The sequence below is a fragment of the Thunnus thynnus genome, chromosome 9, assembly GCF_963924715.1.
Source record: "Thunnus thynnus chromosome 9, fThuThy2.1, whole genome shotgun sequence".
Taxonomy (NCBI): Eukaryota; Metazoa; Chordata; class Actinopteri; order Scombriformes; family Scombridae; genus Thunnus; species Thunnus thynnus.
Window position 1 is genome coordinate 28,055,621 of NC_089525.1, and position 72,089 is coordinate 28,127,709.

The window sequence follows — 72,089 nt, forward strand, 5'->3', positions numbered from 1 at the left end:
GAATCCCTAATGGCATGAATCCACTTCCACGGCCCTCTCTTTTTTCACTGTCCATCCTATTTTCTGGTGGTATTCCATGTGATTTCTGTTCAGATTCCCCTGCACACAGCCACTAATGGCTGCTGTGAATATCTAATCTGATGCATCACCATGGTCTCTTTCATTTTATTGAGAATGGAGTGTTCCTCAATCCCTTGTGCGGACCCTCATTTTATAAGCCCACATGAGAAGAGGAGGCCACATTGCTTGTCGTCCAAATGGACTTTTCATTAGGACACGAATGGGTTTGGATCACAACAACAGCACAGCTGATCAAATCTCTAACAATGGAGCTGCTGGCACTGCTCTAAGTCTGTTTACTGATGTGACTTCAGGTGTGTGTGTGTGTGTGTGTGTGTGTGATTGTGTGCTCATGTTTGCTGGATGTGAACCTGCCTGTGAGTATGAGCCATAGTGTGATCTGGTGCATTAAGTATCTTACTGTGAGATTTGACCACCAGGTGATTCATATGGAAGCTTTCGGCTTCTCAAGGGCCCGTAACATTGTAAAATGCTCCTATTGTATTTAGAAAGGCTACAGAGGTATTTCTAAATGCATTGAAGAATAATGTTCTTAAAAGGGAGCATTTTACAGTGTTGTGAGTCCTTGGGATGCAGAGAGTATCTACAATTTTTTCGGACTCGACACCTGGACATGACAGATGTGCATGTGTTCTGCATCAAATAAATATTTTTGGGGATCAAGAGAACAGTTTGTGTTATCATTTATTTTGTGATCACAGAATATTGTAAATGTTTTGTCAAATCGATTTATTGTCAATTCATTCTCCAGTGACTAAAGAATAATTATTTTGTGATCCCCAGAAATCAAAGCTTAAAGGGGATAGTTCAACATTTTTGGAAATACATTTATTTGGTTTCCTGCCGAGAGTTAGATGAGATCGATACCACTCTCATATTTGTCCTTTCAGTTTAAGGACACACGCAAAAGCCAGTTAGCTTAGCTTAGCATAAAAAGCGGAAACTCTCAGCAAGCTTTCATGGGAATTATGTGTCACTCTGTATCTTCTTGGCCGGGTGCAGCGACTATCTTTAGACTTCGCTTTAGACTTCGATACAGGAAGCCACCTCTCGCACACATAAAACCACAACTACAACTTGTTATTTAGACATTCTGATTTATGGTATGCTTTGTTACTTTTCGACTGAGCCAGAAAGATTGCTAGCTGCCCACCCTGTTTCCAGTCTTTGAACTAAGCTAAGCTAAGCTAAGCTAATCGGCTGTAGTTTCATATTTACCATACACACATGAGAGTGGCAACAGTCTTGTTAACTAACTCTAAGCAAGAAGTGAAAAAATGTATTTTTCAAAATGTTGAAGTGTTTCTTTAAATGGAGATCATAAAGAGATCATAATCTCACCACAAGGTAGCTGTTCTGGATCTTTCTATCGTATCACGTGATTCATCAGCACATAGTTTTCCCAGTTGACACGGAAATGTAGATGTTCAGACTTCCATTTTTTCTCTGAGCTCTTTATGGACTTCTTGTTTATATAAGATAAAATGCTGAGGTTCAAAGTTAATTCTTGACCTTGAAAACAGCAGTAGAGAAAACAATCTCACCATGTGGTCAATTCAGTAGCTCTTATAGAGCTTTCAATTATATCGCATTGATCTTCATCAGCAGATGGATGGAGCTCAATATGTTGTGATCATAGAAAAAGAAAACATGAAACAATTGCACCATCTGACACAAAGTTAATGCAACTTTTGATTTTGTTGTTTTAAGTTCATGCTGTTCAGCAACAAGCAAACCACATCCTGAAAACAAAACAAATGAAAAAGTTTTTGTAACTTCATTGGTGGCTGTAAAATAATTTTGTTATTCAAGGCTCTCTGAGCACGTGACTGCTGGTAATGAGATGTCAAAATCCAGGTCCATAATATATACTAATGTCCTTACACTAATGCCTAGTTTCACAATATGTTTGGTACAATAATATTAGATTTCCTTTTACTATCTCTGTCCCCCGTGGTCATTATGCTTTGTGAGTGAGCTGAGAGTACAGAGGAAAAAAAAACCCTCCAATCCACAATGTTCCCTTTTTTTTCCACAGATTTATTGTAGTTATTTGATAGGAAAACAAATGAGAATGTGATGTGAACGTGGCACTGGCACATTAAGTGGTTCGAGGTTGTAAATCAGACACTGATTAAATCTGTCTGGGCCAGAGTTGTCCATTTGCCTTGAGTGCAAAACTGACCTGATTTGGGTGATTTTTCTGACAGGTCTGTACATCTGTGGGGGTGTAACTGCACTGTGGCACATTTCACGCCATTAAAGCTATCCGTGAGTCTATTATACTTCAAAGGTACAGTATCCTCAATAGCACTTATATGGCTTGGGGGGAAATTTTAACTGTAAATGGTGAGCATCATATCTTGTTGGCTGCATCTTGTCAGGATGAGGGGAATGTGGGAGTTGCTGACATGTTAGCATCTGCTTTTTACTGTCTATGTGGTCCTTTTAAAGAATCCTGTCCTTTCTCTCTCTTTCCGAGTTTTTGTTTTTTTTTGTAAAACACGGATTTAAATGAAAGAAAGCACCACATGCTTCGTGCTTTTCCCTCTTGCAGAATTTCATCAGGCAAGTGCTTTTTCTTCCATTTGAAAAGTCAAACCTGTCAAGGCTAGTTTAAAACAGAATACTTTTTCTCCTATTTTCTCCCTCCACTGCTGCTGGGAGGTAGAAGGTCATCATGCTGCAGTATTTCAGGTTCTCCTTTAATCAAGTGGATGTGCGCACAAAAATAAAGGTTTTAATAAATTAACATTTACCAACGTGCAGTTAGAACTTGATAACATCAATCATCAAGTCATTTATTGTAAAACTCTATGTAGGCTGTGTGCAATTTCTGACCAAACAACATATTTACTGTATTTTTTATGAGAATGAAGCATTGCAGATATAGCAACTACTGAATTTATTATAGAGTAGACCAAGCACCCATTGTTTTGTTCTAGGTATCTTTGTTTAGGGTTTCAGTGTTTTACATCAGTGTTTCATCCTCCATGGCCAGTTTTTACAGCTTACAGTGAATAATTGCCCAGCACAATACAAATGCAACAGATGGAACGATAAGTTCAGCAGTAATAATAAAAATGTATTCATAAATCACTTTCAAGACATAGCACTTTTCTGTTCATGCACCCTCGAGATTGCAGAATAAAACACCATTACACTCATTCATAACACATAATGACATTCTAAAAAGTATATCACTCTAATAAAATGAAATGGAAATCATTGCACTGTGTTTCTGAAAGCCACTGATGAAATTTGAACAAAAGCCCTTTGATCATGTAGTAGCAATTTGGGCTTTTAGCGTAAATTGTTGCTCAAATTTTTGAGATGTGTGAGTTCAGGCTCAGTAATGGGCAAGTGAAGCTGTTTTATGACAACTTAACAATGAACTAAATCTTTACTTTACCTCAATTTTTATTAAAGGCACTTCATACGCCCGGCTCTAAGTCTACAGTAGGTCTTATTTTCTAACCCTAACGATGGTAACCCCATCATTAACAATAAAACTGCAGGGGAAAATTAGGACGTTTAGCAGCAAGAGGTAAAAACATCTGATGTTCATCATTACCCAGACATTTTTTGATTTGATTCAAGTAAACTGCACATGGAATATACTTGTTAAATGATAATGATACCATGTAAACAAAAAGATCTTAAGATCTTAAAATTTAGAATCAGAATTAACTTTACTGGCCAAGTATGTTTAAGCACACAAGACATTTTCTAGTTTACAGTAGTAGTACTTATACACAGTACAGATGTACAGGAGGATACACATAGACATAAAGAAAATACAGTACAGAGTCTATACTTAGGTCATGTTTTTTATTGTAAATTGCAGTTTACAGTAAAATAACTGTAACTGTATGTACAGGTTTACAAATAGTGCAAAGAGTGGTGAAATATATTGTACGGTTAATGTCATGATTTACTTTATATACCTACTGTAGGGTGTCAATGTACATGTACCTACGCATACATGTACTGCATATACAACCTGCTTGACAATAAGTGGAAAGCCTATTATATGTTATTGCACATTGCGTATATTACACTGTACCAGATGTTTTGCTATTGCAAGGTTATTGTGCAGGCATTGTTCTGGGACATTACATGGCCGTTTCACTGTATAAATGTGATGATGTGTGGGAGGAAGCTGCTCTAGAGCTTTAGTAAATCCCCTGTTCTCGGTTTGCATTTATCTCTAAAGTTGTGTTTTTTCACCTCCGAATAAATGAAGGTGACACTGTTCAAATGCATCCACCTCACTTAGGAGAAATGTAAAGCTTGCCTCTGTTGCAGTCCCACTTTGTCATTCAAGACGATAAAATACACTGTGTGTCGGGTAGCTACAGTGTATTCCCATATAAACCAGGTTACAGTTGCTTTGTTTCTGAGTTCAGCCTTTCTGCCTCTTGTAAAAGTAGCTTCACTGATATACAAACTGGCCTTTTAACATAACAGGTTGTCACTGGAACCGTAACGTTTTTCTTCTGTGGTTTGTAAGCTTTCAACTTACCCACATGCATATTCCTTTTACAGCTCCTGAAAGGCAATTGTGAAAGTGTGTTAGAGGGCAACTATATGAATCCAATCAAGTGCTCATTGTATAGAAGCTTGTTTAGTATTCACAGAGCATTTGGAATCACAAAGCATCCTGCTGTCACAAGTAGAATATGGGGCTCGACCTTGTTTTTCATATTATTCGCAGTGCTACACATTATCATATGTTATGTAGCTATTCTTGTCAAGTGCAGACACCATTATAATCTGTGGACGTTCAAGAAGACAGAAGCTACTATAATTAGACCAATCTGCATGCATGCTGTGTGTTTTGCGCTGTTAGTTCTTATATTTTAAGATGCAAATCGAATCCCACAAAGCCTTAAGAGTCACCTAACGAACCTCTTAATGAAAGCTTTGATTGCGTTTCACTTGTCATAAAAAGTGATTTGAAAGCTCCTCTGTCTGCATTAAATCTCCATAATGAAGCACGACAAAAAATGCCATGGCCATTAGCACATGGATTACAATTTTTAATCTGCTGAAGCTCATTATGTTGAAACTCATGTGCAAGAGGGAGATTATTCAGAGGAGAAATTGCCATATTTCTTTTAATATTGGATCAAACATCTGTTGTTTACTAGGATAAGATGGGATGTTGCTGTTTGGTGCAGTAACAGTACAATATCTGCCACTGTTCAAACTGCAATGAATGGTACGTGAACTTTGGAACATGTCAGTATTCTGTGCAACAACTAACAAAGGGTATTTTAATATTCTGATATAGTTGAAGTTTTGCTAAAAAGAGCAGAAAAAAAGAAGACAATATATTTTTAATTTGATTGAGGAGCCACATGAAGCACTAAAACACATTTCTGAATATTATTCAGATTACCTAAATGGGGGTTTCATTCTTTTACATTTGCACCACTTTGGTTTTACAAAGAATGTGATGATCTACTCTTTCAATAAAATAGACTGATCAAGTGAATTCAGGTGGAAAAGTACCTCTTGTTTTCATCAATTAATGTGGTTTAAAGGAGACATAAAATGCTTTTTGTGATTTTCTGTTATTTTTATACTCTTATGATGTTGGATGTCTCTGTTAAACATGGTTAAAGCTTAAACGTATGTAAAAAATACTCCCTGCAAGGCAAAAAACCAGGCTTTATCCTGCTCTGAACACTATTAGCATTGTTAGCTCTACTTCCACCTTGTAATGACATCAGGTTGTTTGTTCATGCCTTAAAAGACAGGAGGTAAAACAGCCTGTTTCAGACAGAAACTGAACTGAAGGGCTGCATGAAGAGCTGGTATAAGATAAATAAGGAGTTTTTTAACTGTAAATCATGCAAAGATATTCCAGTAGAGCCCAAGAATAAAATATGGAAATATGCATGATACGTAGCCCTTTACTGACAAAGTGGATAGATACTGTATATTATAACTGATTTACAACTGGACTTCTCAAATTGACGTCCCACAAAAAAACAAAACAAAAACAACCAAAAACACATAAATACAATCAGCAGTCCCAGTATCCATTAAAGACATGGAGGAGATTGACTCTCTCCTACTGCAAAAATGAGTTTCCAAAATCTGTTCAGTAAAAACTTCTTGTGAGTCCATTTGTGTTTCAGATGTTGTTGTTTCCAAGTCTTTGCTCATTTGCAGCATGAACCTAAACAAATGATTCGAAAAAATAACAAAGTTAATTCTTTCAACATGGATTTGAACCAAACAAAAGGAGACTAACAAGCAAAGAAACTAAGCCTCAGCTTCCTTACATTTTCCATCTAAACTTTTCTGTCGAGTTTTCTTTTTTCTTTACCGTCCCTGTGCAGCAGCTGCAAATATCCAGCAGTAACAACAGCTGACCTCATGGGTCTTGCCTCTTGACTGTGCTCTGTGTTTGTCTCTGTGTTATTCTATAAATACGAGATAAGGGCCATGGCAGATCCCATGTGTAGCTGTGTGGTTAATTGAGACCCAGCACCGGTGACCCTGGTGCATGTCCAAGCTCTCCACACCACCACCTATCACTCATGCCGAGTAATTGGTAGCAGTGCAGCTACAGAGAGCTAACATCTGCAGAAACTGAAGAGCTGTGACTGACAGTGTTCTGTTGACGAGTCTCTTTTGGACAAAAGATATGTTTGCTTTTGGAGGAAGTTTCATTAGGAATCCTCAGAAGTTAATGCAGGTGATACTTTTGTGTTAAACGTGCTGTAAAATGGTATTTGGTCCTCATTTACCTGCTTACATAAAACTGCACAAAGCAAGACTGTTTTATCAGCTAAAATCACACAGTATTCATGAGACTATCATTAATTGAGACAGTGTAAATCCTCTGTCTAAATCCGCCTTGTATACCAAACTGAAAGTGTGGTGTCAGATATCTGGCTTCTTCTTCTGCCAGTGGAAGTGATGAATCAAAACATCACAGTGAGCTCCTAAACAGCAGCAAGTGAACACACCATCAAGAACAAACTAGACTTCCAAGCAGAGCATATTTTGCTTCTGTCATCCCTTTGGCATCCTTATTATTTAGAGGCTTTCAAAAACTAGTTGCCAGAGATTAATTACTCCCTTTTCAACCACTCCTAAAAATCATATTCATAAACAACTAATTGGCATAAGTAAACACATTTTAGGGAACATAATGCCGCCAGGGTTACATATTCTATCAGCATAACATGGAAACATTGATATTGACAACATAACTGTCAGCATATTTAATTTTTCCTCCCACTATGTCAACCCCTGGTAATTAAAGCTTAATTAATGTTTCTATGGTTACAGTTAGGCAACTCAAAGCCCTTGTTTGTGGTTACAGAAATATTGTGGCCTCTGTTAATCACTGAAAAAGTCAGAAGTGACATCGTCTGCTTTTTAAATATTTAACCAAAACCACAATCTTTTCTCAACCTTAATCGAGCATTTGAGGAGCGAATCTTTTAACACATGGGATGTAGGAAGCAAACCCTGGTTGGGAAAAACATGTTCCAGGCAGCACTTATGTTTCCTCCAAAATCAAAAACAAATCTAAGTGTATTTTGTAGCAGACAGGGTTGGCTATTTTGAGCCACAAAATTGCCAAACATAGATTTGAATAAATACTGTGTTTGTATGAGGTTGTGTATTATGTCTCTGCACACACTGAATTAGCAGTGCATTGAAACATTTATGAATTCAATTTGAAAAATGAAAAACATTCCCCCATCGTAATCAAGCCCCTCCTTGCATCCCATATTCATAAATCAATAGTTAATATCTTCCTTTGGATCTCCACTTTCCTTTGAGTACAGCAACTTTTTTTTTTTTTTTTTTTTTTTTTTTTTTTTTTTTACATTCAATTAGCATGACCCTCAAAAGAATTTGCCCTCCTTTCTGAATGCCATTTCCACCCATGGAAGAGGTGACACAATGAACAGCCCCAGGTATTTTTTCACCCCTCCTGAGCAGGGGGAGGTGGAGGGTGTGAGTGTATATGGGGGGAGATGAGAGGGGTGAGTGGAGGGGGGGGGGGATGCAGTATCCCCAGGGGAGGGCAGCACAAATCCAAGGGAACAAAAACGCATCCATATTTGGCAGGGCTTTTGTCTCCGCTGACAGCTGAGTGTACCGAGGGGGGCCAACAATAATGAATTGGATTATATGTGAAAGTAAGAAAGCATAGCTCCTCAAAGGCCAGGATGGGGGTGGGGGATGAGGGGCTGGGGGGCAGTATGCTAATGTGTGTACAGTTTCAGTGGATCATAGAGGCATTTAAATAAAAAAATAAAAAAAGTTGGCACACCAATAGAGATTAGTGATAAAACAAATAATTTCCCTATTTCTATGCCTGTTAAACGAGCTCTCTGGAAAATGATTGACTCCTAAATGCTGTCAGTGCTCCCCTTGTTGTCTCTTATATAGGAACATGTAAAGAGGCCTAAAGAAATTCCCTCCCTAATGAGAAAAGATGAGCATGGCACTGGAGTAAATCATATATATATGAAGTGTGTAAATCACCAGTCACACACAGCCTTCTAAGCTGATTAAAACACCTGATACCAAACAGTATAGTGCACAGTATAGAGCTAATTTAATCACCCATCTTGCTCATTCTATATTCCATTACTCTACACTCTTTCAACATGACCTTAAACCTCAGTGGATTCCTTTTACTGCTGCACTTTAATGTATAAATCTCCCGAAGAGGGAACAGCAGTGATTGTGATTTGCATTTTATTGAGCTTTAGATTGCACTGGGATAATGATGAGATGTGGGGGCAGCGTTAATGCTCTTAATGTTGACCACCACAGTGCACCCTCTTTGTCTTCCATGTGTAGTCGCTACTAGTTCTGCTGCTTGTAATTACTTTCAGATATCCATAGCTTGCAAAGGGACAAGGCAGGGTCACCTCTCTGTGCACTGCTGACAAGGAAAGAACACGAGGATATGAATAAAATGAATGTTTGTGTAAGTGTACAGTCATTTTAATGAAGGCGATGTACTGTGGAGCAAAATATTTGCAAACACATTTACACAATATTGGAAAAGTATTTCTGTATTCTAACATATGGCTAATGTGTAAAGCTAGGCAGACACTGTATGGATTATTCCCATATTCAACCCTGAACTATCTCCAGCAAAAACCTCCAAAATCATCTGCCTCCCAACCCCAAATCTCTCAGACATGAACAACAGAACCATTGCACTCTCATAATAGCAAATGATCCTGATCACCCCCTCAATCCACAGATCACACTGCTGTCGCCTGCTTGTGGATGCAGGACTCTGAAATGGAAAAGAGCTTGTTTTGGCATAAGTCCCTTCTTCCAAAGCCGTCCTGAACAAACTGCCTCGGTAGATGCAGACTATACAACCATGTGTGTATATATACAGTATCTGGGTATGGCTTGGGATCCAGGCAGGAGTAGTATGTGTTTATGTATTGTGTGTATTGGTATGTTGTTTTGTTGATATCTGTATGTTTCTGTACAGGCTGTGAAAACAAATCTTCCTTGGCACGATAAAGGCTATATTCATGGGCCATGGGTTCAGTTTTAAGGAGGTTGCGACACCTAATTGCTCAAATGGCTGTTGTATGGATTGTTTGGATTTCTGGCATGTTAGAAATTTGGCGGTCTTGGAGTCAGAGCAGTTCCTACATGGCTGCTGTCAAAATATTTGTTATAAACTGTTGTGAACTTGTTTCACCCTTATTAGAATAGTATTTTACATATTGCAGCAGTCTTCATTGAGACTGTGCTGAGATTATGGTCTCTTTCCAGCCATCTGTAGGCCCATATTCTTCTTTCTTCATCTTACTTTCCAGTCAAAGCAGAATTGCACGCAGTAATGCTGCCCTTCTCTTTGTTTTCAGCATTATGTTAATAACAATACATTACATACAATACACAGAATTGTGATTATTTTATCTCTCATAAGCCCTCATAATGTGATGCTTCATCCAAACAAACACCCAGCTCCTTTAGGCTTAAAATGGGGGCTGTTAGAAGTGGAGAGTCTGGACCTTCATAGACTACAGCAATTGTAGTAACCCTGAAATAGTATCACTTACAATCTATTCCAATTGTGATATGTTTTCACCCCCTAAAAAGCCATATAACAAAACATATACAAAAGCCCAAAACACCCATGCAGCATGGCACATCTCTGCTGTCCATTTGTATGCTCACTATATTCTAAACAGTCATAGTTCTGCATGTTAATTTTGTTATAAAGTCAGGTATGTAAGGCAACAGCATGTTTTTAAGGGCTTATTTCCTGGTCTTACTGTGTGTGCTTTTTGATTGACAGTAAGTGAACAAGGATTTAATGCAGCACTCATATGAAAACAGTCAACGGTCTCATAATCAAATAACAACAAAACAGGAACTCTGACCTGACGCAAATTACAGCTTAATGTTTCCTGTGATGAATCATCTCACTTTGTGGAAACTGTTTTTCATATTGCACAAGAATGAATGGCAGCTAACAGCCTCTTCTGCAGGGAGGAAACAAACTATGCTGAAGGACAGCATAAATGATTGGTGCAGACTTACAAAAACACTTGTGTTACCGCTTGATGCTATCCATCATTTTGTCCGTCAAATGTCACATATTTTAAATGTGTTGAAACATTGAATTAGATGTACTGCACAGAGTGGAAAGTGAGCTCAACCTTTCTGATGGCCTATCTGATGGAGTTTTTCTGACACTGAGCACATTGGCACTGATACATTTAATACAAGAAAGATTAAAAAAAGGTGAAAACTGCTGGCTGTAAAACAAAACACTACTTTATGTTTGAGAAAAAAAGATCTTCTGATCAACAATGTAGATTAAACTGGTTGTTTAGCTGTTGGTTTCAGTTTAACACCCTGTTACTATAGCAACCCCTACTGTCTCAGTTACATGGCAGCTAAACTGACATTGTTAGCTAAAGATTGTTTCCACCAACTTTTTTTTTCTTTTTGATAGTCAGGAAAGAGCATAAACCATATGACTGAACGTCGTACTGGAGCTCTGGTGGTAGATGTGTTCAGCGAGTAATTGCTGCTACATTATACCACAAGGCAGTGCTGTGGGCTAATTCACTATAAGGAAAAGGCAGGAAGTGACTTGTGTTGTTCCAGTTGCCTGTATGCCATGATGGAGCATGTGCCTTGCTATTGTTATTAAAATCAGTAACCGTCCTATCTGATCCTGCCTTATTCCACTGATAAACACTACAAACTGGCAATGAGATGGACTAGCAAAAGTTTTAAGTGACGATGGCCGTGAATGCACCATTTCCAGACCTTTTTCCGCCATGCCCGGGAGAGCCAGCAATTCCTTTCAAGAATTGCAGGTGAGGATGTTTGAGAATGCCTTCCTTGTTATTGGTGCAAGTGGAAATGCATGGCCAGAGGCAAGGAGACAAGCACTATTACTTCATTGCTGGGCTCAGAAGGACAGCAGATCTTTTATACTGTGCCAGACACAGGTGATAACCTAGCATCAGCTATTGCTGCCAACACTTCACGCCCACAGTGAATGTGGATGTAGAACACCATGTTTTCAGAAAAAGAGTCAAGGGAGCCCAGGAATCCATAGTGCAATACATTTCTGCATTAAGTAAGGGATAATCAATGAGTAGGTGTGTGTTAAATGGTTTTAAGGCACGACGTGTGGGCGGTTTATAGGAAGACATAAGCACTAGGTAGTGCTGTGGGCTAATGCACTATAGGAAAAAGGCAGGAAGTGACTTGTGTTGTTGGAATTGCCTGTATGCCATGACGGAGCAGGTGCCTTACTACCGCTATTAAAATCAGTAACCATCCTACCTGATCCTGTCTTATTCTACTGATAAACACTATAGTAGACACTACACTTGTAGACTCAACATACTTAAGCCTCTTTCACGCATAAGTCCTGGTAAATTACTGGGATAACCTTTCAGGCACTGCTAGTGACTTTCACTATTCACACATGTAGTTAATATTCAGGAACATTTCCGTCTTGCGCCTTTTCACACATAATATGGCAATGCCAGAATAGATGGGCAAGGGAAGTCCAGCAGATGGCGGTAATGCAACACTTATGGATGCCAACCGCCATAAAACTCAACAGAAGAAGAGGGCGAAACTCAAGAAACTCAGATCAAACTGTCAAAGTAGGCAGTCCTGATCAAATATGAATCAAAATTCTGTTACCGCATTGCCGATTTCTTGCTTCAAATGTTTCCAGAAACATATTTTAGTATACTGTTTAGCTGTAATATGAGAAGGTTTGTAACACGGCCGCCATGTTGAAAACAGATGAGCCAACACCAAGCACAGCCCAACTCGCAGTATGTCATCCACACGTCATGTCTTGTGATCAGTTCGCTCGCGCCACGTGAAAGTGTCTCTCGTCAGACAGACACTCAGATGCTTGTCCCTGCAATGTTACTGCTTTCATTCACAACACAGCCATTTCCTTTCCATTTTCCTTGAAATGTTACTAGAGCCCCTTTCACACATGCAGTCTAAATAGGAAGGAACATTCTCTGCATGGGGTCATGTGAATGGGAGCAGGGATTGATTTTTTTTGGAAAATCTGTACTGCCAATTGCCCACCTCAAGACCTGGTAACATTTCAGGGAAAAAAAAAAAAAAAGACTAATTTGACACCTAGGCTATACATTTGTGAATCCAGTTTCATTGTTACTACTGATTCATTTTTAAAATAACTTTGGTCTATCTCTTATCTTTTTTTGTAAACACTATCATTGAGGTTGTTTGTGACACAAAGCATTGAGTTTGTTTATGACACAAAACACCTCTTTGTTCAAGTTCAGTGGGAGTAATACCAGATATTACGCACTCAAGGCCTCCCTTGACACGGTTAAACTACACTGGAATTGGATATTGTCCTCAGGCTGTAACGCTCTTGAGAGCCCCAAGGGGAGCTCCTCTCCTCTGTGAATTTTAAAGGTCATGGCAGTTTCACTCTCTCTCTCTCTCTCTCTCTCTCTCTCTCTCTCTCTCTCTCTCTCTCTCTCTGTGTGTCTTTCTCTCTCTCTTTCTCTATCACTCTCTCTCACTACTGAGAAAAGAACATGAGCTGATGGCCTATTGAGAATATTGTTTTCTATCTCTGGGCCCCTATAGAGCATTTCCAACGCTGCCCTTGGAAATGCGTTGAAAGGCAGCTCACAGCATGGCAAAACACACAACACGCTCTTGTTGATGCCCTTGGTGCCTCTCAATATGCAGACCATAGATAATGGCATTCACTGCACAGTTGGTACTGACTTCCTCGCCCATCTTTTGAACGGGTACACTGCCTCATACTGTGCTTTGTGTTACGCTCTCCTGGTAAACAATGGAAGCTGCATTGACAGAGAGGGAAACATGGATAATATCTAGACACCAGTAACCCCAGGGAGGACGAGCCTGCGTCTTTCTTAAGCAATATCATCATGTTTTTTTCAACAGCCAGGAGTACAGGAACACACAAGACACAGTTCGAATAGATTGAAGTTGTTGTGCCACAGATAACAAGCTCACCACTCACCCCTTGGTGTGTCTAAGCAGAGGAAACAAGATATTTTCTTAGTTTGTTGACAGTCCAGTGAAATGATCATTTACAGGGAGCTAGCCAAACAGATGGTGTCACATTTGGGAAATACTGTTGCACTGCGGTGATATCTGATTCCTGGTTTTGTTTATTTTCATTTCTCTGAATCAAATAAGCAAAAAGCAAAACAAATGGAGTAAAAAAAAGGTGGATGATTTAATCCATGAGAATTACTGTTGATGTGTGATCTTTGCTTTGTATCTGTGATCTCAACAAGTGCATGAGCAGTTAACTTGACTGTTTAAAACAGGCTTCATTCCCATCTTATTTTATCCATTGTATAACCTTTTCCAGAGAAAATAATTGCAAGACACCAATTTTCAATCTAAAATTACATACATGGTGTTAGAGGATTGTCCTATACCTGTTTAGATGAAAGGAGTAATTCACTATCCTGGTAAATTAATTGCCGAGAGTTAGTTGAGAATACTGATACCCCTATATTGATATAACTATCATTGTCTTTGCTTTGTGAGTGTTTTTGTGATAGTTGGAATCAAAAATGCTTGATTTGCAGCCGCTTTACTCAAAAATTGTGATGCAATTTGCAAAGTTTTATGTGATTTCTTTGCAGTAAAATTGAAGGTATTTGCAATAATTGCAAGTTGAGGAATTTTTTTTTTTTAAACTACTTCCTAATGAAATGGGACAATATATGTAATCACTATGATAATAAGTATACTGTACATCACAGAAATAGCTGGAAATATTTTAGTTCTCATCTTTTTTTAATTTTTGGAACTTAAAGAACCATGATGAGACCACATTTCCCATAAACCCTGTACCTATTTCTCTGCAAAGAAATAATTACAGCATAATACCCCCCGTTAAAGCTCAACTTGTTACACCAAATAACAACAAATTGTAGATACAATTTGTCACTTAGTGAGCTTTAGCGGTGCTGGTACATCTGTTTTTGAACTTTGGAGAAAATCAGGCTAGCTGCCTTTTCTTCCAGTCTTTATGCTAAGCTAAGCTGATGCTTATCATTGTTGATCATTGTCAACATCAATGTCTCTCCAGTAGAAATAGCAATATATGTTAATATTATGGTCAACACTACTTTATTGAATGTAATATTAATAGTATGAAGCCCTTTGAAGAACCAGGAGTTACGTTTGCTAGGCAACAAGGTTTACAATAGCATTTATCCTGGAAAAAAAAGGTGCTACTTACTGACCAGAAGAGAGAGAGGATACGAACACTTTCACAAAGTGTGAAATGAGTTTGAATTAATATATGGAAGACCATTAGAGAATACATGCTGTAATAAATGTTTAATTTTAATACTTGACAGGAGTAGAAATATGAATTATTTGTAAATGTTCATGTTCACTGACGTTGTTGTATGAAAACAGATTTTTTCAACAACACAAGCCTGAAAAGTAATTCATAGTTGCTGGAGATGGAAAAATGTCCTTTTAGTAAATGTAGGAATAATTAATCAAATGATTCCTTACAACAATTTTACATTGTAACATTAAGTATATTCATAACTGTAACTGTTTCAACACATGTGACTCTGTCAACTGTTAACTATATTAAATTATGACCCTATGTTTTTAAGTATTTTTTAATTGTTAATGCATGTCTCAGGGGAGGTATCGTGCACATTTCCAGGTCTATATTTATATTCTGGGGTGTACTGGTATATCTATGCATGATTTACAGTTTAAAAAAAATCCTCTGCCTCTGTCTAAAACAGTATGTTTCAGCTCTTGTCTCTTTAAGGCTCCCTTCCCGAAGAGCCCACTCTGTTCTGATTGGTTAGGTCCCTGAAGCTGCCCCGCGGCTCTAGAGGTTACGTAAACAGACAGTAGTAGGATTTGACTTCTTTTTCTCGTTCTTTACTTGAAATGGAAACTTCTCAAATACATCTGTACATTTTTGGCCCGAATCCCATCCGAAATATGCAAGTGGACAACATGAACAACCTGTGGAACAGCCATAGCAAAAAAGGCTATGGAACAGACCGTCATGACTTTTAGGGAGCATTTTTACATACGTTCACCTCTAGTTTTGGAACCGGGCATCTTAACAGTATAGAAATAACAGAAAATCATGCAAAGCATGTTAGGTCCCCTTTAAAACACTGTTTCCTCAAATATGTTTATAAGTACCTTTTAGCATGCTACTAAGCATATATAGTGCTTAGAAATTCTAAATGGGGGAGTTCCAGTTCTGTAAAATAAAGCCAGCTGCACTGTTGGGTATGGCCTGCAGGCATATTGCTATCACTATATGCTGAATGTCAGACAACAGATGTAAGTATTGTTTTAAATTCTAACCGTTGTTCAACCAGGCAGGTTGACTTAAGAACATCGTCTTATTTGCAGCAGCAGCAGCAGCCTGGAGGAATAGCTCCACTGGGAGGGAGGTATAAACACACACATGCATATATGAGGACTTTGATGTTTTGTTGAGAGAAAGTCAGTCTGCTGTTTATTTAAAATTGCACTGTAAGAAAGGTTTACATCTAAGAATGATCTTTCTAGAGAGAGGCTGCAATAGAGAAAAGCATCAGTCCCCAGTCAACCCCAAAATGAAATGAAATCTGGCTGTTAGATCTGCTGTCTTATTACTTTGGTGTCCTTTGGTGTGATAGTTGCTAAACGCCTGCTCCATGCAATTTACTGGTAAGATGTTTCATTTTCGTTTCCATGTTTCAGGACCTGTACTCTTGCAAAGTATGCCTAAAGAACATTCAGTAAATAGTAAGACAGTACAGAAGTTTGTTCTGCATGGTTAATAGTAATCACATTAGCAAAGAAAGTAAAGACAATTACACAGAGAAACTACAGTAAAACTACAGAAAAACTAAACAGACAATAAGCACCAATATGAATAATATAAACATTATGGTAAAGGTGGTAAAACAGAATTCACAGTTTCAATAAACATACTGGTGTGAATTTACAGCAACATAATGAGCAAATTACCATCAATTAATCATATAAACCATTACATTATATATATATCTATAGTAAAATATAACATGCACTGTGGGACACAAAATGCTGCTTGTTTAAATCCTTAAACACGCCTTGCTCAAGAGGCTGTTGACACAGTATGTTACCTTCAGCAGCTGCAATACAGCAGTAAGTACAGTAAGCATGTGGTTACTCACAGAATGAAGGTCTGTAACTCTGTGAAGGTGAACCTGCTAAAGGAAAAACACTATGGACAAATAGAGATTAAATAAAATGTAATAAAGTGCAGTTACACTTTCCAGTGAAACCAAGGCCACAATTAATTTAAAACTCCTATCCTGCATATATTCTATTGCACTAGAATATGCTGATGAGAGTACTTCTACACATTTATGAATCTTGCTTGGCTACAGGGTAACCAGGTTCACAGTTAAAGATTCATAGTGACTGACACTGGCTAAATAGCTTCTGCCTAAATCTGGCTCTCCCAGGCTGATTGTTGACTGCAGTTTCATTTAAATATTTATCATATGCATATTGGACCCCTAAGGGCAGCATTTGAAATTACAACAGTCAGTCCGTTAATTGCCAAAAATGCCACACAAGCTTTGGGATCTAGATGTTCCATTTTATTATTAATGAGCCAGAGAGTTCAGTTTGACATTCATGTTTGGCCTGCAGATGCAAATGAGTCTCTGTATAAGAGTCCAAAAATGAAAGCACATGCAGGGGTAATCTGATTTGTGTTAAAAGAGGTCTGCTGGTTTATAGAAGTACAGATGCTTTGTTCAGTTTTGTTTTCTGCTGAATGTTGCACAGCTATCCAGAAAATGTAATATTAATTCAGCAGGGTCATTGTTTCTCTCAAACTCAAGTGCTACAGAAAAACACTATTGCTTCTTTCAAGTTTGATTTATTTTTGAAAAAATAGAATAAAAGCAATTGCTATAAAAGTAAAAGGTACTTTTTGGTTGAATTTATATTGACTCGTTCCAAAAATCTGACCACCTTTTCCCAGAAACTGTGTAGCTTGGACGTAATGAATCATCCCCAAACTTAAAACTCACAAAAGCCTGTATCTGCAATTTAAAATGCTGTTTTAGTTGAAATGAATTGTAATATAATTGTTGTACTGGATGAATGTGGTGGTTGTGTGTGCTTGTAAATTTGTCTGTATAATTGTTAGTGTGATAGAGACTATTTAATAGTGTTGCATGTAAATGAATGTTTTTTGGTGTCTGGTGATTGTTCTGTGTATACCTGCCCAGGGAACGCAGATGGAAATTAGCTAATAGCTAAATCTGGCATAAATCATCTCTTATCATTTTGAGATTGATGTTTTTGTGCATGGTCTTGTTTGACTAATAAAAAAAAAGTATGTATATGGACATATGCCCTTCCTTCAACCTAAATTCTGCTCTCTATGACTTCAGAATTTAACCCATTTCTCACACAATTACAAACATAATGTGTTTCTTTTTATCTCTTCAACAGGGGACAGACAACACGTCTGAGTTTTCCTTCGAATTCAGACATCAATAGACATGCTAATCCAGTCAGGCTCAAACCGAGTCCAATGCTTCTATGCAGGTAATGTCCAAATGATGAAATATAGCGCACACACAGGGCTTAAAAGGTCGTTTCTAATGCAGTCTCTAATGGGCTTTCCATATGTTGTTAGCTCCTGCCACCTGAATTCCATCAGGGCAGCTGAGTGGGGGGAAGCAAGCCTGTTTCATAAACATCTGCCATTAGAGTTTAGGCTGCGGAGGGCAGGATAAAAGTCTCCCAGGGTTCCTGACAAGATAACTTGTAAAACCTTGGCTGAGGGTCAAAGGTAGCAGATATCAGAAGAGGTGCATTCCCCCAGTGAACTGTCCTGTAAAGATATATAAATCACTGGGAAAGGTGCTGCCACCCATTTGTATCTGTCCATCTCTGAGCCTTTACTGGGTTTTTTTTTTTTTTCCTTTCCTATTGCGAGCCTGAGAGATTCACACAGATAAATCCTCCACTGTAACTCCCTGAACTTTGCAGCTTACTGAAGGGAGGAAATGAGGACAGGATAGCTGCTGCTGACATAGTGCCAATGATAAAAAAAAAAAAAAAATACTCCACCAAGGCCTTAGACCACTACAGCTTAGTGGAGATTGATTATCTAATTAACATCTGGCATGGTGGGGAAGTTCACATGTTTGGAGAAGCACTAACAAGATGCAACTGTCTGGTCATGCTTTCTCTGCGTATTATGCAATTCCTTGTCAGCTGGAAAAATTGTGCACAGGAAAGGATAGAAACCAGCATTCAAATAGAGTGTTTAGGACACTTTTTCATCACCAAATTTCCACTCTTTACCAATCTGTAATAGCATTATGGCTATTCTCTACTGTAAGACATTCATCCCATCACTGGCTTTGTTTGTGCAGATTTATGTTTTTAGACATCTAGAAGTTTAGTAATCTGCTAGATCTGAATGGGAAAATAGTTAAATTATGTGAAAGAATCACATTTTGGAGATACAAACACAACATGTAATGCATTCCTTCAGTTTACAGTTGAATTCTAGTCTAAACCATGAGTGGAATGACAGGCCTTAACTTTAAGATCAAATCCATCATGAGCCAGATTGAAGATGGAGTCCTCAAGTTGGAGTCAACTGAAAATTGACTCGGCTTTTTGTAGTGCTCTGTGCACAACATAAAACATAATAATGTTATTCATAATGTTACTCATATTGGATTCTGCTCGAAGGGCAATTCCTCAACACCAGCTGCATCCTATTGGTGTCCATGCTTGTGTCTGAGTGAAAAATGAGATTAAGAGTGCTTCTCGTTGTCAATACTCATGGTCGTAATGTCACGTTACACAGGTCATTAAGCTAGCAGGATAACGTATGATTAGGAGGGGACTACATTTGATCTCCCCTCAGCTCTACTGTTGAAGTAAATTTGTGTCAACACAATGGCAATAAGCCGCCCCATGTCAAGTCAGCTGTTCAAAAACAGGATTTAAAGTCTATTGTGTTTCAGCACGCTTGATGTGTGTGAGGGAATTCAGTTCAGATGCTCCTAATGACTCCCTGTGGTGAGTGCATGTGTGCACTTATTGATTTTATGCTTGCCATTCTATGTATTTCCATAAAACCTTTTAATGGTGGAATCTTTTACCACTGCTGATGCTTTGATTGTAATATTGATTTGTTTTGAATGTTCAATAAGTACATAAGTTGCATGTACAATAAAAAGTAACACATTTTTTGAACCTGCCAAATAAAGGCAACATGATTATTTTAACTTTTATTAATTCCAGACATTGTTTGCTGAACATATACTGTATGCACTTTTTCATTCCTGTAACAGACACATGTATATTTTTAGTTTATATTCATTCATCATCTGAACAAGAAGATCCACTCCTGGTCATTGAGAAACTGGGAAAAAGGTGCCTTGTTTGAGGTTACTTGATGGTTGTTATTGCCAGTATGTGTTGCATCTTATCCAGTTTAGATTATTTCAGCTGCTCTGGTCATTCAAACTGGTTACAAGCCCTTGTATTCTTACATATGGGTAAAATTAGCGATGCTAAACTAATGGGCTGCTGAAAACAAACTCAGTAACACAATCTGATTACTTTTAGTCAAATTCTTGGCCTGCAGATCCCAAAGGATACAGACTTAAAACAGCACATGCTAGCCCAGGACATAAGAGATGAGTAAGAGAAAGAATTTCTTACAGTCCCTAACAGAATACAGCTGCCAATATTTTGTATTCTGATAACTGTAATCCCCTTTACATAGAATCTGTTACTCCTTAACCATTAACCTCTTTCTCTGGGAGCAATTAAAACAAGCTCTTGAAGCTCTGGTCCAACAGGAAGCATTAGCAGACTTATGACTTCAAAGGCTGAGCTCAAATATAACACAGTGAGATGTGCTTCGACCATGGCTCTTACACAACAGAGAGGTTTTTCTTTTCTTCTCCGCTATGCACAATATTGGTTTGGTCTTTAGTGTTATCAAAGAACATGGGGAAAAAAAACCTTGAAAAATCAACATTTTAATTCTAAAGAGATTCAACAGCTGAGAGCAACACTTGCTGGTAAGTGTGTACAAAATATGAAAAGGAGACATATGAAGTCAGAGCAGTTCCCTGACAGAACTTCTGGCAAAGTTTTCTCATACATGTGGATTATATGTAATTTAGCAAGATATGGATTGTGCATTCCTACAAGCCTGTAGACTGTTTTTCTCTCTAAAACCTCTCCAAAAATGCTCATAAATGGTAATTCTGACGGTCTTTGTATCTCTTACTACTGCCTGCTTGTAATTGTGTGGTTAAAAAATAAATCACAGTTCCTTTATTAGACTATTTTTATGACAAATGTTTAAAATCTAAAAGTAGAAATGTTTCCAATTTGCCCTGCCAGCCATAGAGTTTACATTCCCCCCATAAAGCTCTGATTAGTAATTCAATGCTGTTTGAGTTGTTTTCATTTTAATGCCATAGTACGCTTTGAGGGAGCAATTACCATATTTCTGAAACCTCCTCATGAGTACAGGATGAGCCTGGCATCTGCAAAATCGTGCAAAATGCAGCGGCGATGCTGTTAACAAAAACTAGTCGTCGGTCCCACATCACCCCAATTGCTTCTCTTCATTAGCTTCCAGTAAAACACAGAAGTGACTTCAAAATTTTACTAATTACTGTACGTACAAGTCCTTGCATGGCCTGGCCCCTGAATATATGGCAGCATTGTTGTTCCCTGTACCCATTTTAAATCCAGAGGTGACCATGCTTTTGTGATTGTACTGTAGTTCTTAAACTTTGGAACAGTCTTTCTAATTCCATCAGATCTGCTGAATCTGTGTTTTAAGAGGCTGCTGATGGACTGTTAGCCTGGCATGCTAATCCTATGTAAACATATGATTGAGACCATATTTTTACAGATAATTAGAATAGTTATAATTAAAATTAGAATAAGTTCTTGTTTAAATCAAACACCCCACGATATGAGTGGAAAGCACTGTTCTTACAGCTGCATCTGTAACCTTTTTCTTTACTCAAATGTTGCTTAACCATGTCATGTGATATGCCACTTCAGTACACTTTAACCACAAATATTACTGGAACCACTACAGAAACTTGCTGATGAACATTTAATATCCAGGAATTCACATTATAGACACTACCACTGACTATCCCTGTAAAAAAATTGGCCACAGTTTTACACATTGACCATACACGGTTACAGCCATTTACTAGGTTTTGACCCAGTCTTGCTTCTGTCTCCTTGCCAAAACTCACATGTGGCTGGGAAAAAAGAGACAGCCTCTGTTGTATTGTGGCCTCCACCAGCCATTGTGGTCGCACCGATGAAAAATTCACTTTCCCCGCTCTGATCTTTTGCCATAGTTTGCAGTTACCAGAGGAGGACAAATGTGCCATTTCCTTTGTTGTGTGCCGCCTCTCACTAGGTCGCTTCATTGAATGCTTCCACGCCACTTGAGACATGCTACCACTGATTAGGCTAATTGCCTGCCCCCCTCCCCCCCTCACTCCCATCTTGCCCTCCCCACTCCCAAAATTCAGCTGTGGATCATCCATTTGTCTTTGTGTAATGAAATCCCAAGGGCTCCACAAGCTGTAGCACCCCATTGCAGGAGCTATTAAATACAGAGACGCAGGTTCTGTTGCACTCTTATCACTGGTCTCGTTAATCCCAGACCTCTTCCACTCTGCAACCCAGTTGCCACTAACGTAATAAACATAAATCAATGAGACAGGCAGTGGGATTAAACTGTGAAGGGATGGAGTGGAGCAAAAAAAAAAAAAACTGTAAACAAAGTGGAGGAGGTGTGATTGTGTGGGTGAGCTTATGCATTTTAGGTGCTGTTGTATCTCCTCTCCTGCTTATCTGTTTGCTAATTTGATGCTATTACTGGACCCTGGTGAAGAGGGACTTGCAGATAAATTGTAGAGGAAATTCTGACTTGGAGCACCAGATGAGTGATGTGGCCTATACAAGCACAATTTAAGAACTTTCTGACAACTTGAATCAATTGAATTAAGATCTCTGTATGTGTATTTTTAGTGTTTATTTTGATTTTGGACAAATTATGAAAAAGAAAAAGGTTTTCTTTATTTAACTGCAGTGACAACGCCCCCTACATTTCATTTAAATGGTCCAATATGTTACTGAATCTTGAATCTTATAGAGGAGTAAACTAAATTTAACTTCCCTGTTCCATTGGATTTTGTTGAAAGTACCAAAAGTCAGATAGGACAACCTGATCCGCCCCTGATCTTATTAATGATCCACACATGTCCTTGAGGAACAGTTAGCCTCTTCCCTCTATAAGTAATATCCCTGATTAGATGATAACAATAATGATTGTAATGGACTGTCTTCACTTCACTAATTACTTTGTGCCATTAATATACAAAAGCGAGCTCTTACAATCAGCAGTGAGAGCCAGGCAGAAACTACTAATTGGATTTGTAAAATCCATCGCTGCTGTTTTTATTCTGCAGAAGCACAAAAGATTGGATTCACTTCATCAAGTCAGACACATTACTCTCAACACAAACAAGATGATGTAATGCTGAGGATTAACATAGTCATACCATGCAGCTTAATCTGCACCAACAGAACATCAGGAAACAAATGGAAATGTGAGCATGCAGTGGGAGCAGTAAAATACAGTAGTTTCTAGTTCACTGAGCTGTAGTGGCTTTCGGTGTTATGTGAATGCACACCATGAACCACCAATATAACCTCTGCTTTCTCCCAGCAGGAAAACCCCTCTCCCTAACACGGGAGTGCAAAGCATGATGAATGGTACTGTAGTCTATAAGTGGCATCATTTCACCACCTGCATAAGCAGAAAACAAGCTTAGCCCAGCACTTTGAAAATTAGCTTTAGCATTAGGAGGATGTGTCCAGCTTACAGCGTGTTGTAATTCCATTAATTAATACTGTATGTGCTTTCTCATATGACGGAGCCAGTGTGCATGACACAGAATCATAATGAATGCAAAGGGTGCCAGTGGTCAAGAGGTGTTTATTTCATGGGCCCCTACCCCACTGACAGTCTTTTCATATCTAGACATGATATAGAGCCCTGACCTGGGGACGTTTTGCTTCTGGAGTGCAAAGATAGCTCTTCCTTTTGAAATCCAGCAGACCAGCAAATGCAGGAGCCGTGAAGCGGCTAACCCCTCTGTCTTGTGTTTCAGTTCAGAAAAAAAGGGTTTGTAGGTAAAGTGTCATCAAAAGCGACACAAAAGAGTCCGAGATTACTGTGGTCCAAATAGGTCAAGCTTGCTTGACAGAAGCAGGAGTGTTGGGAATCCATATCTCATCCTCAACCCCCCGCAAACCAAGGTGATTTATATTATATTACATAGGACCTATAAAAAGGAGTTCACTGAGGGGAAAAAAAAGAATGATTTGACTTTCAGAATTAGAGGCTTTGATGTAGATACTGTATAAAAAATGATGTTTATATCCTACTTATTTGCTTTGCCCATTACATTTTCAGGGAAATGTAATTGGCTGCCAGGATTATGTTCAAACACGTTTTTTTCAGGTGAAAGAAGTGCTATGTTTAGTCTCACGCTTCAAGTCACTGTTGACTTTTTCAATATTTAACCAAGACCACGATCTTTCCTTAGCCTTAACCAAACTGTGAGTGCCTAAACATAACCATAAAAATGTTAATCACACTGTAGTTGCTGTGAATGGATATTCAAATCAAATACATTGTCTGACTGCGTTCAGTATGAGCATTTTTCAACTTTACAGATATGTTCAGTAAAAACATTTCTGCGTTATATTGATAGAAAAATAAATTTGGCAGTATTATGTCACTTTCAGAATGTATTTTCTGTTGCAAAGTTGTATGAGTGATTGTCATTTCAAGGGAGACATGTTTGGTATATATTTAATCACCACATTTTAGGTGATGTACTCTAAGTGTCTCTTCAAAGCATAATCTGAGCATAATGAGAGACTGACAGCTGCTCTAAAAAAATATCGCTGGCTTCAAAAATATAATAATGGGGTTACTCTTAACCTATAATTAATTCATAACAGTTATGATCTGTTTTCTGTATAAGCCTCATGTGTTCACTAAACTACTGTATATGTAAGCACTTCACTACAAATCAGCAGTATATGACAGACCATACTGCAGCATACCATGCACTCTAGTGAAATCATGTCAAATTATGAAAACTTCTCGTTTTTTGCAGCCCTTCCTCCCTGCACTCCCACCATACTTGTAATCCAATATCCATTACAGCATGGAAATGAGAAATAACAAGATTAGGAAACAATTTATATGAATCGTCTCATGTTCACTCACTGTTTACGCTTTCTCAGGAGGGAAAGGAGACTGTGGTCTCCATGGAAACTGTGGCCAGCCAATGGTGGGTGTTTTCTGCCTGACCGTATGACGTGTTGCTTATTGAGATGGGTATTGAAGTTGGCAGCCTGAGTGTCTGCCCATAATTTTCATAGCAAAGAAAGTGGGAACCAGGAAAAGTGCATGACCAGAGGATTATTTTTACTCATCTTGCACAGGCTGAAGATGTTTGCTTTTTGGTTGTACTTGCTCAGGTTTAAGTTATGAGTTTGTTTAGACACCAAATACATCCAGAGTTATATTTTAATATGTAGCTGCTGTCATAATCTTTGATAATAACCATAACTTCAAGCTAAAGTTACAGTTGAAATGTTTAGTTTTATAATTTGAAAAGTGCTGTGGCAGTTTTAAAAGATTTGATCTGCATCAATATATCCAAAAGCACATACATCTGTATTTTACCTAATACCCCCCCTGGCTTTATTGTCTATAAAGCACTTTGAAATTGCATTTGGAAAAGTGCTACACAAAAAAAAAAGTTTATTATATAATGTAACAGGCAGATACAGCTGAGCCCTCAGGAAAATGTGCTGCTCCCTGTTCTGGGCAATATGAGCATCGGCCTTGAAACTACCTGTCGACATTGATCAGTCACGCGGCGGGCTTTCACTGAGATGGGACTTGCAGTTATTAGAGCGAGAGGCTGTTAGATGGAGAAGCCTGTCGTCCGCTGCATCTGACGGTTCAGGTAAGCCCTGAGGAAAACTGTCCCCCCCCCTTCCTTCCCCTCCTCCCCAGGCACATCAGCCCTCGCCATCACTCGAATTTCAAGTCAGCAGGCTGGTGTGATGTATTGGCTCTCACCGGTGTACTCTTCAGAAGAAATTGTATGGCCGCTCAGTGCCATAGCTGTGTGAATTAGGACATCAAACCATACTGTAGTGTAGTGTACTGCAATTTTTTAAGGGGACAATAAGCAATGTTTTTATTGCTGCAGAGCAAAAAAAAAAAAAGAAAAGGAAAACAACAATTTATCTCTACGGGGTTTGATAGGGATTTCGATCAATACAGACGGCTTAAAGGTGCAGTGTGTAGGATTCAGTGGCATCTAGTGGTGAAGTTGCAGATTGCAATAAACTTAATAACCCCCCCCCCCTCCTCCAAGCGTGTAGAACCTAGGGTGGCCACAAAACTTGTGGGAAATGCAAAAGGCCCTCTCTAGAGCCAGTGTTTGGTTTCCGTAGAAACATGGCGGTGCAACATGTTGGCCTCCGTGGAAGAGGACCCATTCTCCATGTAGATGTACAGGGCTCATTCTAAGGTAACACAATGACAAAACACAACGATTCTTACTTTCAGGTGATTATATGCTGATTTAAACATACTTATGAATATTATATTCCATTATATTCCATTCCATTAATTCTACACACTGCACCTTTAACAGTTACTTTGCCCTCTAGATTATTTCTGGCGATCAGAGAAAGACCTAAAGCAAACTCATAACCTTTCTGCACTTGCACAGGCTCAGTGAAATGACAAACATTTTAGCTACAAACAACAAAAAAAAAGAAAGTCAAAACACATGGCAGTGTTATTATTACTCTATTTTTCATGGTGACATATTACCTTTTCACTAGACGTTTATGTTGGACTTCAGCTTGTAATTAGCTTACCCCTCTGTTGTGAAAATATGACTTTATAATGTGCATCAATTACAGGCCATTATAGCTCAAGGGTATGCAAGGAGTGTGGGGGCTGGAAAGGAGACTTGTCTAGGAGTCGAAATGTTCTGTCATTGTTATTAAGATTTGATAGAGGTTATAGATTACAAAATGCCCCTTAAAGTGTAATGATTTTTGCAATTCCGTAGACTTTACTGTTAGACTTTCAGAGAAATTGTTTCACTGTTCAGTGTTGTAGCCCTGTAGTTTAGTTTTCTCAGAGGTGAGAAAGAGGAAGAGTATACTCACGTCCCCATATGTACATAGAAAAAGTTCTCTGTAAAGAGAAGAGGAATGATTACAGCGAGCTATTTTAGTGTACATATTGGCATGTGAGTATTGTTTTAAGCTATACTTGAGAAAATGTGAACCTCTCCTTTAGTGCCACTATTTCACCAACTTCATTTTGCTTTGAGGACATCCTCTATATGGTTCCCAACCTTTTATAGCAAGCAATGTGACCCCTTTTCATAAGCTGCATATGTCTATCAGCCAAAGAGTGATATTCCTTAATCCAATTGATTCATTTTTATTATGTTTAGAGAATAAACTCTCTCTTTTCAAAATAAAGATTTGAGAAAAGTCAGAAAAAAAGCTATTATTCTGTGTAGCAGAAATGTATTTTATTTTTACTTTCCCTCACAATCCCTCAGATTTACCGTGTGACCCCTTGCGGTCGTCCCATCTTGCAGGTTAAGAATCACTGCTCTACATTTGTTTTTAGACTTAGATATTTGATTTGTCATTTCATTCTTGCATTGACGATGGATAAGAGATCTGCTCGCTTTTCTCTCTTTTCTTTGCTCATCTGTCAATACCAGTCTAGGTATTCAAAGGAATTTGAAATATTCCTTAATGGCTCTGCAGAAAGGCGGCACCCAGCAGTTGCTCCCTGTCCGTTCTTATGCTTTGTCAGTATTTCTCTAAACCTCTTTTCATACTACCCATCCAGCTGCTGTCTTTAGAAATCCCCCTGTCCTATAGACCCACACAGCAGGTAATATCTCACTGGGGCTGCCAGCGCCAATGTCTTTCACACCAACAGCCCCACCAGACAACATTAGAAAGCAGCCTGGACGTGTTAGCCTTCATCCATTTGCCAGGCCTCTCCACTGTGGTCTTAGTTCATCAGGAGGCGGATACCCCCTAAGACTTGGGAACCCATTTAATCAATGGCAGAGATTACAGTAGTCACGACCAGCTGGCGCCTGCTCGACACAAACGTCTTTGGCGTCCACGCAGGAGCCTGTTACCCCAATGCCTACCCGGCAGACCACCAATGGACTGCAGTCAAACATTTCGCCTTATGATTGACGGCGCTGTTGTGTCACATCTCATTGTGCGGGGGTCACGTAGTTTACCCTCACAAAGCCGTCTTACAATGCATTGTGATAGTAAAGTCGTGAACTTTCGTGTTTACCTTCACATGGCGAATTGTTTATGATTCTACATGTTGCCCAATTTGTGTTGAGTTAGATTTAGCTGCTTCTTACACCAACACGATCAACTCCACAAGGTTTTATACACATCAAATTTGTGATTACATGCTGCCTTCAATCCTGTTGCTTTGAGATTTTCTCTCGCTGGCACCCTGTCGACCGACTTTCCATATTTCCCAGCATGCAGCAAAATAACATTCTGAAAGAGACATCTTTATGTCTCGGTGTTATTTTCCAGCAGCGGTGATTCCTAAAATATTCACGGTCGTATTGGGCAAACCTTGTGCCCTAAGGTTGCCAAGGAAGTGTTTTTAGACTCTGAGCTTTATACAACATCTCGACCGGGCAACATCAGATGAGTCACTGTGAGTTTTTTTATTTTTTTTTTAAAGTGGCTTGTTTATGGTGCATTCAGAAAAAAATCTGAGAACAAATTAATTTTTAATGATATCCTGCTGAGTGTTATTGATTTCACAGGGGGTTGATTCAGGATCCATTAACAGAGAAATTCATGGAAAAAAGTAAACTGTACTAAGTTTACTTTCAGCCCAATATATTACTAGTTGTGAATAAATTGGTTCACTTTTTAGCAGTGTAGGAGTATAAATTGAGCACACTGCCAGTCTAAGTACTAATTTGGTAGCTACAGTTAAGGATTGTTTTTGTATAGTTTTAGTATATTTAGCTTTAACATAAATACCAATAATTTATCTAAACCTTCCATAATAATTACTATTATATTAATAATGGACCTAATGACTATGCATAATCTCTTCACAAAGCATTGTTATTAGTTTTATGGACCTTACTCTTTTGATTCATTCACTGTTTTAAGCAAAAAAAACTATGAAAACCAAATGTCCAACACCATATGGCAGACAATGTTAGAGTCTAGCTGGTGAATGTAGAGGACCATACAGTAGCTCAGAGAGAGGAAGAGGAAACAGAGCTGAAACTAGGGTGTGTTGGACTTTAATTCAATCAGGTGGCCAGAAACACAACTTCAAATTAATTCTGATGTTGCTACTTTCTCCCGATGTGTAAATAGATTGTTTCCTAATGTGTTCGCCATATCAGCTTTTTTCAGGTGATTCAGTGTTGTGTTTACAGCTTGTTTCCACCGTCTCCAGTTGACCAAAAAAAAACATTTATTGCGAGTTGTGAGTTAAGTATACCTGTAGGTGCAGGCAAGCAACAGAAAGTATATTTATTCACATTTCTATATTATTCACTCTTTTCACTCACTTCAGCTCAGGGTCATTGATTCTTGAAAAATTCCTGTGCAGGTTGCCAGTCATGCACTTGTATAACGGCTGGGAATTGGCAATATTTCACATAGAAAAAACTCTACTAACAACAAAACTACAGTAAATCTCTCTTACATTGGATTTTAAAGAAGTATACTAACATAACTTTTTTTTATATGATTGATTTATTGTATTCAGCAACAATTAGAAGCAGAGGAGCCAAAGCAGAGTAGCATGAAACTATAAATTATACAATCCAACTGACTTTTCATGGTCCTCCTAAAAATGACCTTGACTCATCTAACGATCTCTCCAGTGGGAGTTTTCTGGTCGAGGAAACAAGCAGTGGGGTGAAAGAGTGCCTTGTCTGAGCAGTCAGGTATGAGCTGTTCAGCTTCATGAATGTACATGTTATATCCTCAGCCAGGTGAAGGTACAATCCACAGGCTGTTACCTGGGAGTTTTCTTTGGCCCTGAGGTTGCAGGAGAGCAACAGACTCAAAGGCATCATACAGCTCTTGTTGGCTGCTACTACCTCTTCCCCAAATGATGATAGAGAGCAGCTCCTCCAGTGATGCTTTGAATTTTTATGGGACGTTTATTTTCTTTGGCAAAGAAATAGAGAGCACAAGAGAGGCTCGTTTGGTTGTGCCGGTTCTATTTGCTCTCTGATTCATGGCATCGTGTCTGAAAAGAGTGTCAGTCTTTTTTAATTTGAGTTGTGTTGATGAGACTCTGTACCTTAGCTGTGTACTGTAGAGGAAGATCGACAGGAACATGTTGTATGATTCATGCTTCTACATAAACTGTAGCCAACTGTTCCGTTGCCCATTTTGATTTTGCCCACACATACAGTATTTTTTTTTGTCAATGATGGAAAACCAAGAACTAAGGGAGGATTTTCTGTCTTATAGCCATGACCGACTTCAATTAAATTAGCAAAACCAGTTAATACTTAGTAAGTCTAGAGCTTTTCGGGGCCCACGAAGATCTGGGGCTCTGGGCAGCTGCCATTTTTTCCTGGTTGGTAATCCAGAGTCAGTGGTCTCACAGCAGTATTTTATGTTACCGTCGTAGAACTTTCTGTCTGTTTTAGCTTCAGTTTGTTAAAGTTTTCTTGCTCACTGATAGAAGAATGAAGAAAATATCATAATTTTTTCCCAAATATGCAAGATTACACCCTCTAAATGTGAAAATTTCACTATCTTAAGTAATTTAAAATTTCTGAAGTTGTCTTCATGACAACTTGTGTTTTAATTTTTGCCATTATTCCTATTGGAGCCTGTCCTCCCAAGAAAAACGACCCTATAGTTTGTAAATTTAGTTGCCAAAATATATGACCTATAGTTACATTTGAGTGACAGACGCCATCTAGCAGCCGTAGCTTCAGGAGACTGCTGTACACTTACTGTTTCCAACCGTGAGTCAGGATATTTTTAAAAAAAACATAACGTTGTGTTTACCGTTGCCATGATGACGAACTACCTAACTTTAAGGAAGTAGTGACCACGTTTCAAGTGAACATTTTAACACAAACCATGATCTTTCTCTAACTCTAACCAAGTGGTTTTTGTGCCTAAACCTAACCAGACTTTAACCACAGTGTTGTAACACCATAAAACATAACAGTGATTAGTAACATTTTTGGAAAGCGGCATTTTATGCTCCAATGGGTTGTTCTGGAGTGCAGGTACAAACAACCTATGTGATCATTTAATTTGCATGACTTGTCCTATTGGCAGTAATAACAACATTAAACATTGAGATCTGAGAATATGATCATCTAAGAACATGGCTAACAGGAAGTCAGACAGACCAGTCAACAAACACAACGATATAGATCTTAAAAATAGCTTCCAGGTTAGCCAAAGTTATTCGGAGGAAAAACTGAATGGTAAAATTATTACCCAAAAATCACAGTTTTCAGACCAGTGTCCTGGTTCAACTTTGATGTACCATATTTGCCAAAATTGTGCACCAAGTCATCCTGTGCAATGAGGAATTATTTCCAACATTTTGGGTGGGTTAAGTTTTCCTTCCAAATACAGTGGTTTAGATAATTTGGCTGAACTGTGAGCTCATGTTTCTGTTGGACCTGAGATGTCAACATGCAGATATCAGCAATGAACTGGATGAGTACAGTTTTATGATAGAACAAATAAAAACAATGGCCAAAAATACAAAAATATGTTGTATTAAACAATAAATATGCTTTATCTCTTTATTAATTTCACATTTTACTTTTATGACAGGAGTACGTTTTTGGTTGACAACTACCAAATTGGTAGAAATCCCAGTTTGGCATTCACCTCCTGAATTAATTGCATTATACATTAATGTAATTATTTGAATGTCATGCTGTCATGCTGTGTGATTTATGATGGCCCCTCTGTCTTTCTGTCCTAAACGCTGAAAGGCACAGCTCCCACAGGAACAGGACTCTGCAGACCCATGTGTACATGAACTAAGTAACTAAAGTTACTATCATAAATATGTCATAGAGAAAATTACGTTTAGTCATAAATACATCATGTGAACGGGGGCGACTGGAACTCAGTCAGACCTCATGTAACAGGGCAACACGATATGCATCACCTCATAAAAGTCACCAATTAACCAGGCCCTCGTATATCAGTTCCTAGTCACTTACAAAGTCATTGCCTTCCTTCCTGCTCTCATTATCATCACATACAGTAGGCACCCACAAGAGCGCACTTCACAGTAGTGGAGGGGAAGGGGAGGTATTGTTTTTTATCAGTGAGGGGTTTCCTCCTGTGTTCTCCAGGGGCTCCAGGGGCAGAGAACGGGGGCCGTAGCTTTCCACATATCCCTGTGTGACATCTCCATTGTGCTCGGAGAAAACACTCACGCAGCGCAGTGCAGACAGCATTCTGAAGGGTATGAATTTTGACAGGGAGACATATATCAAAGCACCTACTCTGCATATCACAATGTCCATCCCATCAGGTTCACTGGTTAGAAACAATGAGATGGAAAGTAACAGGCTTTTTTTCTGAGAGTGTTTGTGATTTTCATTGGCTTCTGGGGTCAGGCAGTATTTGTGTCAAAGGTTGCAGAGGCCTTGAGCTCTGCAGAAGTTTAATACCTCAGTGACTATATTAGTGCTGAGAGGATCATAGTTGTGAAAAGAATGTAAACAGTATGGCAAGAAAATGCATTACTGATTTTTCTACTTACAGTACATCAAGGTATTTTCCTACTAACTCCTTTTCCTTACTGAATAAACAGGCTTTTAAAGGAAACATGCAATGATGAATACCTAGACTTTCTGAAATTGCATGGCTAACTGAAATCTATTTTACTCTGCACTCGCATCTGTTTAGATTCGATTGAAATGTGTTTATTATTTATTATTGTGGACAAAGCAGCATTAAAAGCATGCACAAGTTTCACATACTGTAAGTCTCCTTTACCTAAAATGAAAATATTGGGCAAAAACTGTCATCGAATGCAAACGAAACATCTCGTCTCAACACATTGAAAATCTGGCTTAAAGAGTGGAATTTTGCTGAAATGATGGCGCGGTGGCAATCAGGAAAGTAAAGCAACTCACATTGAGACAAACAGTGCTGCTGTGTTTTTATAGCCTATATCTCCACACAGCAAATGGTGCTGCGCGCCATATCTGCTCCCTACATTATTTACACCTCGATTTTATTAGGGCAATCTTGACACGTGTGCCCAGTGATCGATGGGAGTTTTTTTCTTTTTTCACACTAGCCCTGTAGGGTAGCCAAAGTGGGACATAGGCTTAGGTCTTGCAAAAAAAAAAAGAAGAAAAGGGTAAATACAATGATGGGGCTGGGGGTTTCATTGCCTTTGTTTAGATTTTTTTTTTCTAACAGGAAGTCCTTAGGATAGAAAATGTGTCAGACACTGGAAAAGCAGATTATAGATTATAGTGGTGGTGGAGTGGGTTCACCCAGAGGGGCCTTGACTGTTTGATATCACTGAAGCAAAGAGCAAATGTAAATACACCTCTTATAATAGCAAATGGGTTGACCCAGGAGTCAACATGCATCCAATTATTTCTTAATTTTAATCACACCCGAACCTGTTATTCATTCGTGACCTTGGTATCTAATTTGCAGTGGAGTTAAATGGTTATTTCAACAATTCAGACTCAGAATCACTTCATTTACTAAGTGCATTAAATATATTTCTGTCAGAGTAAAAACATCTACAAATGCATAATAAACAAACACGATTCGAGCACCAATGCTGCTTAGTTCTAGAGGTGAAACTCATTATGCAGTCAGTGAATATTGCTTGTTTTTTTAACCACCATACTATATGATTGACATGTGTGTACAGTAAAAAAGGAAAAGCGGAATTCTGAAAAGCTCGCCTCAATAATACATATTTATATTAGTTGCTGTTGAAATGCTATCCAAATAGATCTGACCTTGCCTTAGCTGGAGAACAAAAATGAATTATATATAACCTATACAGACTTCACTTGGCAAATAAGGGGGAATAATACATACTATGAAGCGCTGAAGATGCACTTTTCAAGCCGTTAAGCCAGGGGGACATTCACATTGGTGAAATGTCAAAGCCTGAAATCCACATGAGATACATTCCTGGATTTGTAAAGGGATTTTCTTTGAAGCAGATACTGGTGAATATTAATGTCCAGAGGAACTGCGGTTGTCTGGCTTTGTGCGGCTCAAAATAGTCACGACAGCATGGAGAGAAGATGCACAGGTTGTATTCTTAAAATTAATACCAACAATAACCTTGAAATTAATTTTAAAATGACTATCTTCCTTACATGAGGTCAAATTTTCTTTACTCCATTGAATCTATTCAGACAATTTTCAAAAATCCTTGGCAATATTAGCTTCTAAAGCTTCAGGGAGGTAGAAAATGAAGTGGAAGGTAAAGTCAGCTCATCTCAGTAGTAAAAAGAGAACAGTAAATTTAAAGTTGCATTACTTTACTGTTTTTTGGCAGTTTGGGGCAGAAGCAAGCTGAAAAACATACAGCTCAATAACCCTTTAAAGTTGGTATAGCTGTGTTAGCTGTGTTAGCCTAATGTCATATATTTACACATCCAGCAACATTATCATTCATTTGGAATTATGTTTCTACTCTTCTTTTTCTTGTTGTGTTTTGTTTTTCTCCCCCAACTTTTGACAAAAACACCTCTATCTTTAGCGTGATCGTCTTTCTTCACCAGCTGGTCACTAGATTTAACTTTAGTAAATAAATGAGGTTGATGAAAACAAACTTTATGGGCTGTACAACCAAAACAATGAGCTAAAAGAGGCTAAAATGCTGCACAGAGCTGCAGAGTTGAGTGGTTATTCTCTGTCGGTATAAAGTGCTTAGAGTGCTTAATAGTTATTTAGTCCATTGTTAACATAAGAAAATGTGAGTTGGAACTTGCAGGGTTGAAAACATACATGTATAGATAGATTGTATTAGATTAATTACATTAATTTGGCCAAATATGCATCAGATTGTATTTTTAGCCAAACAAAATTTAAAAATCTGGGATCTGTAATGGACTATATTTGAAAAATGAAGTATTCCACACACGTCTATTCCATTTCCATCATAGTCGATCTATACCAAGAGTTAACACGGATTCATTGAACCTCCACTAAACTGCTGCAGAATGTAGTTCAACTGTTTGTTGACCTGTGAGGCGGTGACATCTTCCCCACACAGCTTTTTTTCCCCCTCTTCTTATACAGTATGAGCAGCATGATGAAAGTGAAGTCTTACTGTGAGGTGACTAAGAGTGAGTCTCACACCTGTAATTTCAATCAGATGTATTATGTTCTGCCTCCATCGCTTTTGAGGCAAGTCACAGGGTCACACTGCAGCAAGGATGAAGTCATGACTCCATTTTATTTTCAATCCCGTCTTCTTTGATTCAGTATTTTCCTCTGACGGTGATAGTTCAGCCACAGAGCATCCAAATTAAAACACAGGAGGCTCCTCAATATGACTGTGTAGTCTTTTAAAACTAAGAAATCTGGTCCAGTAGAATGGATTCTTATACTGGTACCACTGATCTAGTATAGATTAAACCATTATATTTTATTGATAAAAAAGATTTTCATAGAATTTACAGAAAATACACCTTGAATTACATAACAGAAGAATTTAGGAGCTGCATGGCATACTGGCTGATCATTATAGTAGCAATAAATAATTCATGTTAATGATAAAACAGCAATATCCTTTCACATACTGCACGGTAGGCTGATGCAGTACTTCCTCACAGAGACTCTGCATACTTGAATGCTCTCTTCATCTTTTTCTCTTGCAGCTGTTTGCTCATTCTCCTGATTAACTCTATGTTTAAACACATTTATGGTGTATTAACAGGCAAAATAAATGACCAAACTGCCACTGTGGAAGTTGAGGGCTATGGAATGGACAGCTAATCTCCTTTTTGGCAGTAGATGGTGATAATGCTATGGTCCCAGTGTAACAGTAAACGGAAGAACATGCGTTTCTGTTTTCTTGTTTATATTTAGCTATTATCAGTTCTACACATACACCAGGTCTTACAGTGGCCCTGAGGTACAAAGCACAATATTGGACAAAACATAACAGTGTCTTGGGGTGTTTTCAAACCTGTGTTATTTAGTCTGGTTGGATCGGACTCTGGTTTGTTTTCCTCCTTGATGCAATTTGTTTGGACAGAACAACAATTGCACTGAGACCCTTTGAGGATGTGGTCTTGGTCCAGTCCCAAAGAAACTCTGGAGTGCTTTGTTGGGGAAATGGGAATGTGATCCAACCTCGATCTGACCCAACTATAAGGCATACTCTGCAAGTTTGAGCATTGCATTTTTGACATTTAGCAGATGAGACCTTCTTCCTGTGTCTTCCTTCCCGCTGCAGACACAACTAACCAATGAGTGGGGTGAACCCTCTCACATGGCTTGTAGTGATGTATTTTAGTTCGCTTGAATTTGTTTCTGTGTGAAAAGAAACTGAACCAAGGGGGAAAATACACCAAGTTTACCAACTCATCCACTGATTCAGAACAGAGCAAATGAACTATAGGTTCAACACAACAGAAAAGGTAGGGACAACGATTCTTGTTTGTGAATGGACTGAACCCAAGTTAATTCAGAGTTTATGGAATCAAGATTGGTCAGTGATACTATATATACTCTGTATATACTATACAGAGTTTACTTCTGTATAGTATCACTGATCAACTTTGATTGTACCATGAGTTTACTTGGGTTCGGTCCAGTCACAAACAGTTGTTGTCCCTACCTTTTCCATTTTATGAAATGTTGTGTTTTTATCTCAGGGCCACTGTAAATTCTACACAAAAAATGCGGTTATAGCAGTATCGATAGACCCATCACTTACCTACTGTAAACATTCAATGTCTGAAATCAAATACAGTATAATGAAATACTAATCTAAGTGAACTGATACCTTGTCATGGCTTCATGTGAATAATAAATTTTAAACGGAGGGCAGGATAATTAATTCGGCAGTGGTAGACAAGGGTATTTGAAAGTCGAAGCCTTGCAGATATACTGCACCACAAGGGTACAAGTTTTTTTGTCTTAAAATTTGAAATAAGACCTTGAGAACCTCTAATCATGAGCTGGGCACTGCTGCAGAGAAAGAAATAATGATCAAGAAGAGGCTCTGCAGACATGAGGACGGTGTACCGCTGCATGTCTGGGCTAATAGTAGGAGAACGGACAGAGGAGAGAGACCGGGAGAAGAATTTCAGTGATTTCTTTTCAACTGAGGGGAATTGCCGGAGAACACCATTTTATATAATTGCCTCCATATGTGGAGGGGCTCTTGAGATAGCTGTGGTGCTGGGTTCCTCTCCCTCCATCAGATACCAGTGTCTAAAAAATCATTTCTGTTGAGCGCAGAGACCCAAAGCCTCCTGCCTCTCCCAGCTCTAAGCATGTCATGCTGCCGTGGATAATAGTGCTACCATGTGGACCTGGTTCAGGAAAAACACTTCCATATGTTGTGTGTGCATGCTTTCCTTTCAAGATTTATGAATGAATAAGCTTCAATCGCTCCCAAGTCCGTACAGCCGGTGACAGGCTCATGTTTTGGATTTCACAATGAAATCCATTCGCTCTTTTGCAGTGTGTTTGTTTGTGGTTTTGCCAAAGTACTTTCTTCAGCCGCGCATAAACGATAGTGTAACTGATGTTCTTCCTCTTTTAAAATTACCCTAAATATGTGGTCAAACTGTGACCTGGTTTTGATTGTTTACTGCAGTGAATGTAAAGACGCGCACATTGAAATGCCCTCAGAAACATTTACTTCAAACACGGTCATTTAAAAGGTTCCTCTGTCACTTCTGTATAATCTAGATTGTTCCAAATATTTCTTTACGTTACTTTCATTTGTTTCTACATTTATCGGAGACAGTACACAGATAGTGACATGATGATATAAATGTTCCAGATTTAGCCAAATGACTCAACATCAACAAATACTCCAAACTGCACTTCAAAATATGTAATCTGTGACTGCCATCCAAAACAATTTACACAGTACAAGATTTATCGCAATTATTTCTTGACAAAACTGTTACGAAAGATTCACATTAGCATTTTCTCATCCGCTACTGCTATCGTAAATATTTGGTTAGGTTTAAGCACAAAAATATCTGTAGGGAAAGATGGTCATGGTTAAAAAAAAACTAAGGTTAACCATTAGTGGGAAAATGGGAAGCCAACAGCGGTGTCTTGTGTTATCCATCCAGTTTGATCTCTTCTCTAGAGAATGAAATCTTGTCTCGTCTGTGCAAGAACATCACGCTAATTCCACCATTGCACTAGACAGTAGAGTTATAATTTACATAGCTGCCAAAGGTATTTGTCAGTTAAATGTACACATATGTTCTTAGCCAAAAAAAACAGGTGACATTTAACAAACAACTGATGCTGTCATTTTACTCAGGAGGACAGTCTCAGCAGGATACAGCATAAACGCAAAAACAACCTATAAAAAATGTCTATATATTGCAAACTATCTCTGGCCAAGACAAATATCATTAAAAAAATAATTTGTTTCAGCTGCTTTATTTGCCTTAGCTGCATAAACATTATCACCAAACAGTGCTACTTCTTACAAGGCCATAAAATCCAATTTAATTCATGTTTTTAGTGTGTGTAGCCTATCACGTGTTTCTACTTGCTTGAGAGCCATGCCAATTACAAATGTAAATTTCACAAATTTCTATCACCTTGTGTTCTTATTCTGATTATGAGAAAGTTATAAATCAATTATATAAAACCATACATGACATTTATGACAAGCTACAACAGCTGATGGAACAACACATTCAAAAGACAACAGAAGTTAGTGTTATAAGCCAACACAAGAGGCTCAAAACACACACAAAACAACAAGACAACCATTATTGCATGTCACATATGGACTCAAATATGGATATCAAATCAAGAGCCAGAGGTTCCACCTTTGCAATACGTTGCTAATTTTAAGTTCTACCCCTTTTGTACAATCCAGTCCAAGGTTTATAAGTCTGTTTTGCAAACTTTGCTGTTTTGTCTTCATGAGGGATTTTGACCCAGCTTCACCTGATCAGTTTATTTTAAGCATTTTTGAGCTGCAATGTCAAAGGGAAGTCATTCACTTCCTGTCTGGCTGTAACCTTTGCTCTTGTGGCTGGACGCTGCTTTGCAGAGTCGCCTTGATCCTCTTGAGGGCAGTGCAAACAGCGAGGTCTGCAGAGGAATGGCCTCAGCCGCCACAAGCAGGCTCGCCAGTTTTCTCCAATTGACATTTCCCATCATGCCCACACAGCCTGCATCAGTATTCACAACCTGAGTGGAGGAGGCCACTAGGGAGAGGAGGAAAGTGAGAGAGAGAAAGAATACAACACAGTACAGGAATACAGTGGGGCATTGAGCCTGGCTGGGTCATCTAACTCCCTATCTGTGCTTTCAGCAATGGCAGTTATCTTTTGGCTGAAGTTTCCTCCTTTCCTGTGAATACAAAACATAAAATGTGAAAGACTGGCCTTTCAGTTACGTAAACGCAGAACTGGGAGTCTTGGCTTGAGGATTAAAAAGGAGGAAGACAGGAAGACAGACACAGACAAATACAAATAGATTGAGATGAATAGACAGAGATGTTGTTTTAAATGCTGGAGCACAATCTTGGCCCGAGTCAGCCCCACAGCCCAAGGTCTCAGGAAGTGATTAACCCTCCACAGATACCACAGGATGATGAGTACACACACGTGTGTGTGTGTTGGGAGGAAAGCTGGTGGGAGTCGAGTGTGGGCAGCCAATCTCTAAGCCCTTCTCCTGAGGCTCTCCCTAAAAGTGGGGTCATCACCCCCTGATCTTGAAATTGAATTCCGATGATTCTGGTTTCCCCCGTGTAAATCCTCTTCCCTCAGGGTCTCCCACCCACACACTCTGCAACAGATCAACACTGCAGCTTCTAACTTCTCAGTTTCATCTAAAATTTAATTACAACTGAATTTGATACTTTTTGGTTTGTGAAAATGCTGAAAGTTTTGTAAAGGTTTTTTCTATTTTCTTTTTTGTCTGAGCAAGGATCCACATTTTTTGATTATTCCTTAATGTAAATCACTCTTCACAGCCTAAAATCTTCACCAAACCAAACCCAGCAGTGAATCAAATAACTTATTTGCAAGTCAATGTTTCTGGTGTTTTGAACAACAGCTCAACTGCAATTTAATTTAAGCTCAAAGGCAATTTAATAATTTCCGAAATGAAACCAGCAGCGGCCAAGCTCCAGTTCCAGCACCTAATTTAGATTCCGGTTTTGGATTTGAACCAGCAACAGTGAATCTTAAGGTGGTTTGCAGACAAAGCAGCACATTTGCTGGCTGTCATTCATTTTCAGGGGGAGAGCGAGGCAGATGTTTGTTGGTTAAATCTGCCAGATGAGGCAACCCAGCCAGTGGAGCGAGTGAAGAAATGCGTACATCAGTTTGGTGTTCACCACAGCCCCAAACACGCCGGATGCCAAGCGTGAAGTACCACATGCCAGAATGAACACAACAAAGCAGATGCAGCAGAAGTGTTTGCTTCAAGCAGCACCCTTGAGCATATTTTGACCTATAGTGAAAATCTCTGGTGGGCAAAGGAGGTGATGCAGAGTCTTTGAAAAGACAAGTGATGACTAAATCATAATGGACAGATTTATACATTTAAAACTGACATAACTGCATGTGTTTGATAGCAACAACATCACCCTGCACCTTAAAGTTATGTGCACATTCCAATTTCTATTAGCCAATACATTTAACAGGAAATGCAATGCTGCCCAAATTCTTTTTATTATTAACATAACAAGGGCTCTTTTATAGTCAACATATCTGCACACAGCTCTTTGCCAGCAGAAATTGTTTTCATACTGAACATAGTTGCACAACATTCACTGTTAATCTTTTTCGTTTGCTTCTCCTTCCAAATCCAGTCATGACAACTAAAGCATGATAAACATTGCTATTGTTCTTTTTAGGAAGCTCAAAGTATTTGCTTAAAGTTTCTATAAGCAATATTTTTAAAAAAAATAGTGATAGGAAGCTAATTATCATCTTCAGTGTTTTAGCCTCTTTCAGCTCATTGATTTGGGTTTTTCCCGTCTGCAACTTTAGCCTATAGTTGTGGTTTACTCTCACTGCTCTCATCAGAATCATTTCCTGATGCAGAGGGCAGCGGTTTTCAGAGAAAAAGCTCTAAAAAAAGATGGTAAGCTACCTGCCCAGCACCAAACTGCAGACAAATTTGTGTCTAACAGAGCATTTAGTTAGATATTTCACTCAGGAGACCAAAGCTGAGCGAATGTTGGACTTACATTTATCAGGTGAACTGAGACACAAGTCCAAATGAATGATAATGTGCTCTGTGTCTGCTCAGTGAGTTATAAGTTTGCTAACAAGCTTGCCACATCATCTTATAAAAATGATATGTTTAAGTTGTGTTTACGGCTTCTTTCTGTTTCCCCGAGCGACAACAAACTTAATTACTGCAAGATTAACAAGTGTTTTAGTAACCTAAACCTAAAAATGTCTGACACAGGACACAAACCTGTTTCTAGTGAGACAGTCCCGTGTTTCTCGCTCTTAACCCCCCCGCCCTGACCCCATCCTTTTAACTGCTTTAGTTGCTGGCTGAAAAGTTTATCCAATTTTATCATCTTAAAAACTTCAAGGGTGGATCCACCATTTTATCCATTTATTTTTTTTTGAGTTTTTGTTTTTTAACTAGCTTCCCAGTAGTGTCCCACACATATTCAAATCTGGTCAGAAATTCTGGTACATATGTAGCGATTTGATGTAGGATTCTGCATGATGATGTTTCTACATATAAACCCCCATCGCCCGCCTAGCCGCTAGCTACAGAGATGGACCGAGCACTCACATTTGCTTCTGCTCAAAATTTAAAAATAAACTCTGAGCTCTCCTCTCGCCAGTAAATGGCTCCAGATCAGAGCAGACTCCGGTGTGACTTGCGGGTGTTATTCGTCCCGAAGCTCCGGCTCTGCTCTCTGCTCTCTTCTCCAGAGCTCCCGCCTCGGCAGCTGTCTGTCTCTCTGCTCTGTCCTGCGCATTTATAAACATCTCACACGCTCAGCGGCATTGCTCGTAGTATATTTGGACAATTTTTCGTGTTCTAACATACAGCGAGTGAGTATGTTAGGATGACACTGTCAGTGAACTGCTTGTGTGTGTGTGTGGGGGGGGGGGTCGGGGCATCAGCGCTCTAACTCACGTCACTGCTTTTTGCTAACGGTACTTCCATTTGAGCAACCCGGAAAAAAATGCAGATGGAGTCGACCTTTAATCTCGATGTTGTTGTTCGATCTTGTTGTGGAAAAGGGAAGTGGGTGGCTTCATTTCAGTATGTATACACACATACTGTAGTCTTCAGCAAATGCAAACACAGATACAGAGGAACACATGCCAAAATTGTTGATTCCCTGCAGTTAAGATTATTAGACCGGGAACTCAGTTCATGACCTACAATTTGGTTAACATGAACCGAAGTGAACCACTCGTTTCTCCATGTGTGATGCAATTCGGCATGGCAACTCATGTCAATGGTTGATTGTGAAAGGAAGGACAATAATGAAATAGCACATTAGCATGAAAAGAAATGCAAACAAAAATCTTTACACATGCTTATGCTCGTGTATATTATCCTGTATTTTGTGAATATTATCAAGATGTCAATTTAGCAATGTATGTGATATGAAGGCCCACAATGCACCTTGGCCTTGTTTAATCTTGCAAATATCAGTTGCTGTTGCTCTCTGAAAGCTCTTTGAATTTGAACTTTGAGGCTAAAGGGACTAGCTGTTTGTTTTCAGCTTTCTTCGTGATACTCAATATTCCCTCCTGGATTTACCCGAGTCATGGCGGAGGACAAGCAGTAGCAGTGAGGTTTGATGCAAGGGTTCACATCATTACACCACTGTGCTTAAAAAGGCGAGCCACAGGCTTAACAAGAGATTTTTACTTCACCTTTGACTTTTAGCATGTCAATGAACCGCTCAGTAACTCTCCGCTCTCTGCGGCTCCTCTCCTCATTACCCTCTTTGGCAGGAGAGCACGGTGCTCTTCAACTCTCTCTCCCTTTTTCTATCTCATAATCTCCCCCCCCCCACATTCCCTCTCGCTCTTTCTCTCTCCAGCAACACAACCATTTCATTCTGCAAATGACTGCCCCTGAAGTCAACTGGAAAGGAGAAGGTCTGCTCACGTAGTCGGACCGCTAGGGCTCCGTCTGCAGAGTCAGTAGTGCTTCGCTCTTCCCCCCGCTGGCTCGGTATCCTAGGGGCTATAAGCCTCAGCCCCATTCTATTCCAACCTGGATAAAGTATGCTCACTGTCAGCACTTTCTCCAGCAGCCTGGCACTCTGTTTATTTTTGCAAGACACAGAGCTGAATAGACTTTAATAAATACCGTGGCCTGAGAGTCAGGGAGCCATCTGAGCTTGTCACAACTTGTAACTTAGCTAGTGCACCAGTTCAGACCCGCGATTGGGTGTTCACTTAACGGATGAGTGAGTGCACAACTCTCTCACCCGGGCCTTTTGGAAATTGCACCGGTCAGGACACTGCAGGGGAAACACTGCTGCATGCATTTACTGAGCTTCAAATGTGCACAAACAGGCACACTTACACCTCTGAAGAGTTCAGATGTTGCATTTTGTATAACATAATGAGGTTTGAAAGGAGGCTGGATAGAATTCAGCAATAGATTGATCAAGTGCTACATCAGAGGTGTAACTTTTTGAATGCAGTCCTGAAATCCATTAGCCGAGGATTTTGTTTCTAAATATAGCTACGTCACATCCTGCTGTGTTTTGAATGGATTCAGAACCCTGTAGAGGGTCGGACAGAAGAAAAAAGAACCCAGAATTAGAAACGACACTTACAAAAGCAGAGGTGTGATGAAGAAAGATGAGAACAAAGGTCCAATTTTCAACAATGAAAAGAGAAATCATGGTTTCCCAAGAACAAGGAACACACAAGGCTTTCAGAACCTGGTGATTTGATTACTTTTGTTCATTTAAAATGTTTAAAACTGTGAAGTCTGCACACAAAAACTGACACTATCTGAATGTAAAACTAGAGTTATGAGGCTTTATGTTAGTTATATCTGTAAACAGAATATAACCAACCTGTTACAGTAGATTATCTGTCTGTCAAAGTCTCAATAATGTGAATTTAGATCCAAATGGTCACAGTTTACTGATCGTTTCATTAACATTATTGTAGCGACTACTGGAAACAAAGTAAAAAGTTGCTGAGAGGCTGACCAACTCCTTCCCTCTCTTCCTTACCAGCCGCCATGCAGGTGAACAGGTGCTTATATTAATTATATGAATATCACCGCCCATATCCATGTGACCTGATTACATCAGTTATCCTGATTTTGCAATAACAAGTAAACAACCAAAATAACCAAAATATAAACCATCACAACATTACCCACTTATAATTCATTGTACATTCACAATAAATCCAGTCACGGCTCCTACAATTATGTGAGTGTTACACATTATAATTAATGTTTAATAGATTCTATTACAGTCGTGGCAACTTTAGAGAAATTAAAATTGTTTTTTCAGTCATTTTTAGCCATCTGAAAGTCAATGTTGACTTGATGCATCTCATTATGTTCAGTGGTTCTGCTCTTTATTATTCATCACAAACTACCGGATTAATAAGAGCATCATAAAAGTTTTTTTTTTTTTTTACGTGACGACTGATGTTTTATTAAAGTTCAAGACAAAAGCGAAGTTATACATAAAACAGTAGTTTATAAAAGCGAATAATGTTGGAATACAGAAAATGAGCAAATGTTTCAGGAAGCGCAGACATGAAATGAATGAAAATGCAGAATGGAAGTGCCGCTAAATGCCTTTGAAACATGAAACAGCATTAAGTAAAGGGATAGTGGCTATTTAGTTTAGCACTGGAAAGGGTCTATCATTTCAAGTTGAGCTCTGTTGCTGCTATTGACTTCTCTTTTTCTTGTCAGTAGGTTTCAGGGTTTAACTCGGAGTTGCTGAAAATTCCACAGTGGTTTCATCCGGTGTTAATCTTTAGAGATTTGCATTAGTGTCCAGAGACACCTTTGATCTTTCTAAAGACTTTGATTGGATGTGTGAACGAGGGGGCCACTTTCCCATCATGCATCCACTGGATTAAAGGAGGGGAGGGGGGGTTATTTATAATTTTGGAAGTTGTTTTCAGGTCAGTGCAGGCTTTCAGAAGCAATCAGACAAACACATTTCAGTGGCAGTGGCGCAGAGACAGAGGAAGGGGGCGGGCGCCCGGGTACGATTTCAAACTCAGTGAACTTATGACGACAACGCTCACTGTTTCAGTGGTTTGTCTCTGTAAACTGTGGTTGGATGAATGAAAGTCAGAGAGCAAAGGGATATAAATGGCAAGAGTAGGGGGAAAACCATGACATTTGAAGGCATTTTAGATTGTTATCACCAAAAAAGATATTTCAAATCAAAGTCGTGGTTGCTTTGACTCAAAAATACCTGACAAGATTGTCATATTAAAAAAAAACAACTTCAGAGTTTATATTTTTTACTTGAGGCCATATGTTGTAACCATGGATTGTCACCTTTTGAGGTGTGAAACCATCCTTGAGAGCAATCATTAACAGCCGAGACTCTTTGCTGACTCAAATCCATCGGGCATCACCGACAGCTGGTCTCTGCTCCCCCTGCGTCCATGCTTCACCTTTCAGGAGAAATCAGAGCTCGTAAACATCGTCTCAGTGATGCCTGAAACAAGTTTCCATGCCACATTAATGTGTGTTGCAGTGAGAGTGAGTCTCTCGTCGAACAGCTGCCACCCCTGCCTGCCTGGCAGCAGCGCCGAGTTAGATTTGCCATTAATTTGTCGCACCTGACAGCCGACTCTGCTGGGTACCCTCCGTCTACACCACTTTGCTGCTTTGTGCCTGGGAGGGACATATCTTGCCCTTGTGAGAATAAGCCTGAAATATGGTTAGGCAAGAGAATGGTACAAAATAGGAGCCTCAGGCCGTTACATTTCATGTGTATCTAGGCCAGGCCACATGATTTGGTAGAAATTTAGACTGCAGGGCCGAAGTCCATGGGGTAAACTGGCTGTGCCTCCTGCTCAGGTAGCTGGGACTACAGCCACCTTAGTTGAGTTGAAGTTAGAAGTAGAACTACCTGATCCAGGCCAGATCAGGCCCAAAGTGGGTTGGATCCAAGGTCAGCCAGAGACCAGACTGAATCAAGTCATGCTCAAGACTAAAATAACCATTAACCATGTGCCTTATTACTGTGAGATGTTTTTCTGGATATTACGTTTGAAAAAGTTGAGCTTCAAGGACTAGACGTAACTTTTGTATGATGAATAGAGCCAGTACTGTCTATCGTCTTCTTGGTCTCAGAAAAACTTTTTCAACAGAATATGATTAATTTAATCTATGAAATGTCAGACAATAGTGAACAAAAGCCTGTTGAAATTCTGTGAGATGAAGATAATGTCTTTAAATAATGTGTTTTGTCAAAACTCCCAAACTCAAAGATTAGCAATTTCCTTACTAAATTGATATTAGATAATCTGTAATAAATCTTTTAAATGATTAATCAACTGTCAGAGTTGTTCCTAGTTTTTTGATTCAGGAATTCTTTCAGCTTTAGAATGAATTGTAGTATGTTGTAGAAAATTAAGTATATGGTAATAAAACCACTCATTTCTTTATGTTTTCGAATAGGCAGGAACCAGGCGAACTGACACAAAGACAAGCACACGATGTCAGACGATGACGATGTCGGTGAAGTAACCGGATTTGTCTTTGCTTGATATTGGTTGATATATGGTATGTTTATTAAATTGAATCTAGTATCCATTGGGTGTCTTTTATTGTATATTTACGCTGTTTGTTTGGCTTTATTGCATTTTATGACATTGTGTGCGCTGTCAGTTCTTTTCCAAAACATTATATTTCAGAAACGAGCAAAACAACAACAAAAAGTCAGAAGCTTACAGTCATTATTCCACATCTTGTCTCATAAGTAGGATCGATATGTAAGAAAGTTGGATGGCTATCAAATTCAATATCACTACACAGTAATTTACCTCTATATTATGTCATCTATCTTTATACATATAGATGTCAGTGGGATGGAAGAAGTGTGTGTCACTAATTTTTCACATTCTTGATTATCTCGTGGATAGTTATGGACTAACATTTGGAGCAAATCTCTTCCCATTTTGTAAAGGGCAATTAAATTGATTCTGATTCTGATGCATCAAGCGACTTCAGGCTAATGCCTTACCTTAACATAGACAATGATGCACTATGGCATATATCATTACCAGGAATGACAAGAATCATATTTCAAAGTTCATATTTCTCAGCTTAGCCTTTCTCAGCTCGCTGACATTAAGCTCCGTTTCAGGTCACTGCGAGCAGATGGAGACAACAAACATAAAGGCGTCAATGAAAAGACACAACTTGAAGATGTTTTTAATGAGAAAAATCATCCGGCGGTTCGTTCTCTTCATTTCTTCGACAGATGGATGTATTTTGTTATTGAGGTTGACATTCACCTCGGTAATGGAACCTGCGGTGAGTTTGCAAAAGTTAAAAACAGAGTGTGAGCTTGCAACTAAGAGTGTTGGATGCATTGTCCCATCCCAAGTGAAGCACTTAACCCCATCCCTGATGTGTTTATGATTATTATCCTTATATACTGTATGGTCATACTGTAACAGTATCATCGTTATGCAAGGAATACACAAACAAACATTATTGCACACATCAGCAGCAAAAGCAAGAACACACGGTGCCCTCGGCTCGCAAAATGGACAATAACATTTGACAAAGAGCTGCAATAAATGAGCTGTGAAGGCCGGGCCTCTCACCTGTCAGCATGTGACACTTAAAACAGTAATTTGTTCCCCTCGGGGGCTGTACTATTCAAGGTATTGAATTTCCCTCTGGACCCAAGATTATTCAACTATCACCTAGACAGAAAGCAATACCTCTAAAAGGCAGCTCAATGTGAAGCCAGAAAACCCACTTGCATTGTTTCTGCAGCACTTTTGGGCTCGAGCTGATGGATGCAAATAACACAGTTACTGAATGAGACACGCATCAGCCTTTTTGTACTCTCTGTATGCTTATATAAGGCCCTTATATGTCAGGATTTGTCAGACTATAATAAAGATCTAGCCCGAGATATCCAGTGAATAACATTTCATAGTTGTCATCGTCATATGGCTCATAATGCCTTAATCTTTTATGCATATTTTCCCTTAAAACAACATAACGTCCATGAACAGGCCCTCCTTTGTCATCCGTGAATGTCAACATCCCTGTTATCCCATCAGTTCCCTCTGCCTGAAACCTTAAACCGCCAAACACCTGTTCTTTTGTGTGAGCTGGCATTTTACAGCAGGGTTTCTCAGACATGCAGTGGAGCCTCTCCCCTCGCTCTCACTCTCTCAACCCTCTCATTTGGTTCCCTCTCCCTCTCTCCCTCTCTCTCTCTCTCCCTCGTCTTCCCTTTTACATGTCGTCACCCCTGCTCCCTCCTTCCCTTACGCTGGCCCTTTTCCTTTTTACTCGCTATTGTCATCTCACTGTCTCTCTCTCTCTCTTCCCCTTCTCTCCAGCTCAATTTACCACATCTCCCATCTTCCCTTCACATCTCTTCGTCTCTTTTAGTTTCTCTCTTTTCTTTTTAGTACTCCCACTCTCACAACAATACCTGACTCAATACTCATTACTCTTTCTCTTTGAATCCTCATTTCCTTCCTTGCATATCTCCCGCTGTCTTGCAAAAGCCCTCTTTGTGCCTCTCTCCCTGCCACTCAGATCTCCTCATTTACAGTATCTCCTCTTTTTGTTAGTCGCTTCCTCTTTTTCGCCCTCCTGTCTTTGGTATTCCTGCTCCCTAATGAATCCTCTCTTTGTGGTTTTAATTTACTCTTCATGGGCGAAAGTGTGTGGACAGACACAAACATGACGCCCATATATAATAGCTGAACATCTCATTCCAAAGCCGTGGACGTTAATCTGTTACTATAAAAAACCTCCAATTCAGCCACAAGACCATTAGTGAGGTCGGGCAGTTTGCTGTTGGATCATTAAGTTGAATAAAATATACAGTTTGTTGTTGCCTTTGAAAATGAAATGTTAGCTTTTTTTGATCTGACGTCCCTTTTTGAAAGGACGTAATTGTTTGTAACTGCCTTAAAATCTTTATAAATTACAAACTAAAACTATTCATAATACTGTTTTGTGATCTGCTACAGCTTTTGTTAAGCCTGGTCAGGATTAGCCAAATCTACTTGGTTAAAGGATAGGTTCACAATTTTGTTAAGTCTGTCGTAAAACAACATTCAGGTGCCCAAATGAACACTAAAAGAGGTTTTGCTTTCTGTAATAATTCCTTTAGCTAATACTGGCCATTAAAAGATCCCCTCCAAATGTGCTTACAATGTAAGTGATGCAATAATGTATGTAAATGTTTATTTAAAGGTAATATGAGGCTTCAGCGGTCTGAATATGGTGTTAAGACAGAGTTGAACATTTGTTAACGTATATCTTTAAGGTTAGAGATGATTATTGAAAGAAAACAGCGTTGATTGGAGATGAGCAACCGCCTCCTGCGTCCAAGCCACACACGATTTGTTGACCTATCCATCCACCCCAACATCCTCACTACAAAACACTGTGGTGCTAATAAAAAGACTACTTCTGCCTTTGTTTTCTGACTGGCAGGAGTCACAGTTCACACGGCTGCTAGAGGTCACGCAAATGTAAACATGTGCATTATTTTAGGCATTTGAACAAACGACGAACACTTTCATCTTTCTCGTGAGGATGGTCTTGTTGGACAACAGGAACTAGTTCGCAGATCACATTCTGTTTCTCCCCCAAGGTGTTAGATGGGGCAGAGCTCTGTACAGACCTGTCAAGTTCATCTCTTTTTGCATGGGGGTTTTGTCATGTTGAAACAAGAAAAAGACCTTCCTCAAACCGTTGCCACAAAGACACACATGTCCACATACTTTTGGCCATATAATGTACCTCTGTATCTCTTCAGCCTTTACCCTTTTTCTCTAATTACTACTCCCTTTATGTGCGTTAATTCTAACATCACCTTCAAATCTTTTCTGTCCCTCTCTAGCAATATGCTGATCCTCTCTTTCTCTTTGTGGTTCTCTCTGGCACTCACATCCTCTTTCTTCGCACTACTCTCTCTCTTTCTCCCACTCTCCAACAACTCCTCTATCCTTGGTTGTATGGAAGATGAAGTAAAAGAAAGAAGAAGAAGAAAAAAAAAAAAACCCTTCGAACCCTTCCCTCATCTCCTTTCTTTTTTGAAAGCTAGCCTTTGTGGAGCTGCCGGGAGCAGCTCCAGTGTCTCCAACCGCAGCCAGGGCTCTTTTCATCGGGAGAGGTTTGAAATCTAACTGACCCTATTCATGCACTGCCAGGCCTTTGCCTGTGCTCATGCTACATAATACGCGGCAATGCAGCGACTGGGGAATGCAAGTTATTCAGTGAAGGGGGGAGACAACAGCAGAGGGGCAGAGAGGGAGTTTGGATCAAATCAACAGGAGGCAATTTAAAATGCTGAATTTTACAAGCAGCACTCCTAAAGACTCTCTTTTTTCTCTGTAGTAAATGTCTTTACCTGGAAGTCATTGTTCCGTAGCTGTGCATTACAGCAGTCAGAAATGTTCTCTTTGACTTTCATTTCTAGTCTGAAGTTTTAAAACAGCACTCTAAAAGGTCTCTTTTCATTCTGGCGACGTCTTACTCAGCTGACATGTTGTGGTCTTTTTGCACTGCACCTCCCAGAAACCCTGTGTCAGTCAAAGAATGTGTCCAACTCTAGGATGTCTTTCTCCTCAAATCTGCTCTTTACAAAAATAGATGTTTGGGTTTTTTTTTTGTAAATGGAACTTTTGTTTGTCTTTTGAGACATGAAAGTCTCCAATTATTCTTCGATTTATCTGCTGTGTATTTCAAACAAACATTGCTCTTGCTGGAATATAAATAAAAAATCTTGTGCACCCGCAGATTCATCCCTTATTATATTGAGAAGCCAGTCTGCACAACTCCACCAAGCCTGGAAACTGTTCACCATTAAAGAAATATTTGTTTTCTTGCTGAGAGTTAGATGAGAAGATTGATACCAGTGTCATTTCTGTCGATTAGCTACAAAGCTACCAGCAAATCTAAAGCTCACTAATAAGGTAAAAATGACAAGTTGCGGTTTTACAGGGGGACTATTTTTTGTTGCCGGGAGCAGTGACCTCCAGTGACTGCCAGGTAACCAACGGAGACTCAGTGTTTATTCTAAGCTAAGATAATCGACTGTTTCATATTGAATTGAAGATATGAAATTATTATCAATCTTCTTGTCTAAATCTCAGTAAGAAAGCAAATAAACATATTTCCCAAAATGTTGAGCTATTCCTTTAACCTTACAAGTTTGACCAATTTTTACAGTTGAGAGCAGTAAAAATACCCTAAACACTGTTTTTAAACCTGAAATTTTATGACTTTTCCAAAAGTGACCCAGAAAATACAAAAATAGAAATATTTAAAACTTTTGTGCAGCAGATATTTTTGTGCAGAGAGGGTGTTCTGGGTTAAATTTGACCTGTATTTATTGAAAAATTCAAAAATAACCATCAAAAACCATTGAAAAAACCATTTGAGACCATGATGGCTGTTATGTTCTCCTGTTTTAGGTAACATTGGACTGTAATATAATATGATTGTGAATGTCGTTTTTTCTCCATAAACAAATAACGTAATACCTAATATGCCTAATACACTCTCTCTGCTGTCTTAAAGCTTATTTAAGGATTAATCGACCATTTATTAATGACTGATAAGATATTATTGAATGAAAAATAAATTTGTGGTTCACAAATGTAATATAGAGCCTAATTAGAGTTAAATAACGGATCATATTTAGTGCATTTTCTGATCTATATCCTCCTTACTGCCTTATTTTCCTGTGTGCTGCAGGGCTAACAGCAGTTATTCTGAAAAGACGAACTGTTTAAGGAAAGTCTTTATGTAGACTTAGCAACATAAGATTTACTTGTAATTTACTCAGATTGGATCTTGATTGGTGCAAAGGTTTTATTTGTCTAACCGGAGCTTTAGGCAACTTTCAGCTCAACGCACACAGTAAGCAGATTGGTATTTGGTCATTCTGTTGATACAGCGTGCAATTTCCTCCAACCTTAAATGATGCAGTGATTGTAGTCTGACACTAAAGGCTTTAGTGAGCTTGTTGCAGATTCAATTTACTGTTGTGTTAGACCAATCAGTCACAGTGAGAAGAAAAACCAACATTTTTACATGAAAATGTGTCAGATTATTACCCTAAATGTCAAAGCAATTTATTTCGCTTGTGTGGCAATAAAAGTTTGAACTCCTGATCATTTGTCTCAGTAGAATAGCTTTACAGTGATTATACGTTTAATGAACAGCCATTTCCAAGAACAAGCCTACAATACAGTAAAAAAACTTTTCCCAAACAAACCTGTGTCCAGTTTTAACTCGCTCATTATACTTAGATAACGTGGCCTTTAAAAACTCATCGAATAGCCTATATCCTTGCAGGCCTGGCGTCTTCAATGATTAAAAGATGAAATCCCTTTTGGTTGCTTCCCTCTAGTCCACTCTCTCTCCACCTGCATGTAGAGAAAAATTTAATTAATGTTTGTTTCAGTTTTAGCCTTCATTTCCGTCTACTAAGCAGACGCACTTCTTTCCAGCAGCTCTGCTCTACACTTACAAGGTTACACAGATTCACACTTTGATGATAGTCAATAAAAACTGGACCACTTCACTGGAGAAAGAAGCTGCTATACTTCATATTATGATACTATCGTGCTCTTTCAAGTGTTTGTCCTGGTATATTATTACATGACACAATACTTTTACAAGTACCACTAATACACATTTACCAGGTCGTGAATGTGGCTATTGGGGAAAACTATATAAGTAGAAAAAGATCAGGAGCTCTTCTTCTGTCCTCTAGACACTGTGATGAACATGAGTGGACCAAAACATGTTGGTGTATTTTCATGATGTATCAGCCTGTATTAAATAAAGGCTTTTCATTTTTACAATCTTCTTGAGTGCCTGGAAATGTATCTATTAAATGCCACACTCGACCTATAGATGAAGACATGTTTCTCCTTTTGCCACTTCATGGTCTGAATGTATTTGGATCCAGCTTCTAGAGGCCATTACTGCCATTAGTAACACTTTACTGCCTCAACTGATTTTTTTGGCCATTTGAGGGCAGCCGAAAAAAGTTTGAACACAACACTGAAGGCATAACTTTTGTTGTTGTTGAACTTTTTAGCAAACAGTTACTTATTTACACATCCAGCAGTGTTTACCGTTCGATGCTGAGCAGGTAGTGTGCTTTGGGTTTTCACAGCTTTTTCTCTGAAAAACAGCTACTGCTGTGGCTGAAAAACCACACTATGAGAGCGCTGAGAGCGAACCAGAACAGGGAAGTTGCAGATGGACAGCTGAACAATGAGCAGATACTCGCTATAAAGCCGTAAAGCCGTGCATAAAGCCCTAACCCTGTCCGCCGTCTACCTGACTGCGGTGCTCAGAGAGAGCTCATGAGTCGAGGGAATTCACAGTGATACGTCGTTGTCACAGACAGTGAACATTAACATTAGTCATCTGTTCACTTGGCAGACTGCAATATAAGCTTTAGCATACCTCATTTGTCTTCCTTGTAAAGCAGCTGTGAGCAGGTTATGATAACGCTGCATCACTTGCAGCGCTCTTCAATGATAGCGGCGTCAAGCTCGCAGTGTGTCTTTTATGGAGTGTAAGTATGCTTTTTTTTTCTTGAGATGTGACAACCATTTGTCTTACAGCAAGTAGTGTGATCGAAATCTCTAAATTACATTTGGTGTGTAAATAATCCAAGTGGCTTTTCTTCTTGTACTACAGTTTTGTTTTTGAGACTGGATAATAGACAGTAGTTAGTTTGGATCAGCATGAGCACAAAGTCAGACTAAAGGAAAGAGATAGTTAGTCTCTACCTGACATTTTAGCTGATGTAACACACAATGACCAAACTGCACCATACTCTCAGTTATCTAAGTGTTACTCCACCCAAAATCTATCCATCTGAATATAAGCTCACCTCCTGTAGGCTTGAATTCAGGTCAGTCACAATGAGCAAAATGTTTTCATGAAGGAAAAAAAACACTCGTAATAACCCCACATCTCTGCTACCCTTCCATGTGCAGTACAGTTTTGGTTTTGCCAAAATGTTTCTTGTAACACAACTGCGACAGGGATCAAACCTGTGATCTTTCTGTCACCGGACAGACTCTCACACCACGAGGCCACTCAGAGTAGATGTGCAAAATGTGCTTGTGTCAATACAGACAAGCCTAATGGTCTGTGTGTTTAAACTCTCCAATGGGATGACACTGGGGCTTTGGCGGGTCATAATGGGAACACCAATGTGTGAAATATGTTATGCAAAGGAAGCAGGCGAGTGATGTAGCAAAGGGCCACCGTTTGGCACTAAGTCGAGAGAGTCAGCAATAAAAGAGGACTAAAGTAAACAAGCCGCTGACATTCAGTTTTGGCCGCCGCGCCACAAGCAACAGGCGCCTTCCAAAGTTGGCCGAGTGACATAAATAGAGGGCAGAGTGCTCAGTCACACCTCGGTCACCAAGCAGGAGGAAGACCTCTGAAGAACTCTATATTCTTCATTTGGAGCTTTATTTGTGGGGTGCAAATATAATTTATTTGTGTTTTTTTTTTGTAACAGTAGCTAGGTTAGAAATATTTTAGAAATACTGAAGAATAAACTTGGATATTTGGGGAATCATATCAGCAGGACTAACATGAAGTGTTTCTTGATATATAATGACAATTGATGTTTCACATTCTTGAAACAATTGAGAATCAGTGAAGGATCATTGGGGAAAAGGTTGAATTCATAGTTTATATCCCTCTGTAGATAATTTTGTCTCTAAACCATTTGAGACTTGCAAATATACATATTTCCAGCCTACCTTGCACATTATAGATACATGGTGAAATATATAACATCTGGTTTTTGGTTTCTTCTCATGCAAACATTGTCATCATGCAAAATGTCATGAAAGGAGGAGTGCATACAGTAAATCATGTCCCTGATGAAGGGAGGAGAGGAACTTGTTCTTATACTGCCTGTTAAATCCATTTCTGTTGAAGAGGATGTTTGTTTTGTATATAGTTTATGTATAATACATACCCAGATGGGCAGAAATATATCAAACATCACAAATGTGAACAACCCACACTAAAAAAAATCTGTCACCATTTTTTGCTCTTAATATTATGTGAAAAAAAACTATGTCATGTTGAGTGGGAGTTCTGTGAGTGAGCTTTTATGTGAATTATCATATTCATTTGCCGCCCTTGGTTCTCTTCGTTCTCAGTAACAAATGTCAAAAGAAGTCATTGCTTCTGACAGCAGAAATATTAACAGCAAGTGGTGTGGAAGTCGCAAATTATGAATAAAACATAACGTGTCGTGTTTGACAATTCCATCACTGCTAATAAAACCATGGGCGTGCTGGGCTTTTGCCAATCATCACACTGACAGCATTAATTGAAATGGCAACATAATTAAAAATCCAATTAATCATGCAGCCCTAATGGACAGAAAAATGTAAAAACTATGGATTGACCTTCAAAATGGAATTTGCTATCTACCCATATATGTTAAGGAAAAAAAAATCTATACTGCATATAAATATTTTTTGTCCTTTCAAATTAATTAGGGAAGTACATTGTTTGTGCCCTGAGACAAACATGCAAACATTCATTTGGGGTTAAATGGTTTGTGACCGACCAGCCAATTTAATTATGAACAGTCATTTAGGGATTAGGCCATTACTGGTTACTGTTACTGTATGTAATTTGATGCAGGTAATTGCAAAACTGTTTAAGGATAAATATCGAAAGCAATTTGAGTAAAACCTAAAAATAGCCATGAAAAACAAGCTTTCTTTGACAAAATCTAATATATCTTTACTAGTTGTCTGAGAGTCTAAATAATCAATTTTTCAGAGTAATAACTACGCATAATTTAATTTTCATTTCCAACATCAACTTAATCAGTATTCAAAACTGATCCATCTCTCAAGGAGCACATAAAACTTGACAGAATTTAAAATATATATATAGAGAGAGATTTTCTCCCAACCAGCAGGAACATGGGTATTTGCCTTTTGTGTCGATCCATCTGATCGATTACCAGAGGTGTGGGAATAATCCTATCTATCGCTCCAACATCGACCTTTGGGCCCTGTTGTGATCCTGTTTCCAGGATGAGCTTGACTCCTGGGCCACTGACACACAAACCATTTGAGCTCAGCACACATCCCAGGAAAAACTCATGAGGACACATTCAGCTACAATAGTGTCACGCTCGGATTGACTCTGTGAGCACTGTCATGGCCTGTTGAGCACGAAGAGGGGTTTTGGGTGGCAAGGGCTGTGAAAAAACGGGGGGTGGGGGGGGGTGATGGGAGGTAAATATACTTGGCAGTCTGTTGACTGTCTTTCTGACACTCCAAAATGAACCACTGTTCTATATGCAATAAGCAACAATAACACTAATCAAAACAGCCATAAAGGGGGTCGATATTTGTCATCACTTTGCAGATCTTGACACCGATTTGTGTGCCTCATTGCCTTGTGATTGCTCCATTGTCTACCTCCTTCTGCAGACGGGGGATGAAGACCAGTCGAACCTGGAGGCTTAATTGTTGTGTGTGTCTGCTGAACTCGAGAATCATCCCTTTTATGTCAGAAAAGCTGATCGCCCCCTTATCCAGCAGACACTTCAGAAAAGCAAACAATCGGGTCCAGGAATAGCAGCGGTATTGTTGTGTCCCCACGTTTCTCATAAGGACCCTCCCCTCCTCCTGCACTCCTTCCCCGAGTTTCAATCCAAACCTGAATGTGGCCCAAACAAAGAGGAGCAGTCAGTGGTCTGCTAGACGTGGTGGATTAAGCAGAGAAATGAAGACCTGCCGTAGACTTCAGCCAAATAGACTCCCTGTATCTAAGAGGCAGTGGCAAGGAGCCACATTTCTTTCATGACGGCCTTTTAATGAGCTCTAATTAAATATCTACGGGCTCAGCAATTGTCCAGGGCTAAGTGGTGGATCACTGGCCACCGAAAACCAGAATAACAAGAAATGGGACAGATGAATTCTCAGGGGGATAACCTGCTGCAGCTGCCTTGTCTTTCATTTATATGTTATAACCAGTGGTGTCATGGCAAAATCTTTGTACAATGTCCTCCATTCTATGATCAGTAAAAGCCAAAAAAAACACAAGAAAACAAATAGATAAAAGCCTTAATGTAGGTTGATTAGGTCCTTAAAATACTACGTTCTTAAACATAACATCACATTCATTTGGCAGAACCTTTTGTCCACAGGGACTCACAATTAGCTTTCAAACTCCATAGGAACAAGAGCTAGATGTCATTAATAATTGGAAGTGCATGCCACACTCAAACAAATAAGTCCTTAGAGTTTGTTATTCACTTTAGAAATGAGACTCAAGCAAAGGCAGGTGTTCAGCCTGCAGTATCAGTGGTATAAAACATCTACCATTTGTTTTATACCACTGCTATTCTCTAAGATGTAAACTGTAAATAAATATTATAAAGGTTCACTGTAATTTAGGCTGAATTGTGTTAAACCACCAAGGAAAAAAGCTGTTTGTGCATGTGAAAAGGTTAATAAACATAGCTGGTGACGTACTGTCACTTTTCAGACTTAATTTAGTTTAGTGTTAGCACTTATATAAATAAAGGCGTGAAATTGGAAACTAGCATATGTGTGTGTGTGTGTGTGTGTGTGTGTGTGTGTGTTTCCCCTTGTCTAATCTTCCACAGAAACCTGGGATGGTTCAAGATGTCTGCCATGAACTCGCAGAACAACTGGAAAACAAAAGCCAGCTGTAGTATCTTTTTCTCATCTTTCTTTGTAATGCAGAAATTCTTCCTCCCACTGCATATTGTAGGGAGGAAGGGGTTTCAGCATTACAGTGAAGTGAAGGCCATGAACAAGCTCTGGAGCTTCCGATTCATCATTTTGTGTCACATTCCTGTGCACAATCCGTGTGAACACCTTCCAGCAAGTGCGATTCCTTCCGCCTGACTGTGTTTTATTCATGGGTGCCTCTCTATGCTCCATTAAGCAGCAGAGGTACCTCTGCTCTGGGAGGATGCGTAGCTTGTGGTACAATTACCAAGGAGGTGATCAGGTACTATGTGTAGTATGAAGCAATATATTTCAAACTGCTGGAAGAGCTGAATTATTTATGGGTTATGATACTATTGTTGAGTTCACAGTAGAGTTCACAGTATATTATCATTTACAAGATATGTATTCCAGTTTTTGTTTCTGACAAAATTAAGATCATAGACAACCAGAGTTCTTGTAGTAGAACAGATGTCAAAGCTAAAAATCACAAAATAACATAAAGATACAACATTTAAGTCAGTTTTTCAGAAGCAGGCAGACATAATATCATCAGCTAATCTCAACAAGGACCAACTTGACTAACAGGCAAACTTTAATGGCAAGATGGCAATGAAAACCTGCAATTACCACTCTTTTACAGTCATGCATGACCACTGCATTCATAAACCCGGAAGGTAACTGCCAAGCTTACCTTAGATTAGTACGGACATAAGGCTGGCTGAGTAGCCTTACAACTAACCCTTAAAGGGCAGGTTCACATTTTTTCAAGTCCACCTTAAAACAATATTCAAGTGTCCATATTAACATTGAAACAGGTTTTGCTTGCTGTAATCATTCCTCCTGTTCATACTGAACCGTTAAAAGATTTCCTTCTAATGTGCTTACAATGTAAATGATGGAGGACAAAAGCCACAGTCCTCATTTTGAGCAAAAATGTATTTAAAAGTTTATCTGAAGATAATATTAGGCCTAAGCCATGTGAGTTAGTCAAATAAAGTGGATATCTTCCACAGTTTCAGTCTTGTTAGTAGGGATGTGAAAAGAGCCCATTATTTGTATTTGTATCTGTATTTGTTGAGGCAGCAAAATTATTTGTATTTGTATTCGAATAAAAGTGGAAATAGGCGAAACAGTCTGTTTGTTTTTATTACATTTTAAGGTATTAAAGTGTTAAAATAAGTGTTCTTCACTAAAGTATTTTGAGGATTCCCTCACCAGGTCTCAAACCCCCGTCTCCCAGACCACAGACAACTGCACTGACCGCTCAACCAAAGCTCAGCTCCATCAGGTCCACAGACCTGCAGCTATTTATACATCTTTGACACAGAGACAGACAGCAGAGCGGAGCAGAGGAGAGAGATGGAGACAGTGATGTAACGGAGTCCCAACCTGCGCACTGTTTTCAACAAATCATTTTTGTGATATTTGTAAGAAATAAATATTCGTAAAAACCTACTATTTGTGCTTTTCCAAAAATCATATTCAGGTTTGGCTCCCCCCCTACTTTTTAGTAAAAATTTTTCTCTTTTTGTCACGATCCTTCCACTGCAGCTCAACAGGTTAACACAAACAGAGATTGGTGCTAAAAAGACAGGAACTTTGGTAGACATCCATTTGATTTAACTAACTTCTGAAGCCTCATATCAGCTTCAGATTAACATTTATAGACATTTTTGCACAAAACGAGGCCTGTGGATTTTGTAAGCATGTTTCGTAAGCACATTTAGAAGGGATCTTTTAATAGCCAGTGAGCAAAACATCTTTCAATGTTCATATGGGTACCTGACTATTGTTTTAAGACAGACTTGAAAAATTGTGAAATTTAGTGGCAACCAATAAGAAGTGAGTATAAGTTTGAGAAAATGATATTACATAACATTAAGTGACATGACCCTGGTATCTCAGTTTGGCCTCAGAGATTACAAATTTATAAAAAACCTACATTACAAACTGTTAGTGGAAGGTTCTCACAAACACCGCTATCAAGTAGCATTATGGATGTGTAGGATTTAAGTGATTTTAGAGCTTGAGCCATAAGAGGCACTAAAAGCCAAGATGCATCTGCGGTATTGATTTTGACTTTTCTTTTTTTCTTTATCTGTCTCTCACACACCTCCCAACTCTGTGGGAGTGTAATACTAAATATCTGGAGAACTCGTATAGGATTTTGTGTTTAGATGCTTACTTTTTTTTGTATTTGTGAAAAGGGAACTGGGAATAGCCTCTATGTAAAACTGTACCTCCACTACATTTTTTTCTCTTGCCTTTTCCACAGAGCTTCAATCTTAAACTCACCCAATTAAATATAGTTCTGAAGTAAATCAACCAATGACATTATTTCTGCTTGAGCAGCTGAGAAATGTTCCTGACTTCTAAAACTCACCGAATATGCATTTGGCAAAGATAGAACCTACTAACTGCTGCCTATTCCCATGAATCTGTCACAGTCACTGAAGTGCTTATATAACTAGAGTTATATTTCTGTTAGTGTTTTGTCATGCATTTAAATTGAATTGTTTATGGAATGTTTTGATTCCTTCAGTTGATATGTGGAGGAGGGAGAGACACAAGAGAGAGAGAGAAAGAGGCAGAGAAAGAATGTAGTGTGAGAAAAAGGGAAGAGGCAAGGGAGAAGGACACAAAGAGAAAAAAGACGCCTGCACAACTTGTCTGAACTGAATTCTGTCTCATGACTTAAACATTCAGGGGGATAAAATATGCCCACACTGCAGGGATTCTTTTCCTAGTAAAATGTGCAGCTTCAGCAGTGTGAGAGGCATGCATCAATGGAGTATTGTATCAGTGTGTTGTGATCATATTGTGTGCTGTCTCATGGCTGTTGGAGCTGCAGTGATCACACTGGCATTATGGGTAAAAATGGCAAAACAATACCTTAATGACACCTTAGAAACAGCATAGTAATGGAGTATAATGAACCACTGCACGCCATAAACCACTATAATCTGCCATGAAAAACCTCAGCTGGTGACTTCTTTTACAGAAAGAGGCTGCTCTTATTATTAGTATTCATTATGATATTAATCCTGCGACTTACACACTTGCATGCACCATGCTGCCCTTGTTTTCTGTATGGAGCATGCAATCTCATAGCACATTTGCAAATATCATGATGACACAAACTAGGTTATTGTTTACCTCCCAGAGAAAATTACGCCAGATAGACCTACTCTTCCAAAATACATGAATAGTTCTCTTTTAGAGGTTTTGCTTTTATCATTAGCTCTTCTCTTGGTAAAAAATGAATTTCTTCCCAACATCTTCTTACACCTTGAAGTTGCTGTGCAGTGAAATTCATGAATCTCCAAATTAAGTGATTTTGAATTTTTCAGGCAGATTGAAGGATTAAGGAGAAAATTCATCCTACTTCATGAACTAAATAGACAGTTTATTAACCCAGTGGATTATCTGAACTACGCACTGCCACAAAGAAGAAAACAGGGCTGTTTTTTGTTAGATGTTGTTTGACCACGATCCTCAAGAACAACTTCAATGCTCCCTGACCTTGATCATCCATGGTCTCTGACCTCTACAGGAGGGATGAACACCATCCTTCACAAAGATATTCCTCTATTTGGTGTTTTGACAATGGAGGTGAAGAACGCTGTCTAACATGTCGCTCCAAAGTCTTCCATAGATGTTTGGATTGAGATGTGCTAACTGTGAAGGCCTTAGTAAAATGATTCACATTATCTTTTAGTCTTTTGTGTCCTGTATGGAGGCTTTTGCATTTATCATGTTTCTCCACTATTCTTTTCAGGTTTTTCCTTAAACTTATGACCTGTTTGTAGATTTCAGGGTTCTGGTAAACTGTGCCCACTGCACAAGCTAAAATGAGAATTTACAGCAATTCCAAATTACCTTTGAAGAAGAAAAAATAAATAAATTACAGGTCAAGGATAACTTTCAATGCCCCAACCCTGCAGCAAATAATGAGCACACATCATCATCCATATCTAATGAATGCTAGTGAGATGTCAAAACGGTATGTTTAGAAATGCCATCAGCTGTTATCTGTTGTTGCCAAAGAGCTGAGGACCTATCATATAGTTGCCAAAGACTGCCTGCTTTGCTGAATATACACCAAACACCGGGGTACTTGGAGGGTCCAGCTACATGGCCAGCACCACTAACAGACTCTGTTTGTGCTTCTTGTCATTACAGTACAGCTTAATTTGTCCAAACAGGCAAATATTATCCAAATATTGCACATGGTGTCATTTAAGTGAAGGATACAACAAACAAAAGGGCATCTTAAGTCAAACATGCAAACACATACATGCATATAAATTGATACCGTCATAACGTCATGTTCATCAAACACTTGCAACCTTCCTCACCCGTCATAAGACACCAACAAGACATCTCAACAAGTTAGTTTGAAAACAAAAATGAATAATCTTTCTTTGTTTCTCTTTATATGAGGCTTATATGAGGCCGAATCTATAACAAGACTGGAAAAGTAAGTCAGGTCTATCGCCGCTGTTGCTAATACTCAACAAAAACTGGAATGCAGTGAAGGTCAGATTCCATTAGAGAAGTGTTATAACTCCCCAGGGTGGGTGGGAGGGCACAGAGGAGGGCTTTCACTCGCTTGCCTTGCTGACTTCAGAGGCTGCACAAATTCCTCAGGGGTATTTATCTGTAGCCAGGTGATTTCCAGGCTTGGCCATCCTCGGATTGAGCCATGAGAGGAAGGAAAGGAAAGTGTTTATTTGCACTCTTAGTTTGAACAAGGTAAAGAAGGAAAAGGAAAGGACAGGTTGACGTTTCTTTGTATCCAGGTGATTTTCAGGTTTTGCCTTTTAGCAGACTGAGCTAAGACAGAAAGGGAAGGTTAATCTTTATGTGTAACCAGGTGACTTTCAGTTGTGTCCCACCTCAGACTTAGAAAGGAAAGGAGAAGGAAAAGGGAAGGAAAGGGAAGGGAAGGAAAGGGAAAGGAGGGAAAGGAAAGGAAGAGAGGGATGTTGGAAAGGAAAGGAAGGTAATCTTCGGTTTGAGCAATGATGAGAATGAAAGGAAAGGACAACCCTGTCTCCTACAAACTACGTTCATACAACTAAATTGCAATAGAAAATATGTTTTGCAAGAAACATAATGCTGACTGAATTATGTTTTCTCTCAACATAATGAGAAAATGTTGTTAACTAACCTATTTGGCAAGTTGCAAAAACGTTGATACTGATTGTGTGAGTCAATGTTCAGAAACAACATAGTTCTGTTTTTCTCTCCACCAAAATATCTTGCAAATTTCTTGCAGTTCAATATCTGCGAGTAGAAACTTCAGCATCATTAAACTTTTTCTAGTTATGTTGAGGCACTGGGAGCACCTGCTTAAAGTTAGGGAAAGATTGTGGTTTTGGTTTAATACAGAAAAAAAGTACACGATGATTTGAAGCACAACATGTTTATTAACATTTAAACGAAACAATGATCCTTCACTAACCTTAACCAAAGTGCTTTTGTTGCCTAAAACTAACCACATGCAGGACAAATAACATTGCCTGAGAACATATTCCAGCAGCGATTACGTCGATCGGGAAAACAGTTTACTTGTATGTCAACTTAATCTCTAGGGGACAGAGTTTCCAATGCTGATATAGTATGAGGGATATAAAAGGACATTGCAACCCAGAATATAGGATATAGGAAATCTAGAGGAACTGGACTGCAGGAAAGAAAAAGACTGGGAGGGAGGATGAAAGACAAGGATATAGAAAAGGAAAGGACATTTTGGTGTCCATATGTAGCCAGGTGATTTACAGGTTTGCCTAAACTGAAATTTAGCCAAGGTTGAACAGAAGATGAAAGGAAAGGAGTGTGTTTTCTTGTATCCAGATGATTTACAGGTTTTTTCCATTCACAAATAAAGATATATGGAGGAAAAGAAAGGAGATGAAAGTAAAGGTGAGGAAGAGAGGGATGGAAAGAAAAAGTAAATGTTAGTATTTAACTGTAAAAAAAGAGTTCCACAGGTGTGTCCAACCTCAGATTTTACCAAGAAGAAAAGGGATGCAAAGGAAAGAAAATGAACATGTAATGTATGTGCAATACATTAAAAAATTAAAAAATTAAAAAATAATTAAAAATGGCTTTTAACTCAATCAGCCCCAGCACACACGCTCACAAACACACACACACACACACACACATACTCTATATTACACATCTTTGCCGTCCTTGTGACAGAGGATACAATGCTATCTCTGATGCCTAATCCACAGCGGCATGGGGATACTGGAAGGCTCATGACACAAATTGAACATTTCAACATGGTGTGCAGGAGTGCAAGGACCAGACTTACCCTATCGGAAATCTAAATGACATGTCCTTTGTGCCATTTCCAGTGTACGTTCAGGAAATGGAACATGGGATTGTGGGTGACATCTATTTTATGTTCTAAACCCTTCAATAAAACTCTCACTTCTTTTATCCCCCCCCTCCTCCCCCAATGCCACCTCTGTGATAACAAAAGGGGTTCTCTGTTTGTGGAGCCGACTGTGCCTTCAGTTTGATGCATTGAGACATTAGCATTTAGATAACCCCTCTGAATATAGGACGAGAGGGAATTGAAAACAGGAACCGAATAAATACCATGAATAATCAGAAGTTACATTTTGAATTAACATAAGTTTGTCTTTTATCCTTTAAAATAAGAGAAAAAAAGACCAATAACAACTGAGACATCTGTTTGTTTTGCTCACATGGTGTCCTCCTTGCAAACTGGAAACACAAAACAAAACTGATAATACAGAGGATATCATATATATGATGGCTGTGGCCAGAGCTGATGCTAGAATGACTGATGCAGTGAGTTCACTTTCATTCTAATCAAACCAGAGATGATTTGTATACACAGGTCATATATCATCCTTTTGACAGATATGATATCCAAAGTGCTACATATAAGTAAAATAATCATTATTATAGTAAAGATAAACTTACATGTAGAGTTCCCACCACACTCACTGCACTATCCTTAATTTATATTATTATAGAGGACAAAAAGACAAAATGTTATGAGTGCTGGATGGCCAAAAATATTTTGTCTCTTTGTAATCTGTAAATAAAGTGAGTCCTTGTCACTGAGTGCAACCTTCCTCTGTCATCACTATTATAAAAGTTATGAAAGCTTTGTCATTATAAAAACATGTCTGTCTCCTAAAGTAATTTTTTAATTACACCTATAGCATAAGCAAATGTTTTATACATTTTTCTTTTTTTTTAAAACCTTCACACTACACTGTATTTCCTTTGTTTTTCCACTTTCCTTGATTAACATTTTTGTGGTTATTTTTAGTCAACTCAGAGTTAATAGTTTGCCATTTGGGGAAAAATGCGTATTCCCTTTCTTGACAAGAGTTAGATGAGAAGAATAATGTCATTCTGATGTCTGTACATTAGAAATGAAGCTGCCAAGAGGTGATTATTCTATGGTACTCGCACCTCTAAAGCTGATTAATTAACATGCTATATCTTGTTTAATTTGTACAAAAGCTAGCTAAGCTAACTGGCTGTTGGTTGTTTATCTTCTCATCTGACTCTTGGCAAAAAAGCAAAAAAATGAGCATGTTCCCCATATTGTCAAACTATTCCTGTAACGTTAGGCAAAGACTATGGTTTTGGCTAAATACTGAAAAAGATCAGCATAACCTGTCACATGATTCAAGTCAGTGAATGTAATCCCAAGCACAAATACATTTCCAACAAAACATATTTGGCAAAGAAAACTATTAGTATAGGGAGGTATTCTGCAGGTCATAGAGTTTAGTGTGAAGAAAATCTTTTGAAATATAGTAGAATACTGTAGTATTTCCACCCTTGTAATCATGCTCTCATCATAATGTTTCAACTGAAAGTCAAATCATTTGTAATACTGTTTTTCGAATATGTGATTTAAAGTCAGATAGTCCAATTGAGGTCTCCATTTGAAAGCTCATATTGCAGCTGTTAATCTCTCCCTTAGTCCTGTCTCTCTGACTATCTGTAAGCTTTGCCCAATCCAAATTGGTCATTTAAAGTAATCATCTCTAAAAAAAAATGAGGTAAAAACTAACGGTCATCATACCGGATGACAATTTTGTCCGATAAAACTTTTCACTCATAAGCATGATCTCATGGGCTTATAAATCCTGCCCTGATTCATCACTCATGATTCTTCCCCTGCGCTCATATATTATTTTCACATCTAGCTCTTTTATAAAATTTGAGTCACCAATCAGAGTGTGATGAAAATGGCTGGAACCTCACTGAGATCAATCTGAGCTTTGTCTTCATGCTGAGAGGGACACAGCCAAAATATTCTCTTAAGGGGGCATTCCACTGATGTTGGCTTTTAAGATGTTATTCTGCAAAAGCAGATATTTTCAAACAGATTCACAGGTTTTTCATTTAGAGAATTTAGAGATTTCATCCATCTGAGCTGCAGAGAGAGAAAGAGAAGTGTTGTTGCTGCAGGGAGACCCTAAGGCAATCAGTATTCCAGTCACCTGCTGCACAACATAAAGAGCATGCTAGCAAGCTGTGGACAAAGACACACCAACACACAGCCCACCAATGCATATGGAGCCATACACACACATACAAACCCCCCCACCCCACACACACACACACATAAACACAATTAGTCCCACACATGCTTTCAAAAAGCTTCATTGAAATAAATTGCAGCCTCTCCAGCAAGCTGCACCTACAGCAGTTTCTTGGCTTCGACAGACGGCGGGGAGGAGGAAGGGGGGGAGCAGAGAACCAGCAACAGATGATTAAACCTTGACAAAAGGTTAGGAGACGTGACAACATGGCTGCAAGTCAATCAGCAGGGCGCAATATGAGCACCTTGCCCAGATTCCAGGTAATGGAGAAGAGGAGAGGGGAGGAAGAGACAGGGGGTGGGGGGGGGGGGGGAGGGATAATGGAGTGATGTTGCACAACACGATCAACTTTCAAGATCCCTTTGAAGTCCAGAGTCAAAATTTACTCCCCCAGAAAAAAAGAATGAGGGCATTTCGCTGGACAACACTGGTGATTAAATGGTATTAGAGGGTTTTCCCCCTCAGGTGCTTGAATAACAACAGGTCAACTCAAGCATTTGAAATGAGTAAACCTGCCTGGGTAAAAACTCCTGAGGTCTGGAGGGCCTGCAGCAATGGCAGGTGGTAGTTAACATTTAAAGAGTTAGCCCTCTGAATTTCTATGATAAAACTTTTATTTTTTTTGGAGAATGGGATAGGAGGGAAAAACAAACAAAGAGAAGACTACAGGTAGACAAAGGCCTCACCTGAATGGGTATTGTATAGTGTTGTGGTGTTGTGGAGGAAGGGAAGAAGGAGCTCGGGGGAAGAAGAATTTCTGAGTTGTCACATGCTACGTTAGGGTGCAAAAACAACTCGCTGTGTTATCACAAGGGCATTTTGTCATTGACGTATCCACTACTGGTAGATTTATGGTGGATGAGTCGAGAGCCAGCTATTACCATTGATAATTGATGGCCTGTAGGTGTGTGTGGGTGCATGTGGGCGCAAATGTGATGGCGAATGTGTGTGTGTGTGTGCGTGCATGTTCATGCATGTATATTAAGTGTGTGTCAGTGTGAGTGTAGTCTGCCTCTGCCTCAACACCCTCCCTCAGCACTAACACCCACCTCACCACCCCCACTCCTGCCTGTCAGTGGTATGGGCCTCTGATTGGGGGCCCTGGGCTCAGTCGCCACGGAAACTGCACCAAAGCAAACAAAGGGGTGGAACGGAGCCGAGGGAATACGGTGACACAAAGGGGCTACCTCACACAGAGGAAGATTTCAGGAGAGACTCATACAAAGCAGAGCCGCCGCTGAACAGCGAACCCGGAGTAGATGTCGCTTGTTGTGCTTCTTCCCCTAACAAAGCTGCATCGCTGAAATCTGCAGTTTGCAGATTTAATGTGCACAAGCCTTGAGATTTCAAACTAATTCCCTGTCTTTCTCTCTTCCCCGCTTTGGAATTTGCTTTATTAACATATGCAAATGACAACGTTGGAGACACGATTAGTTAAATTGCACAAATCTTCTGTGATTTTCCATGCAGTGCATAAATGGAGTCAGTCCAAAGTCATTTCAATTCATCCTCTGCTTATCGCTGTGCATTTTGTCAATCAAACTGCAGTGAGGGACTATAAACCGATAAGGCTTTAATTCCCATTGAAGCATCAGTAGCAAGCAGCATTAGCACCACCAGATGAATTCACATCAGCCATAACAATAACAACAAAACAATAAGGTTATTAAGATTACTCATTGTTAATAAACAGTAACCCGATTATAGCAAATTAAACTCCAGAACCCTAGAATCTTATAAAACCCATTAATAATGCTAAGATGGGAGTTTTAAATATGTAGCATGTCATTCAGATCAATAAATATTTTCTAAACCAGTGGACCGTAATGCTAACTAATGAGAAATAAAAGCAGACATGGGGACATACAGGAAGTCATTGTGCTAAAGCAGTGGATTACATTTTGTTAGGGGCCTGTGGTTGGTCCTGTCCACTGAGACTCATTAAGAATGGCCTTGACATTAAGGGCCCTCTCTCTTTCAACCTGTTTGTGACCATGATGCTGAGATCAAACGGAGTGCTATAGGTGAGGGCACTCTCAATGGCCTAAAGCTGGTCATTCATCCTTTTTAAAGACAGGAAATAAGGCTAAATGGAGGCCCGGCTCCTCCTTCTGCCTGCTAAAGAGGCTTCAGAAGCTTCAGAGTTTTTGCAGTAAAGAATTTCAAGTGGCCATGGGCCTTTGAGGGGGAGTGCAGAACCAATAAAACCCAGGATTACTTGTGTCAAAGAAACACACCTGCATTTCATACAATGTCAGGGTCTTTTCCTAATCACTAACTCCAGGCAAGCTGCCTCTTTTCCAAGAGAAATTCGACTCAAAACAACTTCTTTTTAGACTATTTTTCACATGTTTTTACTTGTCTAGTATGCATTTTCCAGTGTTTATGCCTGTGCGGTTCAAAGGCGGAATAAAGGCCTTTTGTTTGACACAATCTTTGAATCTGACTTCTCAGCCCAGAAGTCAGCACTCTGTGGTTTTTATCCTGCACTTCTGGTATTCCCTGCACATGAAGAAACTATTACTGCTACAAATAACAATGTTGTATGAAAGCTGCATTTGTTCCCATGCCTTCATCAGCATCATTTCTCTTTGTTGCCATCGGTTACATGAACAAGTCAGTTGAATGTAGAGAAACTGCTTTTGAATTTGGAACAATACTTATACAGATGTTTTTGGACTGAGCAAAAGCCATGGTTTGGGCAAATACACTATGATTGTGGTATTGTTAAGGTTAGAGAAAGATTGTGGTTAATAAAAAGGAAAACAATCATTTTATATTAAATTCCAGTCTCCTGCATGAAAGTCAAACATGCTACACGCCCATCCACCGCCCTGGCCTTCAAACCCATGATTTCTGCCAAACTACATAAAGGGCACACTATTGAACTTTCTGCATTGGCACTGAATGTTGGTGTTGGCTGTAAGGTGCAGCATCATCCATTATGGGCATAATTTCTAGGGATACTGGGCTGGGACTGAGGCCATTGTTTGCCCGTCTTTATAGTTTGTGCCAATTTTAATATCTTGAACTTTGACCCTTGTCATGCCACAAATCTGAAGACATTCAGACAGAATACAAATCTACAATAAATCATATATACTGTACAATATTATCAATGGGTATGCTCCTCAGTGCTTGTGTTCACAGATAACAATGGTCAATACTCAGCATGGCTATAATATCAAGGCCAGTGTTCTAGTAAGTAATGTGGCCATGTAGTAGTATTATTTATGGAATAGGATCATAGATTTATAATGAAACCTTCAATTACATTTTTACTTAAACTATCAAATTGTCATTGTTTTGTTATCATTTTATTTAAATTGTGTTTTTGTATTTCAGCATTTTATTTAGTTTTATATTGAGTATCTTGTGCTTCTTTATGTATCTTCTGTCTTTTAACATCTCTGGACCATGTTGGACCAATTGCTTTCAGTTCAGCATTTGTTTTTGTGTATGTAATCCATAAATAAATCATATTAAAAAAATCACCCTTATTCAAATCTGCATGACACCACTTCATGAACCTACAGAGACAAAAGGAAAAGAGAGAGAAATTAGAGGATAGACCTGCAGTTCTCTGCAGTTTTTGAGGTCACAGTGAGTCTGAGCTGTTACTCAAACACACACAGGCACACGCCGCACAGCCATTGGTGCGTCTGTTTCCTGATAACATCTGTAAATATGGTAAATTGGCTGTTTGAAGCAAATGTATACAACTATAGCGAGGTGAAAACTTGCTCGGTCTGTACACACCATTACAGGAAATTAGTTCTAGCTTCATACAGTAAATTTCATCCTTTTGTAGATTGAATGACAATTGTACCTTGCAAAATTGAAATCCGGGGTGATATGTGTGGAAATCCAACATAATATTCAAACAAAAATCTGTTTAAGGAGCAGAACTGATCCAATCCACAAGATCAGGAGAGCAATACTACATTTTTTAATTAAAGCCATAATTGGTTTAAGCTTTAAATTATGATACAGACTTGCTTTTACTCTAGCAGTACCTCCTACAGCCTTGTATAGAGCAGTATCAGTATCCAGTATCTGGCCGCAGGGCTCGACATTAAGAGGAGCTACAGCCCTCGTCGCTCAGTCACCCTCACTCTCTCCTTCTATCTCACTCTGTATTTCCCTCTCGCTCTCTCACCGTGACAGCTGCGTGATTGATACCTATGGTGCTGGGTGATATGCTGTGTCTAATTTTAGCCTCGTTCTCTTGGGGACTCTCACAGCAACAGGTAAATTGGACGCTGAAGCCAGAGTCCATCTGTACTGTAAATAGGCACTGATAAATTATTTTCCATGACAGCCATAGATATGAATGATGTACAATGTTCTGCACACAGATGCACACACAATCTATAAGACCAATGCATTAATGTAGCTACAGTAAGTGTTTGTACTTGTATGCACACTTGCAACATATTTGTCACCATTCATGTGTAGGCCTGTATTTAAAAATGTGCAAATCACTATTTAAGGATTTTCCCCCTGTGGCATTAAGATATTTTGTGTATTGAAAGTGGATCCATTTACAGATACAATTTCCAGCAGCAATTAGCAGAGGATGAAATATCAGAATGAGGTACATAAGATTAGCCTGATGCTCAGTGGAAACAGGAAGAAATAAGACAAGAGGAAGCTGATGTTACGGAGTCTGGAGCTCTTGTTGTTAAGTTGAATGGTGCTGAATGTTCAAATCATACTAGCATGGGTATCCATAATATTGGTGAGTTATGATGGTGATCTACTAACCATAGATGATTGGGTTAGATGAGGATGGCTGGATATATATGTATGTATTTATGTATGGCTGGTTTTATGTCGATGTACATTGTTTTTGTGACGTGTTACATGTGAACTCACTGGGCGGTTTTTAGCATATGTCTTTAAATGTTTTGTCATATGTTTAATGTATTTATTATGTTTTATGTTCAAGTCTGTGATCCTGGTTTACCTGGCTGTGAGACAAATTTGACAGTTGAAAGGTGAGCTAATTAGCAAATATGCTGACGTGTCAAGATCATTAATAAATGAAAAACGTTAATGCCACATATATTATTAGTCATATTTCCGAATTAATATGTGGTTATTTTGCTTTGCTCAAGTCGGTTTAACTCAACCAGGGAGATTATTTTCTGCTCCAGACCTTCTCAGATGTTTGTACACTGCAACAAGAGGTTCAGTTCTTATTTTTCCGTTATTTGATGAATAAAATCATCACTCCTAATGGCGAATCGTACTCGAAATAACACAATCAATGCAGTGCTTTGAGTTAAAGTAAACAATCAATATCAAGGGTTTCTTTCCTTATTGGCTGCAGTTATGTTTTCACTAAAGAGATGGTAGGAAATAAAACCAGGAGGGAGTTGGGTTAGTTTTTGATATCCCAAGGGCAAAGAAAGCATTGTGCCAAAAGAAAAAAAAAGAAAAAAATGCCTTCTTGTAACACGTAAAATATTTATATCTGTAAAAAAAATTGCCCGCAGAGAGAGATGAC

General features: G+C 39.0%; 1 long non-coding RNA gene across 1 annotated transcript; it reads left to right on the forward strand.

Moving 5' to 3' along the window:
• Positions 1 to 11,075: 11,075 nt before the first annotated feature.
• On the forward strand, positions 11,076 to 46,751 carry LOC137189851 (uncharacterized). Its single transcript, XR_010929753.1, has 3 exons — positions 11,076 to 11,432; positions 18,109 to 18,204; positions 46,657 to 46,751. It is a non-coding gene; the product is annotated as an uncharacterized lncRNA (long non-coding RNA).
• Positions 46,752 to 72,089: the final 25,338 nt, after the last annotated feature.